Source organism: Camellia sinensis, chromosome 11 (genome assembly GCF_055761805.1).
Source record: "Camellia sinensis isolate YWXY chromosome 11, ASM5576180v1, whole genome shotgun sequence".
NCBI lineage: Eukaryota > Viridiplantae > Streptophyta > Magnoliopsida > Ericales > Theaceae > Camellia > Camellia sinensis.
In genome coordinates this window covers 64,799,770-64,871,858 of record NC_138971.1, presented here as the reverse complement: position 1 = coordinate 64,871,858, position 72,089 = coordinate 64,799,770, and the positions used below count along the sequence as shown (strand labels likewise).

General features: G+C 43.7%; 1 long non-coding RNA gene across 1 annotated transcript; it reads left to right on the top strand.

The window, feature by feature from the left end:
• Nucleotides 1-40,733: 40,733 nt before the first annotated feature.
• On the top strand, nt 40,734-48,333 carry LOC114265650 (uncharacterized). The gene is made up of 3 exons (XR_014345261.1): nt 40,734-40,880; nt 42,225-46,677; nt 48,023-48,333. It is a non-coding gene; the product is annotated as an uncharacterized LOC114265650 (long non-coding RNA).
• The last annotated feature ends 23,756 nt before the right edge of the window (nt 48,334-72,089 follow it).

The following is a 72,089-nucleotide window of genomic DNA, read 5'->3' as shown; positions in this document are numbered from 1 at the left end:
TGTTCCAATTCTTGCAATTTAGTCTATACTTGTGTGTGTGCACATCACATAGTAATGCTAACCTAATAAACCAGAACAAGAGCATATAATGTACATAAGATTCATATCATGATTAATAAAGGCCGATCCTTTGATCGGGTGAGCGGGGGTGCTCAATTCATGACCTTTCCCTCTCGTACCCAAGTTCCCGAGCCGAGACAATCTTGGTGGTGACGAACACATGGCCTTTGGCACGAGTCATGGGTTTCCTAAATTTTCCAAAAAGAAAATATTTAGGTGGCGACTCTATCTGGCAAAACAGTCCATTTTTGACAATTTGATTCAAAATCGGTTTTCCAAAAGATTTTTCGAATTAAGACTCTTTGGTGATTATCTATTTCACATTGCACTTGTGGAATCAGATTCATAACTGCGGGAGTTCGATACAGTAGGGCTTATTCACCTTCCAAAAGGGGGTGCGGAAAAGCCGAGCTATAGTTTCTGGTGACCCTGTTAGGGATTTAGAGAACTTGACTCGAAATTCATGATATGAAATTTTATCTGCACTTATATGTGTCATTGCATTGCATTTGCATTAGTGCGTTTAAGTCATTGTGGTTGCCATCTGTTATTCCTAGACAGTTTGTCGGAGGCTTGCCTGAAAAGTTTGCCAAAAGGATGATCGGTCACGGGCTCTGCCATGTTGGGATCGTGACCATTGGATCTGGACTACTGCTGTGCCATTTGATGCTCCTTTCACTTCTCGGTGTTAGGTGTGAGTGGTATATTAGGTAGTCTTGCCAAGGTACCCTTTTTGACCATTTGGCCTAGTTGTATATCGAAAAGCCATAGAGATTGTTTCAAACTAGGACATGATGCTCACCCGAATACAGGATTGCATGAAACTGCTTTGTTTGAATAGTGAAACCTGGCTCTTGATAAAACTAGGACAGGGTAACCCTACCCCCTCATAGGGGTGTTTTGGCTCTCACTTAACTGGTATGTGCTTTACAGTGAAACTGTACAGGAATGTGCATATCAATTACAAGTGTGGTATCAATATTGGAGGCAGAATTTAGTGTTGAGTGCAGTTCTACAGCTTTGATTACATCTGCGTGTTGTTAACATTTGAGCTGAGGTGCTCTGCGGTGTCTAATTATTGCTTTATTTTTGCTTTATTTCTTTTGCTAGGTAGTATAACACCATAGCTTCGGAAAGTTCGGATATCCCCCAAGTGCTCTAGACCCAAGTCAGAAGGCTTTGCAAAGCTAGAGATCTTGTTAGGGGATGGCCCCTGTTTACTTCACTCCCACCGGTTACTAGACGGAGGAGAGTAAGGTAGAGTTCACCGGTCCAGTTTTTACAGTAGTCACCCTTTACTGCAACTCTATCTAGTCAGGCTCAAGGATAGTCTTCTACATATAGTCCAGTACGAGATCACTCGCCTATTCTGATGGCACAATATCCCCCAATGAGTATGGAGGAATTGATCCACCATCTTCAGCAAACAGTTGAAACCTTGCAGCAAGACGCTGCTCGTTAGGCTGAGGTCACAGCCCGTCAGGCTGAGGTAATAAATAGGTTGTAACAACAACAACCATTGCCGGCAACGACTTCTACATCTCATGTACCTCATAGAGGTATCCCAGCACCCAGAGCCACTACCCATGCTGCTAATGTCCAAAAGAATCAGGGTAATCCGGCATAGCCGATCCCACCACAGGCCTCCAAAGCACCCGTGTATCAAACTGAGGCTCCATTTGAATTTGAGGTTGACCCAACTATGCTTAAGGTCAACAAGCTAGAGAAACTATTCAAGAGAGCATAAGGTGTTAATTCTATTCCCGACATAGAAGATGGGTATACCGACTCTGCGGTGACATTGCCAGATCAGTTCAAAATGTCGTATATCGATAGATTCGACGGCTCTAAAGATCCTATGGTTCATCTGTGGCTGTTTTTAGGCATCTTGCAGCTAATAGGCCTGACCAGATTGCAGAAATTGTCTCTATTCGGCCAAACTATGTCAGGAATAGCAGCCATATGGTACGCAAAGTTGGAGGATTCTGTGAAGTAGAACTGGGAAGAAATGGCTGAGGCCTTTATTGCTCAATACTCATATAACACAAATCAAGGTCACAACTCGTGATCTCGAGGCAACGCGCCAAGAGCCAAAAGAGGGCTTCTCAGAATTTGTGATGAGCTAGAGGGCGAAAGCTTCAATGATGACCACCCGGGCTTCCGAGAAAAACCAGATAAGGATGGTAGTCTGCAACATGCACCGGAAGTTGTTGTAAAAAGTGATCATCCTACCTTTGTTCACATTCGTCGAGCTCCATGAGATGGGGGTTCAGATTGAAGACGCCATGAAACAAGAGCAGATTACTGATGAGAGAGAGCAGGTCAAGAGGCCTTTTGTGCATAGTTCCAATGCTACCACCAGTGGTAGCATAGCTGCGTGACCGTCGGATGTGAGCATTATCACCACCATAACCAAGACTGCCAATCCCTTTGCCAATAGAACTCCATAAACTTCAAACAACCTGCCCAATCCCAGAGGACCTTTACCCAACTCCACATGACTTTATCTCAAGCCATGAAGGTGTTGATTAAAAAAGGGCACCCCAAACCGTTAGAGCCTCGCCCACTACTTGATCCTCTTCCACCAAAACACAACCCAACCAAGTACTGTGTGTTTCACCAGTAGCACGGTCACGATATTGATCAATGCTTCAGACTATGTCATGAGATTCAAGACGTCATTGACAAAAAGGTGATCGCACCACCCCCGGAAGCAAATGTAACTACAAACCCTCTCTTGGCCCACAATCAAGTTCCCCTACCTCAAAATCTAAACCTAATCCATACACTAGCCATCCCTTACAACCACAACGTATATATTACTCCTTCCCACCTACCAAGACCGACGGTGTTCATTCCTAAAAGCACAGACTTGTGCATGATGGACACGTCTGCACTTCAACCTAAGCCTGTGCTGGTGACAGTTGTAGTAGAAGGGAGGTCGACCCTAGAGGAAAGTACGAGTCTGTTGCTGGAGAGCTCTGAGGACTTGCCTAATGGGGTGTACGATCCAAGCTGCTACATTGTGCCGATTGATCAAGTCAAGCCGAAAATGGTGTTGCCAAATGTAGTGGAAGTCAATGTGGTTAGGGAGGATGGCCCGAGCCAAGGGTTGGAAGATCTGACAGAGTTAGAGGAGGATTTAGATAACCTGCAGTTCTTTGACGAACAAGATCAAGGAGATGTACAGATGGACTGGTTCGATTTGAATGGATCAACCGACAACTCTGGGTAGTTGAGTGATAAACCGAACAGGGAGGAAGGAACTGAAACAAAATCGGAGGAAAAAAAAGCAGGAATTGTTGTAGTGATCGGAACGGCCGATGAAAAGGGAAAACTATCAAAGAACACTGGCGTGGAAAATTTAGCTCAAGGACTGAGTGCTGTGAGCACTATGGACATAGAACAGGAAGCTGCACTGAAACAGTTTAACAAGAGATGGTTGAAGACAAATAGAAAGCAGTAGTAGCTCAACACCCTGTGGGGGATACTTGTGAGGTGAAAGTGATTCGAACGGAGCCGGACAACTGTTTGTCGGTTACCAAAGGTGTATGGTGGGACGATGACGATCTACATATGGCCCACACCGATAAAGGTTGGGGTGAGTGCCTTTCGGACAACAATTGGTACGCAGAAGAGATAGCTCACATGACAAGAAGTGGGTGGTATTTCAAGCCACCACACTTAGATCAAGTTGAGGCAACTGGGAAGGATTAAGAGGTTGAGAAACAGAAAGAGAAGCAGCTAGAGGAAGAGGCAGTGTTGAAACAACTGAAGAAAATCCAAGCAGACATCTCAATCTGGGGTCTTCTTATCGCCTCCCAGGTACATCGACAGGTAGTACTATCAGCAATAGACAAAGCCAAGTTGTCCATTGACACTACCCCTGAACAGCTTATAGGATTACTCTTCCCAGGTGGCCAACCCTAACCTTTTCTGATAAAGAACTACCCCCGAAAGGCTCAGCTCAGAACAAACCCCTGTACGTATCTGTTGAGTGTAAGGAAAAATGGGTGCCGATGGCATTGGTCGACAGCGGTTCGACTATCATTGTATGTCCTTCCCACACAACTTATGCCATCGGCCTTAGACCACCAGACTTCGTGCCCACAGCCCACGTAATTCGGGTATATGACAATATGAGCAGGGAGGTTATGGGCACACCACAAATCAGAGTTTAGGTGGGCCCAGCTCAGTAGGATGTTGAGTTCCATGTCCTGAATGTGCCGGCCACCTTCAACTTATTGTTAGGGAGGCGCTAGCTGCATCATGTAAAAGTTGTCTCCTCTACCCTATACTAAATGTTAAAGTACCCTCATAGGAAAGGAGTGGCGATTGTTTTCAGAAATTCATCTATCCATCCCTCGCCAGAGGTAACTACACCAGTGTTGGAGATCACTCATGGTGAAGAGGATGTATTCCTCTCAGGGTTCACTCTAGCTGAGGCCCGGGTAGCGCAGGCCATTCTGGCCGCTGATAAGGGTATGTATGTCACTGCCCAGTCTATTTATTTCATGGACAAGCTGCAGCATGTGCCAGGAATGGGACTTCGAAGAAGTGGCCGGAAAGGCATCACAACATTGGCACATGTGCCGCACAACCTGTATGCCTTTGGTCTGGGCTATGTGCCCACCAAAGAGGACTGGGCCAGGAAAGGAAAAGAAATCATAGGTAGAGCCAGAGCGAAGTAGGTTGGGAAACACTATGAGCTCATTCATAGGCAAATCCGGGGAACGCTGAATGGCCACTTCGTTCGGGAGGAGAAAATTTTCCTTTTTGAGGCTTTCTCGAGCCCTGAATAAATCTACAAAGCAACGTGTTCCTGGGTTGAAAATCTTCTTCGACCTACACTTGCAAGATAGTGATATCGAGAAAAAGGCTGAACCAAGTACTGAAGCTGAACAGAGCATGGAAATTGACTTGGACAACAACGAGCTTAGAGTAAGGGCAGTACTGGCATGTTTCCTTATAGATCATGCGGTTGACTCAAAAAACTTGTGGGATAACCTTACCATCTCTATGATCGGGGACCAACCGGGTATGAACCCGTCCAATAGCGTTTTGGATGCATCAGAGGCACCATCTCTTATCTGGTAGCTGGAGGAGGGCTGCCTGTCTTGTTTTGAGTCAAGTCATTAGCTAGAATCTGATTCCACTAAGTCTGTGGATTTAGAATCAGATTTCGATTCTTCTAAGTTTAAGTTTGCTATTCCTGAGGGTGATAACCTGGAAGCCAAGGTCTTGTCCAGGTCCTCTTTTCTTTTTCTTTTGAGTCGATTGTAACCGAAGAAGATCTAGATCTTATGAATGAGAACGCTGCCGATTCTAAGTATTTCACTGTGTCGCTTGTTTATTACATTGACCAAGATTTTTAGAATTTTAATGAAAACGATAAGGAAGGAATTCATCTAGTTTTGAAAAACTTGATTAATTAAGAAGTGAAGAGGTTTGCTAAACCCCTTGTTGATGAAATCATTGCTATTAATATGGGTACTGAGAAGGATCGACGTCTGGTCCAGATCGAGTCCACGTTGTCTTCGGAGGAGCGCGAGCGCTTAGTTAATTTGTTAAAAGATTTCGAAGATGTTTTCACGTGGTCCTACGAAGACATGCCTGGAATCAATCATGAGATTATACAGCATCGGATCCCTTTTGACCTCGAGGCCCGACCCGCCAAGCAGAAGTTACGGAGAATACGCCCGAATTGGGCTATGAAGACTAAGGAAGAAGTTACCAGATAGATTGAGGCAGGGTTCTTGCTTGTGTTTGAGTATCCAACGTGGTTGGCCAATATTGTTCTAGTCCCAAGGAAGGATGGAAGAATCAAAGTCTGTGTCAACTTCAAGGATCTGAATAAGGCTAGTCCAAAGGATGATTTTCCCCTGCCACATATTGATGAATTGGTAGACTTCACCGTGGGCCATGCATTGCTCTCGTTCGTGGATGGATTTTCTGGATATAACCAGATTCCGATGGCACCAGAGGATAGGGGGAAAACTGCATTTACTACGCCGTGTGGTATCTACTGTTACAGGGTTACGCCATTTGGGCTGAAGAATGTCAGCCCTACCTATCAAAGGGCTGCAACCACCATTCTGCATGACATGATCCATAAAGAGGTCGAGGTATACGTGGACAATATGATTATGAAGTCCAAAGAAAGAGAGGCCACTACATTGCCTTGAAGAAATTCTTTCAACGGATTAGAGAATACAGGTTGAGGTTGAATCCGTAAAAATGTACTTTTGGCAGGACAGTGGGGAAAATGCTGGGCTTTTTTATTACACAGAGGGGCATCGAAGTAGATCCTTCCAAAATCAACGCCATCCTAGAAATGCCCCACCAAGGACTAAAAAGGAGGTTCGAGGTTTTCTGGGTAAAGTGTAGTTCATAAGATGGTTTATTTCAAAATTAACCTTGACTTGTGAACCACTTTTTGTTCTCCTGATGAAAGCATTACAACAAAATAGTCTTTAGAGACGAAAACTAATGACGAAAATAAATTTTGTCATGAAATAAATATCTTTTAATGATGAAAATAATATTTTGTCTCCAAATATACCATTTTTAGAGGCAAATAAAATTTCGTCACCAATCTAAATCATAATAAAAGAAATTAGGTGACGAAATTATTTTTCGTCATTATTTGTATTTTTTTTTGTCACGGAAGATTTTCCCATTAATTTTTTCGGAGGGTACCAAAATTTTGAGACTTTTCGCGACGAAAAAATTGGTCACCAATTATAAAATTATAAATGACGAATATATTTTTGTCACCACTAATTTTTAATATTTTAATATCATTTAGTGACAAAACTATTTTTGTGGCCAATATTTTTATGTTTGGTGAGGAAATAATTTTGTCACCAATAAATGATTTAGTTGCTAAATATTTTAGAGGGAAATAAAAATGTATTGGCGCCTATAGAAGTAGATAGACAGCAATCGGTTCTTCTTCTTCACAGTTCGAGCGATCGATCGATCTTTTCACATTCATCTCTTCAATGGCTTCCATGGATGGTCTAGTTCCGACGATGAGTACCTCTTTACTCCTCTCTCCGACGATGTCTCTTGCCTCATGACTGAAATTCGCTCCGTGGCCAGCGATTTGTGCAAGGATTTCCCGCCCTTTGAAGGTGAATTTCTCAATTTCCCGATCCATTTTCAGTTTCTATTGTCTTTGTTTTTATGATCTACGACACTTTGCAATTCATTTGAAGCAAGATTTACTGAATCTTTGATTGTCATTTTGACTTGTAACGACTACGTGTAGCCCATGTCAGAGTCAAAATCAGTGATCTAGATTGTGACAGAATTACGATTGTGAAATATAGCTAGCTTTTAGATTATGTGGTTTGTGCAATGTCAATATATTTAGGAGCTGAATCATTAGGTTTAGTTGTTTATGTGCAGATTTTCCCCAATCAATTTTCTAGTGCAAACATCCCTAACTTCTTCCTCTAGTTTATTTTTTGTTTTTTTAAAAAAGAAGTAGAAGAGAAAGAAGAAAAAAGGAAGGGAGAATTGGCTTCTCCCTTTAGATGCATATTTACCAGAGAAAAGGAACATAAACTTTTACATATTCCTTGATAGAGTTAGATTTTGTATACAATTGATTTGCTAGAAATACTAGAAAATGTACTATTTATTTTCTCCTTAAGACAGGTATCCTAAACAACATCTGGTTACTTGTCAACAATCAACATTTGGGTGCATTTTTTTTCCCTTTAATATTTTGCTCCTTTTGACTTTGATTTATGGTTTATCGGTCATAAGACTCATAATTGTACTTCCTGGCTAATATATTATGTTTCTATGTCAATTTAATAGAAATTTCTTTTTCAACTAAGATAGTGAAATATGCATGTAAAAGCCCAAGAAACATCACAAACACTGATATATGCACGTGGCTCCCAATTAGAAAACCACTTTGAAATTTGCACTATTCCAACATGTCGGAATGAAACTAAGTAAAAAAATGAACTTTTCTAACGCTTAAGATTGAAAATATGCCATCGGAGGCGAAAATCATGTAACAACCACGAGACGGCCCAAGTAACACCTCAAATACCTCGGGGGGGACCAAAGTAAGTTGTGGAAACTTACGGAACTAGCATGGGACTCCCGGTTTGAAAACTAAGTCGAAAAATGTACTTTTTTACATTTTGGCTTAAAAAATAGGCCATCGGAGGCCAGAATTGCGTAAAAGCCACGAGACGGCCCGGGTGTCACCTCAAACACCACGGGAGGAACCAAAGTAAGTCGTGGATACTCACGGAAGTACCACTATCGGTTCGAAAACTAAGTCCAAAAATGTACTTTTTCACACTTAAGCTTGAAAATAGGCCATCGGAGGCCAAAATCGTGCAACAGCCATGAAATGGCCCGGTGAACACCTCAAACACCTCGAAAGGGACCAAAGTAAGTTGTGAAAACTTACGGTTCTAGTACGAGACTCCTTGTTTGAAAACTAAGTAAAAAAATGCACTTTTTCACACTAAAACTTAAAAATAGGCCATCGGAGGTCAAAATTGTGCAACAGCCACGAGATGGCCTAGGCAACACCTTAAACACCTTGGAAGGAACCAATGTGAGTTGTGGAAACTTTCAGAACTAGCACGGGACTCCCAGTTTGAAAACTTAGTCCAAAAATGCACTTTCTCACACTTAAGCTTGAAAAATATGTCATCGGAGGCCAAAATCGTGTAACAGCCATGAGATGGCCTGGGTAATACCTCAAACACCTCGGGAGGGACCAAAGTAAGTTGTGGAAACTTACGAAACTAGCATGGGACTCTCGGTTCGAAAACTAAGTCCAAAAATGTACTTTTTCACACTTAAGCTTGAAAAATAGGCCATCAGAGGCTAAAATGGTGCAACTGCCACGAGACGGCCCGTGTAACACCTCAAACACCTTGGGAGGGTCCAATGTGAGTTGTGGAAACTTTTGTAACTAGCACGGTACTCCCGGTTCGAAAACTAACTCCAGAGATGCACTTTTTCACACTTAAGCTTGAAAAACAGGTGATCAGAGGCCAAAATCGTGTAACAGCTATGAGACGGCCCGAGTAACACCTCAAACACCTCGGGAGGGACCAAATTAAGTTGTGGAAACTTACGGAACTAGCACGGGACTCCCAGTTGGAAAACTAAGTCCAAAAATGCACTTTTTGACACTTAAACTTGAAAATAGGGCATCAGAGGCGAAAATCGTGCAACAGCCACGAGACAGCCCAGGAAACACCTCAAACACCTCAGGACGGACCAAAGTAAGTTATGGAAACTATCAGAACTAGTACGGGGACTCCCGGTTTGAAAACTAAGTCAAAAAATGCACTTTTTCACACTTAAGCTTGAAAATAGGCCATCGGAGGCCAAAATCGTAGAATAGCCACGAGACGACCCGGGTAACACCTTAAACACCTTGAAAGGGACCAATGTGAGTTGTGGAAACTATCGGAACTAGCACGTCACTCCCGGTTTGAAAACTAAGTCCAGAAATGAACTTTTTCACACTTAAGCTTGAAAAATAGGTCATCAGAGGCCAAAATCGTGTAACAGCCACGAGACAGCCCTAGTAATACCTCAAACACCTCGGGAGGGACCAAAGTAAGTTGTGGAAACTTACGGAACTAGCATGGGACTCTCGGTTCGAAAAGTAAGTCCAAAAATGTACTTTTTCACACTTAAGCTTAAAAAATAGGCCATCGGAGGCCAAAATTGTGTAACAGTCACGAGACGGCCCGAGTAACACATCAAACACCTCGGGAGGGTCCAATGTGAGTTGTGGAACCTTTCCTAACTAGCACGGGACTCCTAGTTCGAAAACGAAGTCCAAAAATGCACTTTTTCACACTTAAGCTTAAAAAATAGGCCATCGGAGGGCAAAATCGTGTAACAGCTGTGAGACGGCCCGGGTAACACCTCAGACAGCTCAAGAGGGACCAAAGTAAGCTTTGGAAACTTACAGAACTAGCGCGGGAGTCCCGGTTCGACAACTAAGTCAAAAATTGTACTTTTTCGCATTGAAGCTTGAAAATAGGCCATCGGAGGCGAAGATCATGCAATAGCCACGAGACGGCCCAGGAAACACCTCAAACACCTCGGGAGGGACCAAAGTAAGTTATGGAAACTATCAGAACTAGTATGGGAACTCCCGGTTTAAAAACTAAGTCCAAAAATGCACTTTTTCACACTTAAGCTTGAAAATAGGCCATCGGAGGCCAAAATCGTAGAACAGCCACGAGACGGCCTGGGTAACACCTTAAACACCTCGAAAGGGACCAATGTGAGTTGTGGAAACTATCAGAACTAGCACGGGGCTCCCAGTTTGGAAACTAAGTCCAAAAATACACTTTTTCACACTTAAACTTGAAAAATAGGCCATCAGAGGTCAAAATCGTGTAACAGCTACGAGACGGTGTGGACTCGACTTTCTTCGCGCGCCCCCCTTTTGTAGAGGGCGCGAATTTGTTGTCCTACAATTCAGACTCCTGTCACGGTTCTACAATGTAAGACTGATAAATCACGAAAGATTCCAAATCTGGCAGTTGGTTTTGGGAAGTCAATTTTGAATCCAAAAGCGCCAAACATGGACTGCTTTGCCAGATTACAGAGTCGCCACCTAAATATTTTATTTTTTTGAAATTTAGGAAACCCTGACTCGTGCCAAAGGCCACGTGTCCGTCATCACCAAAGTTTCCTAGGCTCGGAAACTTGGGTACGAGAGGGGAAGGTCGTGAAATGAGCACCCTTGCCCGCCCGATCAAAGATCAGCCTCTACTAAACATGATATGTTGTTTTATAAACACAGGTGTTCTTGTCCAGTTATTAATCTGACTTTACTTTGTGATGCGCACAGCATACAAGTATAGACTAAATCGCAAGAATTGAAACAAAACAATTCATGTTTGTTTTTGAAAATGGTTTGAAAATGTCACCGTCAAGTGGGCTAAAGCGAGGATTTGCCACCATCAAGTGGGCTTAAAACACACATTTATCGAATTGTTCTAATTCAAGCAACCAGGCCTTCATCCACAAGCATTCATGCAGTTAATCACTTAAGCAAATAGCCTAATGGCAAGCAGGCGATCATGGCAATCACTTACCCACATGTAAGTATGCTAAAGTGTAAACACTTACAGTGTACTCCAAGCCAAAACAGGAAACTGGTTTGAAATCATGCATGATCCTAACTATGCTAAATGCCTAATGCAACAGATGCAAAGAATGGAACTAAATAGGCTCGCCTATCTAAGATGGCATATGAATGCAACACTTGATAACATGCTTTGAAACACGTATTCAAGTAAGTGAATTTGAAATACAATGCAGTTTGAATGATGCGCCGAGCCCGGTGCATGCAAGACAAATGAATGATGCAAACATGAAAGCATAAGGTATGCTAATTGAAAATGTGCCTAATCTAACCATCGAAAGGGGTTAAAAAAAAGGGAGAAAGAAGTGGGGTTGGAAGACATGCACCCACGCACGCACACTTATTACAACATTGTGCCCCCGCGAAGGAGGGTCCGAATGAATAAGCTAAGCTAATCTAAGCTAAGCTAAGCAAACTAATTTAATTAAACTAATTAGACTAATTATTACACAACAAAATAAAGAAATAGCTAAGCTAAGCTAGTTAATTATTACAACCTTTAACTAATTTATGAATTAATTAATTAAATAAATTACAAAACCATGCTAGCTAACAAGTAAAGCATTAAACCATGCTGCTTCAGCTCTGCTTGAAAGATAAACATGCATGCCTCGGTTTCTTACCCCGAAAAGCTCTCCGGTTTGCTCTTGAGAGGCTCTGTTTGCAGGGTGTCTCTAAGAACTCTCTGTTGAACCTTACTAATTCCATGCTGGGGAGTGCACCAGTGGCCTGCCGGCCATGAGAAGCTACTGCCGGCCATCTGTCGGCCAATGAAAAAACAGTGCCGGCCATCTGTGAGGCATTGCCGGCCACTAGTGTGCTGAATCACCATTCTGTAACAGATCTCCAACCAGAGAAAAAGGAGGGTCTCCCAAGAGTATGTGTGTACTGTGCCACTCTTTATCATCTCAAAACATCAAAGGAGAGGTACCATTGGATCCAAAACCACCAATGAAGCATTTACAATGCATGATGGCCAAAGATCTAACTTGTACACATTCAATAAATGCAAGATAAACACAACTCTAGGACCATTACCTTATCATGGATAATCAAGGGCAATGGAGACAAAGGAGATTAGCTCATTTTCATCACTTTAAGTACGAAATGAGCCAATCTACCTTGTGTTCAATATAACGTCCGATTGAACACAATGCAATGCATACATAACATGCTTATCTTTGCATGTTTTACTTGATTCAATTCTTGTTTACACTTTTTACATTACCGAGCCATTCATTAACCAGTTAAGCCCAAGTGATTGTCCTCTAACGGGAGGAAGGTCAATCAAAAGATGACTTAAGACATGAAAGAGACCATGCCTTTGACTAGGAGGAACCCTCAAAAGAGGGTTAAAGCCATTTAAGCATAAGCCTAAATCCCAAGCTTAAACACAACTTTAAGACTAACCATCCCTCAAAACAATAGAAAAATGAAGAAATGAGGGAGGTGGAAGAATTTCAGTGCTGAAATGGCATGAAACACAAGACTCTAACATGCAAACAACTCATGTACAACATGTTAGGAGACTTAAGCATTAAGACTAATGAAGAGCTTTACACTAGAACCATGCAATATCAAACTCAAATGGTTAAACCAGCCCTGGATAGACCTCAAACATGCCAAAATAGTGGCCAAAAAGAGCTGAGATGGTAACAAGAAAAGCAAGAAAATCATGCTCATGTATTGGCTCATAAACAAGGCATAAGGCATAACTCTCAAACACAATGAAAGAGTGATATATAAGAGAGTATGACAGAGAGATATGCTCTGAAATCACATGCTAAATGATGCTATATCATGTAGACATCACAAGCAAAGCTTGCTAAGGGCCTCAAAACACAAGGCTAGTGAAGCTAACTACGCTATGGCTATACAAAGCAAGTCCCAAATGACCAAGACTACTCAAAACAGAGTTTAAGCATGTCAAAGCAAGGCCAAAAACATGCTGGAGTGGAGCCAACACATGCTAAAATAATAAGCTAATTCATTAAGCATGTTAAACTAGTAAGCAAGATTACACTACAAGTGTAAGAAGCAAGCATCAAATGACTCAACCAGCCAAAATCAACGCTATAACATGCCAAAAAAGTCACAAAAACATGCTAAGATCAAGTCAAAAGATGGTAGAAAAATATGCTCAACAATTAGGCCATCTACACATGCAACCAAGATACAAGGAGGGGAGGCCACCCCATCCTATTTTGGACCTCAAAACCAAGTTTCTACCGCTGAAAAACCTCTGAGTTTTAGTGGTAGAAAGGCCAAACAAAGGGTGTTCCCAAAGCTTAGAAAGATGGCTCAAAAGGCTTTCCAAGCCAAAGAGCCAAGGGAGGGAACCACCCCCTAACCACACAAGGCTTAAACCAACATTTTAAGACCTTAAAAATAGAACTTTTTAGAGGCTAAAGCCAGCTTTAAAATATCATACAAAGGTGGCCAAGCAATGAACTAGAACAAAGCTTAAAAGAGGGAAATTCTTACCCTTGAAGCACAACAAGAAAACAGTAAGAAAACAGCCAAACTTCTGAGCCAAAACCACTCCAAGGAGCGCTAACAAGGCCTCCAAGAACCCCAACTTTAAGGTGAATGTGTTTGGCTAAGGGTGCTAGTGCAAATATGAAGAGAAAACGCACTTTCAAGCCAAAAATGCACAGAGAGAGGATGAGAGAGAGAGAGAGAGAGAGAGAGAGAGAGAGAAATCTTGCTCAACTCAAACTTTGTTACCCTTTGCATGCATACGGATGAGCTCTGTATATAGGAGATACACGAAGCCTTCAAAGAAATCCATCCATCCACGTGCATGCAGATGAGCTAATCTATGCAAACAACTGTCAAAATATCTACAAAAATATCTACTAAAACATTGGTGGCCGGCAGTGGCCTCATTGATGGCCGGCAGGGCCTATTGATGGCTGGTAGGCCATCAAGGACAACACTATGCAAAGACCAACACATGTCCCAAATATGAGACATAATGGAAATAGGGTCTGGAAAGATCAAACCTGGAGCATTCCGTTGCAAAAGTTGAGTACTCAACGAGCAATCAAACTTGTTGCTGGATGTACCCTACAAGAACATCAAAGTCTTGAGGACTGTCAAAAATGGGGTGTCTATAGTTGCCCCTCTTTGATAGAACTCAAAAGTCTTGAAATGACGGGAGTGAATGTCAATGCCTAGAGACAACCCGTTTTTGACAAGGCTGAAGACTTAGACAAACAAGCAAGATAACAATATAGATGCGCCCGCAGGCTGGGGCAAAATGCAAATGATATGCATGATGCAAGAGCATAACTTATGATCACGCAAAGAGGGCTGTAATGAAGCATTTATGCGAAATAAATACAACATTTTAAGCAAACCGACAAGTTACAACAGTCCTACATATGAGAAAACAAAAGCAAACACACAAACACGCCACGCACGAGACTCACAAGTCAAGCCACATTTCATATAGAAAGGATGTAAGAAAATTATGCAATCTTCACTGCGCTTCACGTAGGAAAGGCCAAAAATGACTATCGAGAGTACCTGAAGTCTCAAATGAAACACCTCTTAATGTATCACACGCGAGAGGGAAAAGGAAGCACCTCTCAGCATATCACACGTGACAGAGGGAAAGGAAACACCTCTCAACACATCACACGCGAGAGAGGGAAAGGAAGCATCTCTCTACGTATCACACGCGAGTGAGGGAAAGGAAACTCCTCTTAGCGCATCACACGCGAGAAGGGGAAAGGAAACACCTCTCTACGTATCACACGTAAGAGAGGAAAAAGAAACACCTCTCAGCGTATCACACGCAAGAGAGGGAAAGGAAACACCTCTCAGCGTATCACACGCAAGAGAGGAAAGGGAAACACCTCTCTGTGTATCACACATGAGAGAGGGAAATGAAACTCCTCTCAGCATATCACATGCGAGAGAGGGAAAGAAAACACCTATTAGCGTATCACACGCGAGAGAGGGAAAGAAAACACCACTAAATGAACCGTACATACAATATCGTGCATGCAAAGAAAGAAACTCGATAGGTACAATGCATTACAATGCATGTCTCATGCGAGACGAATGATCATAACACAATGTTTGAGGCATGCTCAATGCACAACATGCAAAAAACTAAATAGAAGCATGTTCTACACAAGATGATCAGCAGGGCATATTCAATATAGCATGCATGCCCTACGTAAACATGGCAATGCATACTTAATGCAACAATTCAAAATGCATGCTCTATGCAATGATGAAAGCAATGCACATTCTATGCAACGAAAAAAGCATATTTGGAAAAATCGACTCAAAGACAACTCCCAATTTACCTCTCGGAGAGTTGCAATATGTCAAAAAGGATACACCATGTTTGTGTTGATGAGTGATGACTCTCGCATACTGCAAACGCGATTCTGGGCTTCCGCGGAGGCATTTTGAATCAAACTTTGAGCACAACTTGCATTTCTCAGAATCCAACGACACATATCTGAGCCAAAGGGACATAGAAAGCTGGTGGGACCATGCTGGCCAGCAGGGGAGGCTGTCGGCCCCTTGCCAGCCATCAGTGGCCACTGCCGACCATCAATATAACGCTGTCTGCCATCGATGTGCCACTGCTGACCATCGATGGCAGATTTGGGAAATTTAGCCTTTTCACCCACGGGTCTTTGAGTAGAGGAAAAGACACTTCATTTCCTCACAACCCCTTGCACGAAATACCTCTCCTTTGCTCTCTAGGTACTCCCTCTTTCTAGATCCGCGCATTTTTCGCATTTCCCGACACCCTAAAAATATTTTCTTCGCAAAAACCTGCTTGTTCTCTTCGATTTAAATCGATCAGAATTTGATTTTGACGCTTCCTTCATCATTTCCACCATTCAAGGTTCATTCCCCTCGAGTTTCTTCCAAGGTTATCACACTTTCCCGGGTTTTGGCTTTTTTTTACTTTTTCCTCTCTCCCAGGGTTTGACTTGTTCAAAGTTTCACCATTTCCCGCATTTTCCTCATTTTTGCTCATTTTGCATCTATTTTAGATGGCAGATGATGTCCCACATGACGGGGCCTTCCCCGCACTTCCTTCGGTAAAGTTTGTAGCGGACTTTGAGGCCGAGCCTGAGCCATTACTGCTGAGCACATGCCCTTTTGATCCGGCGAGGTATCACCCCGAGACACACATAGTTCCTGTTGCGGGAGGCATCAAGGCCTTCACTGATTTTGCTGAGGACATGCTAGACAACCTCTTACTGAGAGAGACTACGTCTCACTTGTCGGCCGTTGTCGTGGAGGTACGAACTCTGCTTTTCTGTTGTATTGCCTTTAACTGCTTGCATTTCTTGCACTGTTTTAATCTGACTGCATTTCATGCCTTGATCTGACTGTATCTTATACATCACTACTTCACATTCACTGTACTTTCATTTGTACCTTCAACTGTACTTGATTCGATTGCATCTCATGCATTACTACAGGACGGATACCGCTCCTTCAGGGGCTATGGTACGACGACAACCCGGGACTGGTATGGCGTGCTCCCAGCCAGGGTCCGCGACATCATCGACGAGACCGACTTCGATCTGTTTTGCTCCAACTTGACACAGGTCGTAGTGAGCTGCCCTTTCTTAGGGGCTCTCATGGAGAGGTGGTGGGATACCACTAACTCCTTCTACTTCTCCACCACGGGGGAGATGATGATGACTCCCTACGACTTCGCTCTGATCACTAGCTTAGGCCTGGGAGGTGATCTGATCCCTCTCGATCCTGACATGGGAGAGTGGGAGGCTGCATGGACTGCACTGCTCGAGGTACACCCACCGACACTCTGGACGGGCATGGTCCGATATAGCTGGTTCGAGGGGTAGTATAAGGGGATTGAGCCTGAGACATTCGAGGCAACATAGCAGTATGCGAGGGGCTTCCTTATGTTTCTTTTCGGTACCACCTTATTTTCGAACAAGTGGAATACCATAGGTTTGTATCTACTGAGGGCATTGGTGGTACTCCAGAGAGTTCAGTTCTATGATTGGGGCAGAGCTGGCCTCACCACACTGTATGGATACATGAGCTCGACCTCTCGCATGAGCGGGACCTTGATCGGTGGCTACTGGCAGGCTTGGGATGTACACAGCTTAGTTCTCCCTTTTCACTTTACATTTTCTACTTAATATTTCTTGCTTTACATTCTCTGTATCTGCATGCTTTCTACGTTGCATTCGTACTTTCTGCTCTGCATTTTCTGTGTCTGCTCATAACTGTACTGATCACATTTTCTTTCCAGCTGTGGGTGTACACATACTTGCCAACTCTTGCTCCAGAGCCTATAGAGGAGACCCTAGCGACAGTCTTGTTCTCTTGAGCATACGACGGCCAGCTCCGTCGTAGGACCTGGGAGAACTTCATGTTCTTCCGGCAGGACTTCGACACGGTCACGGTGCACGAGGTAACCTAAAACAAAGCCATCTCGCTTTTCAATCAATCTTGATACATGCACATTTGCCAATTGACAATGACTAATCGTCTGTTCATGCTCTTGTCTTTCAGATCACGTGGCAGCCGTGGGATGCGATACCATCAGGGCTCCGAGCCTAGTACGAGACAACCAGGGCTGTCGCTCGCTATCATATCCTCCTCGAGGGGCCAATCTGCTGGGCTTGGTTCTTGAGCGAGAGCTTCTCACGCCAGACTTTAGGACTGCCTATCCCGTTCGTACCGACGGCACCTCCAATATCGATGAGAGAGACACGCAGACTATCTGTTAAGGAGGTGATCCAGTTTATGGTAAGACTGGAGACAGAGTACTTTTGTGCTGAGGGCGACTACGCGACCTTCATTCTGACTCATCTGATGCCACCTTTGATCGGCGTTCGCGGAGGTGAGGGAGTGAGAGCTCTATCTGCGAGAGAGAGAGGCAGAGGAGCCAGAGCAACTAGGTCTCGTGGGAGGAGAGATTCTGGGGAGAGGCAGAGACAGGGGCTAGAATGGCCAGAGCTGCCTACCTCAGTGACTTATTGGAGACGTTCTGGGGAGACTTGTCAGATGCCCTTTGAGCTTGCACCAACTGGGCATGCACTTGTCGGAGTTCGAGGCCCGACCCTGGTATGCACCAAACTTTACATTTTGCATATTTACTTCATTTCAATTATGCTTTATAGAATACTGATCCCTTCAATGCACTTGGAGGCACCAATAGAGTACACAGGGCAGGCCCTCGAGCTAGTGGCTTCCTTGATAGAGATGGTACAGAAGAGCCTGGATTTGCTCAGCCTCTACAGGATCCCGGTAATTTCTCAATCTGCACTTCATGCCATGAAACTCCCTGCTGACGCATTTGCATTTCCACTGTTCCACACTACACTGAGCTGATTCATTGCACCAAAACACTGCATCGATACACTATTCCCATACATCTGCCCACGACATACATACACTGCAATCAGTTACTGCTCACGGCACATTCATTGTAATCATTCACCGTTCATAGCACATATACTGCAATCAGTTACTGCTCACGGCACATAATCTTTTGCATCTCACATACACCACGACTAATGCATTCTCAAAAATTGCCCTATTCAATTCCTTTCGAGATGCTAGCCCCATCGGGCACCTCAGCAGGAGCAGTAGCAGGACCTTCAGTTCCTTCCCCAGTAGCAGAGAGGAGAGGGAGATAGGCTCAGACACACCGCTGAGGCCGAGCTAGGGGCACCCATAGTGAGAGTGGCCCTTCAGAGCCCATTCTAGGCGATGACGATGACCGGACAAGCGAGGAGGCTGAGGCAACGAGTCCACAGTCTGAGTCATCTGATGGAGAAGGCAATGACGCCGGCTCGGATTCTGCCAGTAGTGAGGCTGGAGAGGCTGAGGAGGGTTCCAGTTCAGGATCTGATCCAACTTCAGATAGTGTTGCCGATGGTGACAGTGCTCCCGAGTCTGCTCGGCCGAGGAAGAGGACGGAGAGGGCCTCTCGAGCTTGAGATAGTTGGCACTTATTTAGATATTTTTTGCTTTTTTTTTTTCCTTTTGCTAGGAGTATTAGCACATTGTACAGTCTTATGTAGTTTTATTTTCTTTAAAAATTGTACTCTTTTGCAAAAAGAAACCATGGTTGGAATGAAAACAACTTTGGTTTAAAAAGTGTTGCATTTTACATTCTAAGCATCAGATAACATCGCAGAGCATGAAAATGAGATTGATCTTTGTTTGAAAATTGCACATTCAAATTGCATTGTTCTTCATCAGGTAGTGAACCAACTAGACAACTGAAAGAACAAAACAACTCGACAAACAACATAAATACAACTCGATAAGCAAATTGCAACAGCTCGATAAACAACAAGCATACAACTTGATAAGCCAAATGCAACAACTCGATAACAACATATATACAACTCAATAAACAAGGCTAGATGGTTACAACTTAAATAGACATGTTCAAGCCTGAAAAAAACCAAAACTAGACCCCGAAAGGTGACGATCATAGAATACAACTGTTGGAAATCACTGAATCTTCACACAGGAGATTAGTGAGCATGAAGCGGAGGTTGCTGGCCATGGGGGATGACCGGCCGGCCATCACTTTCTTCTGTCGGCCATTAATGTGCCTATGCCAGCCATTGATGCACCCCTGCCGGCCATCAATGAGCCACTGCCGGCCATCGATGAGATGAACCTCCGAAACATTGACACCTGTCCTCCACTCCCTTCCTTATCCTCTATGAAGGTTCCAGCTTCATGGTTTCTTCATTTTAGCTCTATTTTTGCCCCAAATGGAACCATTCTTCGCCGAAAAACTCTCCAACTGGATTGCGACTTTAGATGGCTCGGAAAATTTGAATTTCTGGGATTTCGGGCTAAATGCACTATTTCCCGCTGAGTCGTACTCCGCTGTGTTTTCCATTCCTCCATGCTGCAGCTAGATGTTGGAACCCGGTTACACACGTATTTAGCTTTGGCAGACAAGAGTTGTGCCCCAGAATCGAAGAATTTCAAGCTTTGATAGAGTCTCGGCGCGACGAGGGGATCTTGCCCCAGTCTCGTTTTGGCCACATCCAAGCTTTAGGAAGGATGTACGGGCTCACTTCACATGATGCTCGATCCTTTGTTCACAATGGGGAGTTGCACATCCCCAATCTCATTTATCGATTTTCTAATGCCAGTGACTGCGACAATCACTTTTGGCAAAGTTTTCGACAACATGCCCTCTACTTGTGTATGTTGGCCCATTTTCTGCTTGCCTCTGGCTTCGGAGGGTCCAACATTCGTTTGATTGAAGTTGCCTAAGGCTTGAAAAAGGGAAAAAGCTGCATTGGCATGACACTAGCCGAGACTTTGATGGGTTTGGATGCTTTCCACCGTCGGGAGACAACCAAGTTTGCAGGGAGTTCACTACTCTTGCAGGTAATGTTCCCCACCCTTCTCACGTGTGTTTCTCATAGCACTCGGCCCTCAGGCTTTGTTTTTCTCTGAATACCCTTTTCTCTCCACGTACACCTCTCTATTCTTTAATCTCTCTTATTTTTCATCCCTCCCAAGGTATGGCTGATGGATAGGTTAAACGTAGTGGACGCTTGTCCCGCATACTCAGCACGTAGCTATTTCTTCTGTCCACGACTAGTTGACTTCCCGAATGAGGGTTAGTGGTGCCACTGGATGTGTAGTAGGTCTGCTATTGACATTGATTGGTGGTGCCCCTGGTTTAACCTGCCTTAGATGAGCTACAGCATGTCCCGGCAGCCTAGCATTCAGTTGATTGGCTTGACACACTGTGTCTTCTACTTCCCGTTCTGATTTCGGCATCAGTTCGGCCAGGACTAGATTTGCCCAGAAGAGGGGATAGAGTACCCTGCTTCATTTTTGATCTGAGGCTCACAGCTAGCTCGGTATGTCACAGCATGAAGAACAAGAGAACTTCTGGCCCCCTCTCCTACTTTCAGTTGTGCCCTTTCTGGTGAATGCATAGCTTGGCTTGAAGACGAGGTGCAAACCGGGCCTACTTTGGCATCACAAGCTTCCACAATCTCTGGGAGGGGGTACAAGAACACTTGACTATGCCCCGAGTTTATTGCTTTAATCTGTACTTTCAAGTTTTCTTTATGAATGTAATAAAAAGCAACTTCAATTTGTATCAAGAGCCGAAGAACTCTGTATTGAAATCAATGAAATTAAAGGTTGCGGGCACTGAAAGTTTTTCGTTTGGTCCAAAAATGGTCTAAGTTGTAAAAAGATTAATTTGAACAAAATCAACTTTTATTAAAACTTTTCAAAACCATTTTTGATATGGATCACAACTGGACACGCCCGAGATCTACCTTGAGATGTAAAACCTCGGATCCAACAACTAGAAAGTTTCCCCTTGTCTGAATAGCACTGCACTGGAGATCACAACCGAGCTCTTTAATGCAGAAAAGACAAAGATGACCAACATGATCAGATGGACAAAGTTGACTTGGAAGTGTTTACGGCTGGACTTCAGAATGAAGTTGCCTACGTATCCCAAAGATAGGAATCAAGCCTTACATAGTTCGGTTCAGGTTCACTCGTGTATTAACACTCTCCTGTTGCACTCTAACTTTTGCCAAGGCTGCCCTTTCTGGGCTTTCAACCTTGCGAGCTCAGTTTTTCTTATTTCAAATTTTTTGTGCTCTAACTTTTGCCTAGGTCGCTCTTTTGGGTTTCGGCCTAGCGAGCCACTCAGGGATAGTATTTATTCAACTTGTCCATGTTGATTGGCAAAGAGAAATCTAGGCCATCTAGGTCTATAAGAACGACAGCTCCACCCAACCAGATAGACTTGATGATGTAGGGACCAGTCCAATTAGGTCTGAACTTGCCCCTAGGGTCGTGGATGGGAGCTCGGTTGTCATTAAGCACGAAATCCCCTTCTATCAAATTCCTAGACTGAACCTTCTTGTTGAAAGCCCTGGCAATTCTTCGTTGATAACCTTGGACGTGAGTACTTTCAGCCTTCTCTCGTTGAACAACATGAGTTCTTTGAACCTACTTTGCTGCCAATCTGTCTTAACTATCTGGCACTCAGCCATTACCCGCAATGACGGAACCTCAAGTTTGATAGGCAAAACAGCCTCCATCCCATCAACCAATGAATACAGAGCTGCCCCAGTAGAAGTTCAAATTGATATCTGGTAGCCCAAAGAGCAAATGATAGCTTATCTGGCCAGTCCTTGTGGGTTTCTACCATCTTCTACAGAATGTGTTTGATGTTCTTGTTGGCGGCCTCAATAGCTCCGTTGGTTTGCAGCCAATATGTAGATGACTTATGAAAAGCCACGTTGTATTTCTCCAACAAGCCGATCACCTCCTTTTTGAAGTGGTAACCATTATCCGAAATAATCTCATTTGAGACCCTATAGTGACAGATAATATTGTTGCTGATGAACTTAGCTACATGTGGCACCTTCAGAACTGCATAAGAATGGGCCTCATCCCACTTTGTAAAGTAGTCTATTGCCACCAGAATATACTCATGCCCGAGCGACCCCTTCGGAGTAATTCCCCCAATCACATCAATCCCCCAGACTGAAAATGGCCATGGCGAAGTCATGTTGTACAGCTTCGACTATGGAATGTTCATGCGGTTTGCATGGATCTGGCATTTGTGGCATCATCGAACAAAGCCAATACAATGCTCCTCCATGGTTGACCAGTAGTAACCCTATCTGAGAATTTTCTGGGCTAACATCACCCAACTCATATGCGCTCCGTACTCTCCACCATGGATGGCCTCCATTAGGCGCTTAGATTCTTCAGCATCAACACATAGTTTGTGCCCCAAGATCACCCCGTTTGTACAGTTTACCCCTGCAGGCAATGAACTGAGCAGCCATTCTTCGTATTGCCCTCTTGTCTTTGGCATTTGCCCCTAGTGGATAAGCCTCCTTTTCCAAAAAGTTCCAGATATCATAATACCAGGGGTTTTGATCTTATGCTTCATCTATGGCGGTAATCAGCTCGTAGGCTGGCACATACAACTGTTCAATGATGATTGGACGCATTCGGACTTCCAAGGGGATGCCTATCATAGAAGATAGAGTGGATAAAGCGTCTACGAACATGTTAGTCTCTCTGAACAGATAGGTGAAGGTTAACTTCTCAAACCTAGGAATTAGAACGTCCAGGGTTTGGTGATAAATTTTTATCCATTCTTCCTTCACCTTCTAGTCTCCTTTCGCTAGAGACACAACCAGGTTCGAGTCCCCAATGACATCCAACCTTTTGCCCCTAGTTCCAGGGCAGCTTCTAAGCCAGCAATACATGCCTCATACTCTGCTTCATTGTTCGATACTTAAAACCGGAGTCTGAAAATGCACTTTTTCACACTTAAGCATAAAAAATAGGCCATCAGAGGCCAAAATCGTGCAATAGCCATGAGACAGCCCAGGTAACACCTCAAACACCTAGGGAGAGACCAAAGTAAGTTGTGGAAACTTACAGAACTAGCACAGGACTCCTGATTTGAAAACTAAGTCCAAAAATACACTTTTTTACACTTAAGCTTGAAAATAGGCATTCGGGGGCCAAAATCGTGCAACAGCAACGAGACGGCCCGAGAAACATGCCAAACACCTCGGGAGGGGCCAATGTGAGTTGTGGAAACTTATAGAACTAGAACGAGACTCCCGATTTGAAAACAAAGTCCAAAAATGCACTTTTCACACTTAAGCTTGAAAATAGGCCTTCGAGGGCCAAAATCGTGCAACAGCCATGAGACGGCCAGGGAAACACCTCAAACACCTCTGAAGGGACCAATGTGAGTTTTGAAAACTTACGGAATTAGCACGGGACTCCCGGTTGGAAAAGTAAGTCTAAAAATGCATTTTTTCCAACTCTTAAGCTTGAAAATAGGCCATCAGGGGGCCAAAATCGTTAACCAACCCCGAGAAGGCACGGGGAACACCTCAATCACCTCGAAAGCAATCGTTGAAACTTGTGTAAACTTATAGAACTAGCACGGGACTCCCGTTTTGAAAACTAAGTCCAAAAATGAATTTTTCTATCACTGAAGCTTGTAAATAGGCCATCGAGGGCCAAAATCGTGTAACAGGCACGGGAACGGCTGGGGAACACCTCAAACACCACAGGAGGGACCAATGTAAGTTGTGGAAACTTAGGGAACTAGCACCGGACTCTTGATTTGAAAACTAAGTCGAAAAATGCATGTTAAATTGTATATTTAATTGATAAGATAATAATTCTCTAACTTGCATTCTTTTTTCTTTTTCTTTTTTTTCTATTTCATTTTTTTGTAGATTGGAGATTTGATTTGGACATGCTTGGTAATTTGGAGAGCAGAAGCTATCTCATTTTGTGTTTTTGTTCATATTACCTTACATGTATTTTTGTTGCGTTGTAAATTTTATATTTTTGTTGGCATTACAGGACATGTTTGGTAATCCGTACTTAATATTTTATTTTTGTTGATATTAGTAGACATGTCTTTTGTGGTGTGGGGGCTGAATATTGGGAGTTGTAGAGATTCCGGAGAGTCGGACATTGAAGAATCGAGATTCGAAACATTCGGCCCTTGCCACGGAAACTTGGACCCAACCTTAGTCGGCTAGAAAGTCGATTAAGCAAGGGGCCGAGTGAAGACCGGTTTATTACAAAATATGCCGAATAGGAGGTTGGATTCGGAACTAATCCCAAGGACCAAAGAAGAAAAGATATAAATAGAAGAGACATCAGCCAGAAAGAGGTATGTGATAATTGTGGTGTTTAACTTAGAATACAAGTAATCTAGAACGAGAGACTGACTTGTCCGTCGGAGTGCTAATTCCAGCACCCCCGACCGGAGTGTTTACTTCCTTTCAGGTGCCTATCGGTGGATCACAAGCGTCCCCTAGGATCAGAAGAGTATTTCCAAAAACCACTTCCCCACAACTGGCGCCGTCTGTGGGAATACTCAAGCATATCCATGGCGGACGTGACGAAGGACCCTCCAATAGTCACTGATGAAAACACGTAGGTAGACATTTTCACTCCAACAAACACGCATGGACCGAAGCTTATCCCAGCAAGACGCATTTTGAACTTTGCCTCACCTTCGACTCCAGAACATGAGGCAATGCAAGCGATCATGGAGCAGGCAAAGCAAAATGAGCAGAGGTTGGAAAACTTGATCAATGTGAACGAGCGCCTCCGTCAGGATTTGGCTTTGGAGGTAGCAAAATTCAAACAAGCTGTGCCCCAAAATCCTGGGCGACCTCTGAAAGCAGGTGATCGACGACCTCGAGCCCGACTTCAAGACACCGATAGTAGCTGTGACTTTTTATCCCCGGACCCCAAGAAGAATGGACGATCTGAAGTTTCCAGTTCCTCCGAAGAAAGTCCGTATATAAAGTGGGCCCTCTCGTTCAACACCCAGCCATCAGAAGCGATGGCACCTCCCGACACGACAAGAAGGGATAGACGGTGTGAATATCGCGAAGATCACGATTGTGACAGTAGCTATGTCATGAAAGACCTTCAGGAGTTGGCCCAAACGTGCGCAACCAGACCAATTGTACTTCGGTAGGAATCACCTCCGCTTGCAGTCATCCATATGATATACAGCCTGCCGATGCCCTCAGCCAAACACACCCTACATCCCAGAAGCAACTCATGCCGGCGAAACAGCCGCATGAAGCTCCGAGTATCACCTTCGACGATTCTAATCTTATCGGCATAACAGTCCCCGACATTGATCCACTGGTCATTGAACTACGTGTCAACCGATTTACTATTGAGCGCGTTCTCATAGACCAGGGAAGTACTTCTAAAGTTATGTATTACAAGACCTTCATCAAACTTGGCTTGAACGAATCAGACTTGACTTCGGCTCCTAATCCATTATTCGACTTCAACGCAAATCCAGAATATCCGTTGGGAAAAATCATACGACCCGTCCGAGCAGGCTCCGGAACAGTGAATGTGGAATTCTTGGTCGTCAGGCTGCCTTCGCCGTACAATCTCATCATGGGGGCGAAGTTGGTCTCATACTATGCGGGCTGTCCCAAGCACCTATCATCAGCTTCTATGCTTCCCGACAGAATACGGCATCAAGCAGATCCGTGGTTCCCAACAATCGGCACAAGCATGCTATCTCCTCTTCAGAAAGACGCCAAAGGATTTGCAAGTTAATTCCATCGAGGTGTCGGATCGTGAAAGCCTCGACGATGTCGGATGGCTCCCGAATGAGAAAGCCACGGAAGACTTAGACCGAATTGAGATTGCCAGCAATCCAGAGAGATTCTTCATGGTTGGCGCCTCCCTGAATCAAGCCGACAGACAGCAGCCAGCATCCTTCCTCCTTGCTAATCTTGATGTATTTGCATGGACTCCATATGAAATGCCGGGCGTCGACCCAACTGTTTCCGAGCATCGTTTGAATGTTGACCCTAAGTGCAAGCCGATTGTTCAGAAAAGCCGGCAATCTGCCGCAGAGCACACTACCGCCGTGATTGAAAAGGTTGGCCAGCTGCTTGATGCAGGGGCAATCAGGGAAGTTACCTACCCCACATGGCTCTCTAATACTGTAGTTGTGAAGAAGAAGAATGGTACATGGCGAGTCTGCATTGATTTCATGGACCAAAACAAAGCCTGTCCCAAAGACTGTTTTCTTCTCCCAAGGATAGACCAACTGGTAGATACTACAGCACGCCATCAGCGCATGAGTTTCCTCGATGCTTATTGAGGCTACCATCAAATTGCCATGTATCCAGAGGACCAGGAGAAAACTGCATTCCTCACCCCAAGAGGAACCTACTGCTATAAGGTTATGCCTTTTGGGCTGAAGAACGCCGGGGCAACCTACCAGAGACTAGTCACCACCATGTTCAAAAAACAACTTGGTCACACAATGGAAGTGTACATTGACGATATAGTGGTCAAGTCAAAGGTAAAGCAGAATCATATAGCCGATCTTGAAGAAACATTCGGCATCCTACGCAAATATGGAATGAAGTTGAACGCTTCCAAATGTGCCTTTGGAATCGGCTCTGGCAAATTCTTGGGATATATTGTCAATCACCGAGGAATCGAAGCTAATCCAAGGCAAATCACAGCAATCCTGGGGCTCAGCTCCCCCCGATCAGTAAAAGAGGTGCAAAAGTTAATGGGGATGGCCGCCGCGCTCAATAGGTTCGTTAGCCGCTCCACAGATCGCTGCCGACAATTCTTTCATACACTACGGTAGGGCAAGGCTTTTGAATGGTCCTCCGAATGCGAAGCCGCTTTCAACGGCCGTAAGACTTACCTCCGCTCAATACCACTCTTGGCAACACCCTCTCTTGGTGACCCACTCATTATGTATCTGGCATTTTCCGACCGGGCCGTCAGCGCCATGCTGATAAAGGAAGAGCTGGGAGAGCAACGGCCGGTGTATTATGTGAGCAAGGCAATGGTTGATGCCGAAACACGCTACCTTCCGCTGGAAAAGCTCATCCTAGCCCTAGTCATGGCGGCGAGGAAACTGATGCATTACTTCCAGGGTCATAGCATTGGGGTGCTAATAGACTATCCCCTCCGGTCTGTACTACGCAGTGCAGAAGCTTCTGGACATGTTTCAAAGTTGGCTCTGGAACTTGGTCAATACGACATTCAATTTCTACCCAGAACCTCAATGAAAGGGCAGGTGCTTGCCGACTTTGTCGTCGAATTCACTGGTGTCCTGACCGACTTCAAGCTTGATGAAATTTGACCGAAGCCGAATTAGAGGATTTAGGTTGGGGATATTTGGCAGTTGTATTGCGATGGATCGTCCAATCAGCGTTGCAGTGGAGCTGGAGTTGTCATCATGTCTCCTAACGGTGCAATAATTGAGCAGGCTGTCAAGCTTGGCTTCGAAGCATCAAATAACGAAGCCGAGTACGAAGCCCTCCAAGCTGGTTTACGGAACGCCCACGTTCTTGGCGCTCGGCGTTTGCTGGTGTTTTGTGATTCAAAATTGGTGATCAACCAGCTAAAGGGGAGTACGCGGCAAGGAACGATCGCATGGCGGCCTACGTGAAAACGGCCAATTTCTTGTTGGCAAAATTCGACCATCATGAGTTGAACCAGATGACACGTGATCAGAATACCCATGCAGACGCCTTGGCTTGCCTAGCCTCCACCATCAATTCAGAGATTAAACGGACTATCGAAGTAGGTTTCATCCCGGAGCCGAGCATTGGCCCTTCGGAGGAAGTCCAGATTAACATTATAGAATCTACCCCAAGTTGGATGGATCCTATTACTGCTTTCCTGTCTTCAGACCAACTCCCAGAGGAGAACAAAGAAGCAAACAAGTTGCGAAACAAAGCCATGAGATACTACTTAGATCCGCAAGGAGGGCTCTATAACAAATCCCTCTTTGGTCCATGTTTGGAATGCGTACACCCAAACAAAGTCGAGGAGCTTCTGACTGAGATACGTGAGGGCAGTTGTGGTGCCCATTCTGGCGGGCGTTCTTTGGCCCATCGAGCTATAACGCAGGGGTATTATTGGCCGACAATGAGAGCGGACGCCAAGTGTTATGCAAAAAAGTGTGAACAGTGCCAGAAGTTCTCCCCTCTAACCCATTTGCCTGCAGAAGAGCTGAACTCTATTACCAGTCCCCAGCCGTTCGCCCAGTTGTGGCTCGATATCGTAGGACCATTGCAGAGGGCCCCAGGGAATAAGCGATACTTGATCGTCGCAACAGATTACTTCACAAAATGGGTCAAAACGGAGGCATTAACACACATTCGAAACGTTGATGTTAAACGCTTTGTGTGGAGGAACATCATAACACGATTCGGCATTCCAAGAGCCCTTATTTCGAACAACGGCACTCAATTTGATTGTGGTGTTTACCGAGAACTGTGCGACAAATATGGCATCCGGCCGTATTTTTCTACGTCGGCTTATCCCCAAAGCAATGGTCAGGCCGAAGCTTCGAACAAATTCATCTTGGACGGCATCAAGAAAAGGCTAGAGAAAGCTAAAGGAAAATGGGTCGAAGAATTGCCAAGTGTATTGTGGGCTTATTGAACAACGCCGAGGAGATCAACTGGAGAAACTCCGTTTGCCTTATGCTTTGGCAACCAGGCGATCTTACCCCTGGAGATCGGCCTCCCGACCCTCAAGTCACAAGTTTTTGATACAGGCCGAAACGACATGATGCTGGCTTTGGATTTGATTCTAATCGAGGAATGAAGAGACCACGCCCTTGCGTCCATGGCACGGTACCAACAACAGTTGGCGAAATCACACAATCAACGAGTTCAGCTGCGCCGCTACACACTAGGAGAATTGGTCCCGAAGAAGGTGCTTCCAGCCGACAGGAAGCCAGCTGATGGAAAACTTGGTCCAAACTGGGACGGCCCCTATCAAATAGATTCCATCGCAGGAACAGGGGCATATCGGCTGAAAGATATGACAGGAAGGAGACTTCCAAGGCCTTGGAACTCGACCCACTTGCGAAAGTTTTATCATTAAACCCGACCTGTAGGGAATGATTTTAGTGTTAAACAATTCGCCATGTACAAATTCCACTTTTGTAATACGAGGATACTAGTCGAAAATTGTTCTAAAAGTGTTCCGAAAAAACCTCCGGATTCGGAGTGCCCTTCGTGGATATCACGATTGGCCACTCAAAGTCTCCGGATTCGGAGCCCCTTCGGCACATGATGCCGCTGGGCCAAAAAAGCCTCCGGATTCGGAACGCCCTTCGTGGATATCATGATCGGCCAATCAAAGTCTCCGGATTCGGAGCCCATTCGGCGCATGACGCTGTTTCGCCGAAAAAGCCTCCAGATTCAGAGCACCCTTCGTGGATATCGAGATCAGCCAATCAAAGTCTCTAGATTTGGATCCCCTTCGATGCATGACGCCGTTGGGCCGAAAAAGTCTCCAAATTCAGAGCGCCATTCGTGCATATCACGATCGGCAAATCAAAGTCTCCGGATTCCGAGCCCCTTTGGCGTATGACACCGTTGGGCTGAAAAAGTCTCCAGATTCGGAGCGCCCTTCGTGGATATCACGATCGACCAATCAAAGTCTCCGGATTTGGAGCCCCTTCGGCGCATGACGGCGTCCAAGCCTAAGCCTAGAGCCAAATAAATACCTAAAGAAAATGCCGAATTCGGAGTCTTATCAACACCATTTTTGGGCAATGTAACGAGCATACTGAATAAATATTTAGTGACATGCTCCACTAGGACGAGCCGGCGAAAACCGTTTATTCAAACAATCTCTGTCCAATAAAGCACAAAGCATGCAAGCATAGATATGCCAAAGAATTACATAGTTACGCAATTTGATAGGTAATTATAAGGCAATTGGAATATTAACAACATAGCATTTTATTCATCTGACAAGTAATTACATAATTTTCGACGCAATCCATGCCTGAACATTACAACGAATATTTTTATGCGGCCTCTCCCTCATCGTCGCTCTTTTCAACCCCAAAAGCAAAAAAGGGTAAATGATTGCCTCAGTACAGCGGCAATGCTGAATCGATACCCTTTGCTTGAAGAGCCTCTACAGCTTGAAGTGCCGCGATCCAACCGTGCTTAAATCCCCGATTCTCGCATCGGCAGATCTCCTCTGCAAGCTTCTCCTTCATTTTGTCGATCCCAACCTTCCGGCCCGTATGAAAGCCTTGCCTATAACCTTTGGATCTCGCATTTTCTACGACAAACATGCTAGCCGTGTCTCGATCGGCAATGGCATGACTCAATAGCCGCTGGGCCACCCTTTCATCCACGATTGGATTAGATCGACCCGCCACATGCAGCTCGGCGGCTTTAGCCATCCTAAGCTCTTTAAGTTCGCGCTCGGTTTTTTCGCCCGAACCTCCGAATTGCGGACCCTTTCGTCCATCTTCTCTATCTCCCGCCGCGCAGCGCACAGGCGCATGCTAACTTTGTAAGCAGTGTACTGCCGCTTCACCGCCCTGTGGATTCCCTCTCGGATGACGTCGAAATCTTGCCGGCAAACCATCGACTGCTGCACCTCCAGTGGAAAAATCGGTCGAGTAAATTCGACCGCCACCACTGGGTCCCTGGTAATGGAGTTCGCCTCCGTCATCGGTCTGTTCCCCATGAAAACTGTGAAACTCAACGGTCGTGATCGCGGAGAGCTTCCTCGTTGTTGTTTCTCCTTTCGCGGTGATCTGCTTCGATGACTTGGAGGCTGTGTTTTTCCCGTTCTTTGGACGCCCCACTTCCCGCACGGGTGGCTTCTCCGCCGCGATTCATCGCAGTATCAAGCTCAGCCAAAGTTCGAGCTTCGCCTTAGCTGTTGAAGAAAACTCTATTTGCCATTCGCGATAAGTTGCCTTGAAAACACAGTAAGCGAAGTTACTGGCACAAATGGCCACCCCCCATTTATTTCTAATACTTGCATCGCCCCCGAGGCAATTTCATTAACGCTACTCTCCAAACAACATGGCAGATTTATTAATCTAGCCGGTCGCATACCCTGGCCTCAAGCCGATCGATATGTGCCGCAGCCAGTTCATTCACCAATTTTTGGCTTTTAAAACGGCCTAAATATCTAAACAACAATTTTTGATCAATGCCTTTGAAGTTCATGCACTGGCTGGGGCAAGGGCATATTTATTAATCTATCCGGCCGCGTACCCTGGCCTCAAGCCGATCGATATGTGTTGCAGCCAGTTCATTCACCAATTTTTGGCTTTTAAAACGGCCTAACTATCTAAACGGAAATTTTTGATCAATGCCTTTGAAGTTCATGCACTGGCTGGGGCAAGGGCAAATTTATTAATCTAGCCAGCCGCGTACCCTGGCCTCAAGCCAATTGATATGTGCCGCAGCCAGTTCATTCACCAATTTTTGGCTTTTAAAATGGCCTAACTATCTAAACGGCAATTTTTGATCAATTCCTTTGAAGTTCTTGCACTGGCTAGGCAAGGGCAGATTTGTTAATCTAGCCGGCCGTCTACCCTGGCCTCATGCCGATCGACATGTGCCGCAGCTAGTTCATTCACCAGATTTTGGCTTTTAAAGCGTCCTAATCATTTAGCCGGCAATTATACAACATTTGACCGAAAGCAATTCCATTCATCAGTAACAGCGAGGTGCAAAATGAATTTTCATTAAGTAAATTGGGCACAAATTGTTATCATTTTACATATGAAAATTACTAAGCAAAAATCTATAAAAAAAATACACGCAAATCCTAAAACAAAAAACAAGCGCCTTTGAAATCAGCCATCGGAATCAAACTCCAGCGGCTCAACATCCACTTGCTCAAATGGAATTGGCACAGCCAAAGACACATTAGCGGCAGCAAGGGCTTTGAGCCCGCCGTGTTGAAAGCCCTGATTCTCAAACCTGGGGACTTCGTCTACATATTCATCATAAGCAGTTTTTTTCCCGGCATCAAATGCGTCGGAAGCCTTCTGGTCAGCTGCTTCCTTCGCCGCCTTCATCTCTTCCAACTTAGCCTTCAATTTAGAATTCACCTCCTGGGCCAATTTAAGCACGGCGTCGCTCGCATTCGCCCTCTCCTCGGCGACCGATCTCAAATCTTCAGCATTACGGGCTCTCTCCAACTCGGCTTCGGCACGAGCCCCCTCGATCTGCACCCTACTCCTTTAGCCCTCAACCTCTGCTTGTAAACAGCCAATCTGCTCCACGGCATCATGATAGTGACGGCCCATGTCGGCTATACTTCCGACGGTCTGCAAAATAGGAAGTTAAAACCAAAATAATGTGTAAGGAGAAAAGACAGAGTTAAGACATGTACCAAAAGAGCCGATTGCATGGCCAATGCGATTGCAACCAGATTTAACTCTGCCCGAAAAGTTGCCCTATCAGTAGACAGTGAAACGGACGCTAACAAACTAAGTGCAACCGCTGGATCTTTGATTACCGAAGCATCGGAGAAGATTGGCGTATTTTTCATCTTCGGCTGAATAACAAAAGGTACAATCACATCCGATTCCTCCAAATGAGGGCGTTTGTCGGCACAATCTTCTTCTGAGCTGGCTTCGACATCGGCAGGCCGTTTCTCCACCTTTTGCTCAGCTTTTACATTGGCCTGCACCAAGGGTTCCATTTCGGTGCATCCTCCTTTTGCCATCACTTCCTCAATAACGGACAGGGAGGACTGAGATTCGGCAGCCCGAATCTCCTCTGCCCTTCGCCGCACAACTAACCTTTCCGCGTTCGCTTTCTTGGCAAGCTTAGTGAGGCTCAGCGTAGCCATATCTTCTGGGTACGCGCCGGGAAGATCCTCCAGACCCTGAAACATATCGTCAAGTGGACGGTCCTCTCGACCCGAGGTGGACAGATTATCAACCGAGTTGAGGCCGGCTTCCTTAAATGCTAATTTCAAAGCCTCGTCAACCTCTATCTCGGATTCGTCTGATTCGGCGAGCTTAGCTGCTTTTCATCGCTCTGAATCTGATTCCTCGCAACCGACTTGCCTCAAATTTTTGAAGTCAGTCAAGTTACGGGCGACAATAAACTCCTCACCGATCGGAATTCGGATATTTTTTGCCGCTGAAAAGGTCGTATAAGTCGGCTCGTAGCGGAGGCAAACGTGGGCCGCCCTTCCCTGCTTCTGTAGACTCCGTCGGCCGAAGTACTTGAGCGTAGTCTTGATTTTTGAAAGGACGACGTCGTCACTTGAGGTCAAGATTTTCTTCAAATCGTTCCCTGCAAAAGCAAAACCAAAACCATAAGGTCCCAAAAATGAAGCTTTATAAATTTAACAAATGAATAAAAGATGATACTCGGCCACCTGGTTCCCCCCTCCGTCTAGGAATATGATCAAGGCGATCCTTGCCTTCGCCAAATTCCCAGTTTCCTTGGACGACTACCATAACATCATCGACTCGCTTCCTAGAGCTGGAAAGCATAGTCACTAGTTGATGGTCTGTGTCTTTGGCTCTAAGGAAATAACGCCCGTGCCGACCAGAAGACTTGGCCAAGGCATAGCAATGCCGAATAGCGGGATGCCAAGGTTAAGCCCAAGGCGATGGTTTAGTGCAACAATCCACATCACAATCCTAAAGAAATTGGCGTTGGGCTGCGAAGGGATTAACTCCCAACGGCAAAGCATGACCCTAAGGAGTGGGTGAACGGGGAAACGAACCCCGCCCTCTGCGATTGAAAGAAGAGGGAAGGCGATTGTGGTTTCATCAACCCTCTCCATATCAAGGGTGCCGTCTGCCACAAAAGATAGACGGACGTCATCAGGGATGGAAAAATGGCATCGAAAGCCAGAAATTCGATCCAGTGAGAGGAGATCTTTTAAATGTTTCGCTATTCTTCCTAGCCAATAGGATTGTGCTATGCCAAAAAACAAAGCAAGGAAAGAAATTCAAAGCAGAGAAGGAGAGAACTTACAAGTGGCGAAGGAGGTAGAGAAGAGTAGGAGGTCGCAGAGGTAGTTCGGGAGGCAATCCAGCGACGGGCATCTAAAAGCATGTATCTATTTGAAAAGACGTTGAAATTTTAAATTACAATAAATGAGAGTGTACGAAGAGGCGGGAAGTTGAAATGATAATCGAGAAGCGTGTGGACAGACATTCGCGTTGGAATACGGTCAGCCGCCGAATTTCGGCTCTGACTCTTCGAGTTTAAAGCCAAACACTCCAGCCAACTGCCGTTAGTGTAGTGCTTGGGGGGCAATTGTGGGGGCTGAATATTGGGAGTCGTAGAGATTCCGGAGAGTCAAACATTGAAGAATCGAGATTCGAAACATTCGGCCCTTGCCATGAAAACTCGGACCCAACCTTATTCGGCTAGAAAGTTGATTAAGCAAGGGGCCGAGTGAAGATCGATTTATTACAAAATATGCCGAATAGGAGGTTGGATTTGGAACTAATCCCGAGGACCAAAGAAGAAAAGATATAAATAGAAGAGATATCAGCCAGAAAGAGGTATGTGATAATTGTGGTGTTTAACTTAGAATACAAGTAATCAAGAATGAGAGACTGACTTGTCCGTTGGAGTGCTAATTCCTGCACCCCCGATCAGATTGTTAACTTGCTTTCAGGTGTCTATCGGTGGATCACGAGCGTCCCCTAGGATCAGAATAGTATTTCCAAAAATCACTTCCCCACATGTGGATATTAGGAGACGTGTTTGGTAATCCGCATGCGGTTGATATTATATTTTTGTGGATATTAGTAGACATATTTTTTGTGGATAATAGGAGACATGTTTATAATCCGCATGTAGTTCATATTGTATTTTTTTGGATAGTGCTGAAATTCGATTGTGATGTTTATGAAAATGAATAGATTTTTGTATTGATTTGTAATAGATATTTTATTGAACAGGTTATTGAATAGGCCATCGGACAGGTTATTGCACAGGTTATTGAAATGTGCAGGGAATTTTTATTGAAAAGAAAAAATTTAATTTGAAAATAGTACCCCCGTTTAAAATTTTTTAATTTTTATTAGCGACGAAATGAAAAATGTCGCTATTAGTTTTCAAAAAGCATGAAGAATAATTTTGTCTGTAATGATATAGTACCAAAAAGATATTTTCGTCACATCTGTTGAATATTTCATCGCTAAATTGAAATATTTGGTGACAAAATGTTTTGTCATTGAAGAATTTTCTTTTCTGCTCATTTTAGTGACAAATTTTTTTGTCACCTCAATCCATGTCATTGGTGAGGAAAACTTTTGTTACTAAAATCTATTTGGTGACGAAATATTTCGTCGCCAAAAATAATTAAAATAAAATATTATTTAGTTTTGGTGACGAAATTGATGTTTTAGAGGACGAAAAATGCAACATTTAGAGATGAAACATTTTCTCGCGAAAAATGAAAAATAGGCGATGAAACTATTTTTCGTCACTAGGTACTTTCAGCGACAACGTATAGGTGACAAATGTGGTGACAAATTTTTTTCATCGCAGATCACTTTAGTGACGAAAATTTGATGTTTGGAGACAAAATCAGTTTGTCACCAGAGACCTTTTTTGTTGTAGTGAAGGAAAGAAATTTCGATGGGTAGATCGATGTCAATTTTCCTTTGAGCAGATTAAGTAATACCTTCAAAATCCACCTGTGTTGTCGCTGCCAGAGTTGGGGAAGCCTTTAATTCTGTATCTGTCAGTGACAGACACGACTATGGGTTACACGCTTGCTCAGAAATCTGAGGATAGAGTGGAGAAAGCTATCTACTACTTGAGCAAGAAAATGCTAGATTATGAGACCCGCTATACCCCGTTAGAGAAAGTTTGCCTGGCCTTGGTTTGGGCTACCAGGAAGTTGAGGCACCACTTATTAGCTCACTTTTTAATACTGGTTTCGAGATTAGACCTATAGCCCGTTGGTTGCTTCTCTTCTCCGAATTTGATCTCCAGTAGGTCACCCGTAAGTCGGTCAAGGGGAGAGCTATAGCGGAGTTCCTGGCGGATCACCTAGTATAAGGAGATGTGGCGGTGGAATACCTATTTCCAGATGAAGCCATTCTACAAGTTGAGGAGGAGACTTGGAAAATATACTTTGACGGAGTAGCCAATCAGTACGGCTATGTGATAGATGTGTTGCTGATAGCACCCGACGACTCCCATATACCTTTAGCCTTCAAACTCTGATTCAAGGTATCCAACAACGAAGCAAAATATGAAGCGTGTATCGCTGGTTTATAAGTAGGCCTGGAACTAAGGGGAAACAGGTTGGATGTTATCGGGGACTCAAACTTAGTTGTTTCCCAAGTAAATGGAGAATGGAAGGTCAAAGAAGAAAGTATGAAGGTTTATCACCGGAGTCTGGATGTTTTGATTCCTAGGTTTGAAAAGCTGACTTTCACGCATCTACTAAGAGAGAACAATAGGTTTGCTGAAGGTTTAGCAAGTCTATCATCCATGGTAGACTTCCGACTTGGAGTCCGGATGAGTCTGATTATTATTGAGTAGAAATACATGCCTGCTTATGAAACTATCGGCTCAATAGATAAAGCGCAGGACAAAAACCCTTCGTACTACGATGTTTCGAACTTCTTCGAAAATGAGATTTATCCACCAAGAGAAAATGCTAAGGACAAAAGGGGAATACGACGAATAGCTGTCCAATTTATCATCTGCAGAGGTAAACTATACAAAAGGGATCATTTGGGAATGCACAAGTTGCGTGTCAAAGAAGAGGATTCAAAGCACCTGGTGGAGGCCATCCATGGAGGAGAATGCGGAGCACACATAAACGAAGTGATGTTAGCCTGGAAGATTCTCAGGCAAGGTTACTACTAGTCCATCATGGAGGAGGGTTATATTGGTTTTGTTCGACGATGACACAAACGCCAAATTCATGTTAATTGCATGAATATCCCATCGTTAAAACTGTACAACATGACCTTGCCGTGGCCTTTCTCGGGCTAGGGAATCGACGTCATTGGCACAGTCACACCAAAAGGGTCGAATGGGCATGAATACATTTTGGTGGCAATTGATTACTTTACAAAGTGGATGGAAGCTCAGTTCTATGCAGTGTTAAAAGCATTACTTGTGGCTAAGTTCATGAGAAACAATATCATTTGTCGGTATGGAGTCCCAAACGAGATCATATCAGATAATGGCTTCCACTTAAAGAAGGAGGTGATAGACTTGTTAGAGAAATACAATGTGGCTTTTCATAAGTCATCTACATATCGACCGCAAACCAATGGAGCTGTTGAAGCCGCCAATAAGAACATTAAGAACATCTTGCAAAAGATGGTTGAGACCTACAGGGACTGGCCAGATAAATTGCTATTCGCACTCTGGGGCTATAGAACTTCAATCCAGATGTTTACAAGGGCAACTCCTTATTCTCTCGTCTACGGGGATGGAAGCTATTTTGCCAATTGAATTAGAAGTCCCGTCGCTGCGAGTTATGGCTGAGTGTCAGATAATAGAGGCGGATTGGTAACAAAGCAGATTTGCAAAGTTAATGTTGTTTGACGAGAGAAGGCTGAAAGCATTGTATCATGTTCAGGGCTACCAGCGTAGGATTGTTAGGGAATTTAATAAGAAAGTTCAGTCCCTGAATCTCAAGGAGGGAGATATGGTGCTGAAAGAAAACCGAGCTCCCATTCATGACCCTAGGGGCAAGTTTAGACCCAATTGGACTGGTCCTTACATTATCAAAACTATCTGGTCTGGTGGAGCTTTTATTCTCATAGACTTAGATGGCCTCGAATATTCACAACCGATCAACACGGACAAGTTGAAGAAATACTCTCCCTGAGAGGCTCACTAGCCCAAAAACCCAGAAAGGCGACCTAGGCAAAAGTTAGAGCATGAAAAATTAGAAATAAAGAAAAACTAAGCTCGCAAGGTTGATAACCCTAAAGGGGCGACTTTGGAAAAAGTTAGAACACAAAAGGAGAGAGTTAATATTCGAGTGAACCTGAACCGAACTACGTAAGGCCTGATTCCTATCTTCGGGATACGTACACAACTTCATCCTGAAGTTTGACTATAATCATCTCCAACTCAACTGTCATGTCTATATGTTTGATTAGGTCATCTTTGTCTGTCCTTTACCTAAGAGTTCAGTTGTGATCTTCACTCTGAGAGAAGAGCTGGTTACAATGCAGAGCAGTGGTGTGTAATCAGGGGGCAGTTATGATCTTTGGATTTGGGGTTATACATCTTAAACATTGATTCTGTGCGTGTCAAGTGGTAATCCTTTCCGAAAATGGTTTTGGAAAGTGTTAATAAAAGTTTATATTTGTTCAAAATTTACCTTTTACAACTTTGACCATTTTGGACCGAAAGGAAACCCTTTTAGGGCTCACAATTTTAATTTCATTGATTTCAACATAAAGTTCTCCAACTTTTTGACACAAATCAAAGTTGCTTTTGTTACATCGAAAAACTTGAAAAGAAAGGTCAAAACAATAAACTAGGGGCATAGGTGAGTCAGGTGCTCCTGCGTCCTCTACTCGTGCTTGTGGAAGCTTCTAAAGCCTAAGTGGGCCCGGTTTGTGCCTTATCCTTGAGCCAAGCCAAGCATTCGCCTAGAAGGGCATGATTGAAACAAGAGGAAGGGGCCAAAAGCTCTCTCATCCTCCAAGTAGTGAGGTACCTAGTCAAGTGTGAACCACGGATGGGGAATGAAACCGGGTACTCTACCTCCTTCTCTAGACAGGTCTAATCATGCTTGAACTGACGTCTGACCCGAAAAGGGAAGTAGAACACATAGTGTAATAACCCGACCCTCATATTTGTTTCTAGTATATTTTCGATCTGTTATTCTGTGCATTTACTTGCTTTCTGTGAAAAGTGATTTATATCTGTGGCATTTTGATTAGTGTATTTGGAACCTCCCTATTTTATTTTGGGCTATTGATTGTGGTGGTAATATGATGGTAAAGTAAGATTGGATCAAAAACTTTAATTTGAATAATTCGTTTACGACCAACCGTCACTCTTTTGCCCTTTTCTTGTTCCACACTTGGAATTTGGATGTGAGGTTAGAACCATTGGAAAGCTTATTTTCGGGGCTTCAATTTGGGCACAAGAATGACCTAAAACGGAGTCCGGATGAGAGAGTTACGCCTGTTTGAAGTTTTCATATCTGTGCTGGAAGCAGAACCGCACGTGCGGCGATGTGCGGGGCAGCAGCTCAAAAACGTGATTTTTGAGTCAATTCTTAGATTTTCTTTTCCTCTCTTCTTCTTCCCTCTTCCATGTCCGAAACCCTAGCTCCCAAAACCTTGATTTCCTCCACTTTTCTCAACAAATTAACCATGGATCTTGCATCAAGGATGGAGAATAAGAGGAGATCACCACTTCCTACCGAATGGAATTCCGAAATTTTTGAGGTATGTTGGGGTTCTATTATGGGGTTTAGAGTATGGTTTATGGGTTATGGACCTAGGGTGCCTAATAAATGAGAAGATTTGGAATAAAAAGTAATGGGTTAAGAAGATTTAAAATTGTATTTGAAATTTGTAGATTTCTTAGAAACCCTAGGTTGGTTTTTGATGATAATCCATGATTTGGCCCAAATTGATAGTTGAATCATGAAAGTGGTAGGTTGAATTAGATGTGTTCAAGTTTAATTGGAATTTGGTTATGTTTGAAAATTATGTTTAAATTTTGCGATTGAACTTTGTTAAATGCATTGTAAATTATGTTTGGGGAAAAAGATTTATTGATAATGTGGATGATATAAATTCGATTATGGAATGTTGAAATGGAATTTAATAATTCCTTTTGAGATATGTTGAATTGTGATGATTATGTGGGATGGTATTAACTATGTTGATATTAATTTTTGTGACCTAAAATGTGAAGTTTTCAAGAATGGGTTTAATCCCAAATCATTTTACTAAATATTTGTGGGCTTGCTTAGTTATTAAACCAAGAGAATGATTTAATAGGATTTCTTATGGGGATGGGGAAATGTTTGGTTTTTGGTGAAAACACTAGAAATTTAAGGAGTTTTGGAGAACATGAAAATGTTCATAAAAATCCTTTCTTTCTTTAAGTAGAAGATGAATGGGTGTAAATTCCATAATGTATTTTGTAAGACTAGTAATCTTATATATATATATATATATATTGAGTTGGAGAAGTAGGTTTGAAACTTCATGCTGCAAAATATTGTTTGCTCTGTTTTACGTGCTTAACCCTCTAGTATTTCTGGAATTTGTGTTTGATGCCCTTAATGTATAAGTTGTTTACATGTGTAGGGCATAACCTGAGAAGGACAAGCACTCCGTTATAGCACTGTGAGTAGTAGTATCAATATCTGCTTTACATATGGCTAATGATTTTCATTAGCATTTCGTTTACGCAACCATGTTAATGTTTCAAGTATGCAACTATGTTAATGTTTCAAGTATGTATGTTAATGTTCAAGGATGTTCCAAGTATGTAAAGAAAGAAATGGAAAAGATAAAATACCTTCATTCTATAAGACTCTGGGCCTACGGCCATTCAATATAAGTTGTTATGATATGAAACAAAGTGCTACACGGAACTAAGTGCTACGACGTGAGCCACCTCTAGAATCCGTGTGAGACACCTCTTGAGTTCATACAAGAATTTACAAGGGCATTCTTAATGCCAATTTACAAGGGCTTAACGCCAATTTACAAGGGCATTCTTAATGCCAATTTGCAAGGGCTTTATGCCAATGTTTAAGAGCTTTAAGCTACCTTTCAAGGGCTTCATGTCACCTTCCAAGGGCTTTATGCCAATGTTTAAGGGCTTTATGCCACCTTTCAAGGGCTTTATGCCACCTTCCAAGGGCTTTATGCCAATGTTTAAGGGCTTATGCCACACCATTCAAGGGCTTTAAGCCAACCATTATGTTCAAGCTGATATGTTTCAAGAAAGGGCCTATAAAGTGAAACAGACTCAGACAAATCATGTGGACTTTGCATTGTATGCTTAAGTATATGTTTTAAAGTTTGGTAAGCATACATTTTAAAGATCGATAAGTATATATTTTCAAGTTTGGTAAGCATATGTTTAAAGATTGATAGGTATATGTTCTGAAGCTTAGTAAGTATGTGTTTTGAAGCTTAGTAAGTATGTGTTTTGAAGCTTAGTAAGTATATGTTTTGAAGCTTGGTAAGTATCTAAGGCCTTGCGCCACTATGTTAATGGGCTTCGTGTCACCATGATTAAGGGTTTGTGCCACATTATACAAGGATATTAATCCAAACCATTATATTCAAGCCAATATGTTTCATGATAAGATCTAAGTCTATAATGTAAGAACAGATTCAGACTCGCATTGTGAATGCTGCATTAGTATACGAAAGTACATGTTTGAAGCTTTGAATACCAGGTTGGAACTTTACTTGGCATTGTAGAATTTCAGAAATTGCATGGTCCGCTCGAGCGGAGACCCATTTTCAGGAACATTTGAAAAGTTGCATTTAGTTCGTATGTCTATCCTCACTTATTTCCAAAGCATATTAGACACAATTTATGGTTCAATAAATATTGAGATGTTACGAATCCATGTGTATTTCTATTATACAATGTTTCAAGTTAAGCAGTATTTTATTTATGTATTACTATTCACTGAGCTTGGCTCACCCTCTGTATGTCTGTTCCTGTAGGTAACCAACCAGGACGTTCGTCCCCTTTTGTCAACCTTTACGAGTCCAGGCATTAAGCGAGATCATTCGGTTTTGTGAAGCTTTGTTAAGACATTGTCTTGTTTTTTTTTTTTTGATTACTCATTTAAGGTTAAATGTACATGACTTCAATGTTTTTGCATATGCCCAATCTTAGGGCTGGGGCTGTATATGTATATCTATATGACTGATGCTCACAGTATAATTTTGGCCTGTGACTGGTTATTATAATGTATATGATGCATGTGATCCTGGCATATTAGAGGTAGCTCAATGGAGTTTGTTATTATGTTAAATTTTAGTGCTTCCGCCAAGGCCCCATATATTACGTATAGCAGGTTAAGTGTCCGTTTCTGTATGGGTCATGCCCGAACTTTTAGGGGCGAGTTTGGGGCGTGACAGGTGGTATCAGAGCACGAGTTGCTATCTCACACACGGACAATTGAGCTTTAGGATGTCTAGAAAAGACTTAGGCATCATGCATGACATCCTTAGTGCATATGAAAGAAATTGAGAGCAACGATAATGGTATATGTAATGACGCTAACCGCAATGGTTATTCTTCATGTCTGTTATACATTTCTTGTATATATTGTGATTGATTGCTCTGCAGAACAAGGTAAGACCTGCAGATGGGATTAAATCAAGCAAGTTGCGCAGCGGAAGCGTGGTGAGGATTCGAGCTAGTTGGTAAGACAATGTATATGCAAATGATTAGAGGAAATGTGGTTATCATGGGAATAATGATAATATGAATGGGCTTTTAGCATCTGCTTAAGTGACTTGATTAAATTCTAAGTACCGAATATTCCTAAGATCAAAGGAAATGTTGTATGCATGATATTCTTAGTTATGTTTTTCTTGCCATAACCATGTCGAGATTCGTGATTTTAAGAATTTATTGTGTTTGAATATTTTCATAAGATGTGTTTTGTGTAAGGATTGAAATTGTGTTAAGTACGACCGATTCTAAGAAAAAGTCAGGCATGTAGTGACCCCCTAAAGTTGTGAAAAGGATCAAATAATTGTGACTTTGCTTCTTGCTAATGATTTAAATAAATAAGTTATATTGACGAGTTAGTTAAGGATCTTGAAAGAGTATGTAAGTAATATGATTTCGTGAATTAAGGAAGGAGTAGTGTTTGTGTGTAACTGGAATTTGATTATGGGAATCTGTAACCATAATTCTGTCTGTACTCTGCCCTCTGTAATTTGTAATCTGAAACCTGAAATCTGAAATTGTAATCTGTTTTGTTTACGTTACATCTGTAATCTGTAATCGAGATTTCTTATAAGAAATGGCCGAAGAACATGAAGAGCCCCACTTATCTTATAGGTTTGCGTGTATAACACTTATAAAGGGGTAGTTAAGGACTACCGTGAAACCAAATTAAATGAGTGGGATCTGATAATTTACTGCAAGAACGAAAACCCTACCTATGGGTATTAATGATTGAGAAATCATCTCTGTAATATATTTATGTGAAGATATGTAAAGGTTAGATATTGCAATTTGATCCTTTATTGCCTATTGGAAGACCATAATGTAAATTATTCTGTATGACACTGGGCATTTCGACAGAAACAAATAGTTATGGGGGGGATAATCCATAATGATGAAGGGCCAGCGATACGTACGGGGCATCCACTTCCTCTTGCATGTTATACAAATTTGTACAATACGCACTACATGATTAAAGCACTTTACCGTTATACTGTTGAATTTCTAGATATTATGGAACCCTAATGGATGTGATTATGGTATATTTACTGGAATTATGACCCTATAAATGGACTTAACCAGACTTACGTATGTGGGATATTGGAATGATTAAAGGAGAGGCCAACTTAGGAAGAATGTTTCTAAGAGAAGACGTTACGCCTTAAAGTTATGACTGATTAACTGACCGTGATTTTGAATTTGATTCTGGTTTTATTTTCGGATGGCTCCCTACGCTTGAAAAGATAGTTACCTTATATGTTTTTATTGCTCATATCCAAACTTAGGATATTCTGATTAAGTGTCTCTCATGGCGTACTTACAGGAAATTGTACAAATGTATGATGCTAAGTTATGATATTATTGTAACTGTTGGATTTGGACTATGGTTCTCCTTGCGTTACAGTATTTCTTTCCATTATTCTGACTTTGCCCAAATTCGTATGTGTGGTTTTGAGTCCATATAACATTATGAATTTGATATGTTCACGGAAATAGAGAATACTAAGAACAAATGTGAAGCTAGTGACTATATGCTTACGCAACGTATTATGCCTGTTGGAATGATGCATACCTTGTTAAATGGACTGAACCTTGTGGATGGCTTTGGTATTTAATTTCATGATGCATTATATGATATGAATCTAATTACATAATTGATTTTTGTGACGATGATAGACAGTTTGGGTTACCAGCTTATCCCTAAGTGACTTATAATATGGGACTTATCAAGTAATGGGATTTGCATATGAACATAGCAAAGAACATATGACGATTGAAATTAATGCATACTGTGGAATGTATGAATTCTGTGTCTAGGAAAACGAAATCTACTATACTTCTGTATTTAAGAATTGTATGTTCTGTATTTGGGCATTAACACTGTGGAACTTATTGATGGGGAAATATTGAAATGATAGACCCTACCTACTGAGGATTTTCTATCTTACATATTCTACAATGGACTCGTGTAATCTTATCTTCCTTGTCGCAATAAGTGTGGGATTACCCTGTGAATTGTTCGAACCAAAGTATGTAAATATTTATGAAAGAATTGAACAATAATGTGAGACTGAGATTTCTACTTTATCATATGGCAAAACAAGTTTGGAGGACCAAACTTATTTAAGGGGGGGAGAATGTAATAACCCGACCCTCATATTTGTTTCTAGTATATTTTCGATCTGTTATTCTGTGCATTTACTTGCTTTCTGTGAAAAGTGATTTATATCTGTGGCATTTTGATTAGTGTATTTGGAACCTCCCTATTTTATTTTGGGCTATTGATTGTGGTGGTAATATGATGGTAAAGTAAGATTGGATCAAAAACTTTAATTTGAATAATTCGTTTACGACCAACCGTCACTCTTTTGCCCTTTTCTTGTTCCACACTTGGAATTTGGATGTGAGGTTAGAACCATTGGAAAGCTTATTTTCGGGGATTCAATTTGGGCACAAGAATGACCTAAAACGGAGTCCGGATGAGAGAGTTACGCCTGTTTGAAGTTTTCATATCTGTGCTGGAAGCAGAACCGCATGTGCGGGAAATGAGGCGCACGTGCGGCGATGTGTGGGGCAGCAGCTCAAAAACGTGATTTTTGAGTCATTTCTTAGATTTTCTTTTCCTCTATTCTTCTTCCCTCTTCCATGTCCGAAACCCTAGCTCCCAAAACCTTGATTTCCTCCACTTTTCTCAACAAATTAACCATGGATCTTGCATCAAGGATGGAGAATAAGAGGAGATCACCACCTCCTACCGAATGGAATTCCGAAATTTTTGAGGTATGTTGGGGTTCTATTATGGGGTTTAGAGTATGGTTTATGGGTTATGGACCTAGGGTGCCTAATAAATGAGAAGATTTGGAATAAAAAGTAATGGGTTAAGAAGATTTAAAATTGTATTTGAAATTTGTAGATTTCTTAGAAACCCTAGGTTGGTTTTTGATGATAATCCATGATTTGGCCCAAATTGATAGTTGAATCATGAAAGTGGTAGGTTGAATTAGATGTGTTCAAGTTTAATTGTAATTTGGTTATGTTTGAAAATTATGTTTAAATTTTGCGATTGAACTTTGTTAAACGCATTGTAAATTATGTTTTAATAAAAGGGAAATTGGGGAAAAAGATTTATTGATAATGTGGATGATATAAATTCGATTATGGAATGTTGAAATGGAATTTTAAGAATTCCTTTTGAGATATGTTGAATTGTGATGATTATGTGGGATGGTATTAACTATGTTGATATTAATTTTTGTGACCTAAAATGTGAAGTTTTCAAGAATGGGTTTAATCCCAAATCATTTTACTAAATATTTGTGGGCTTGCTTAGTTATTAAACCAAGAGAATGATTTAATAGGATTTCTTATGGGGATGGGGAAATGTTTGGTTTTTGGTGAAAACCTTAGAAATTTAAGGAGTTTTGGAGAACATGAAAATGTTCATAAAAATCCTTTCTTTCTTTGAGTAGAAGATGAATGGGTGTAAATTCCATAATGTATTTTGTAAGACTAGTAATCTTTTATATATATATATATATATATATTGAGTTGGAGAAGTAGGTTTGAAACTTCATGCTGCAAAATATTGTTTGCTCTGTTTTACGTGCTTAACCCTCTAGTATTTCTGCAATTTGTGTTTGATGCCCTTAATGTATAAGTTGTTTACATGTGTAGGGCATAACCTGAGAAGGACAAGCACTCCGTTATAGCACTGTGAGTAGTAGTATCAATATCTGCTTTACATATGGCTAATGGTTTTCATTAGCATTTCGTTTACGCAACCATGTTAATGTTTCAAGTATGCAACTATGTTAATGTTTCAAGTATGTATGTTAATGTTCAAGGATGTTCCAAGTATGTAAAGAAAGAAATGGAAAAGATAAAATACCTTCATTCTATAAGACTCTGGGCCTACGGCCATTCAATATAAGTTGTTATGATATGAAACAAAGTGCTACACGGAACTAAGTGCCACGACGTGAGCCACCTCTAGAATCCGTGTGAGACACCTCTTGAGTTCATACAAGAATTTACAAGGGCATTCTTAATGCCAATTTACAAGGGCTTAACGCCAATTTACAAGGGCATTCTTAATGCCAATTTGCAAGGGCTTTATGCCAATGTTTAAGAGCTTTAAGCTACCTTTCAAGGGCTTCATGCCACCTTCCAAGGGCTTTATGCCAATGTTTAACGGCTTTATGCCACCTTTCAAGGGCTTTATGCCACCTTCCAAGGGCTTTATGCCAATGTTTAAGGGCTTATGCCACACCATTCAAGGGCTTTAAGCCAACCGTTATGTTCAAGCTGATATGTTTCAAGAAAGGGCCTATAAAGTGAAACAGACTCAGACAAATCATGTGGACTTTGCATTGTATGCTTAAATATATGTTTTAAAGTTTGGTAAGCATACGTTTTAAAGATCGATAAGTATATGTTTTAAAGTTTGGTAAGCATATGTTTAAAGATTGATAGGTATATGTTCTGAAGCTTAGTAAGTATGTGTTTTGAAGCTTAGTAAGTATGTGTTTTGAAGCTTAGTAAGTATATGTTTTGAAGCTTGGTAAGTATCTAAGGGCCTTGCGCCACTATGTTAATGGGCTTCGTGTCACCATGATTAAGGGTTTGTGCCACATTATACAAGGATATTAATCCAAACCATTATATTCAAGCCAATATGTTTCATGATAAGATCTAAGTCTATAATGTAAGAACAAACTCTGGCTCGCATTGTGAATGCTGCATTAGTATACGAAAGTACATGTTTGAAGCTTTGAATACCAGGTTGGAACTTTACTTGGCATTGTAGAATTTCAGAAATTGCATGGTCCGCTCGAGCGGAGACCCATTTTCAGGAACATTTGAAAAGTTGCATTTAGTTCGTATGTCTATCCTCACTTATTTCCAAAGCATATTAGACACAATTTATGGTTCAATAAATATTGAGATGTTACGAATCCATGTGTATTTCTATTATACAATGTTTCAAGTTAAGCAGCATTTTATTTATGTATTACTATTCACTGAGCTTGGCTCACCCTCTGTATGTCTATTCCTGTAGGTAACCAACCAGGACGTTCGTCCCCTTTTGTCAACCTTTACGAGTCCAGGCATTAAGCGAGATCATTCAGTTTTGTGAAGCTTTGTTAAGACATTGTCTTGTTTTTTTTTTGATTACTCATTTAAGGTTAAATGTACATGACTTCAATGTTTTTGCATATGCCCAATCTTAGGGCTGGGGCTGTATATGTATATCTATATGACTGATGCTCACAGTATAATTTTGGCCTGTGAATGGTTATTATAATGTATATGATGCATGTGATCCTGGCATATTAGAGGTAGCTCAATGGAGTTTGTTATTATGTTAAATTTTAGTGCTTCCGCCAAGGCCCCATATATTACGTATAGCAGGTTAAGTGTCCGTTTCTGTATGGGTCATGCCCGAACTTTTAGGGGCGAGTTTGGGGCGTGACACATAGTGTGTGAGGCCAATCAACTGAATGCTAGGTTGCCGAGCCATGCTATAACTCATCTCTATCAGATTAAGCCAGGGGCAACGCCAAGCTACGTCAGCAGTAGACCTGTTGGACAGCTAGTTGCATGACCATTCCTCATTTGGGAAATCCACTAGTCGGTGGTGAAAGAAACAGGCTCGAGCTGAGTACCCAGGGGAAGAATCCACTACCTTCAGCTTATCCATAAGCCACACTTGGGAATGGATGAAAGAAAAAAGAGATTAAAGACTAAAGAGATGTATGTTGAGAAAAAAGTGAGAAAAGGGCTTTGAGAGAACAATAGAGCCTGAGTGCCGAATGGTGTTAGAAACACATATCAGAAAGGGTGGGAAACAATATCTGAAGAAGTAGTGGACTCCTCGCGAATCTAGTAGTCTCTTTCCGATGAAAGGCGTCTAAGCCCATCAAATTCTCGGCCAGTGCCAAACCAATGCAACTCTTGCCTTCTTTCAAACCCTGTGCCACTTTGATTAATCTAATGTTGGACCCGCCAAAGCTAGGGCAAGAAGGAAATGAGCAAGCATATACAAGCAGAGGGCATGTTGTCGAAAACCTCGCCAGAGAAGGTCGCCTCTGTCAGCAACATCAGAAAAATGATGAATCAAGCTGGAAATGTCTAGCTCTCCGTTATGGGCCAAGGATCGAGCTTCGCGCAGAGTGAGCCCACACATCCGCCCTAAAGCTTGGGCGTGGCCAAAACGGGGTAAAGGCATGATTTCCTCATCGCACCGGGATTCCATTAAAGCCTTAAATTCTTCAATTGTCGGGCATATTTCCTGTCCCCCGAAGTGAAAGACATGTGTAATTGGGTCCTAACATCGAGCCGTGGCATGAAGGAACAAAAAATAAAGTGCAGAACGGCTCAACAGAAAAAGTGCATTTATGTCGAAACCCCAGAAATTTACCTTTTCCGTGTTGTCTAAAGTTGCTATCCAATTCAAGAGCTTTTAAAAATAAAAAAAAATAAAAAAATGGCTCCATTTGTGGAAGAACTTGCAGCTGAAATGAAGTTCTAGAGAAGAATTCATGAAGCTGAACCTTTTGTAGAAGATAAGGCTGTGAGTGGAAGCCAGCTGTCAACAATCTGGCGATTTTCGCATTTGTGGCCAGCAGTTGGCCGGCATACCACAGTGGTGGCCAGCATGCTACTTTTTGTGGTGGGTAGGCCACTCACTATGGCAGGCAAGCTCTATCTCTGATTGGCAGCCTTCTTTTCAGGCCTGTCATCCACCTTTGTGCTGAACATTGCTGGAAGCTTGGGTTTTGCTTTGATCTTTGTGTGTTTTAAAGTTTTGTTTTGAGTGTTTTTCGTTTTAGCAAGTTTGTTTATTTGTATTAAGTTATTTTTGCTTCTTTCATCAAGTTGTATTTTGTATTTTGTATTCTGATTTTTGGTCAGCTCATTACCGGCTTAAAACCATTGTTTCAATCCAGCGTGTTCTTGGCCAATTCAATTCCATGTCCATTTCATGCAAATATGGTGCTCATGATGAAAAAATGGCAACACTTTTCATAAAAATTGTGAGGTTTTATTCGAATCATGCTTTTTTACAAAAGAGGAGTACAATTTTCAAAGAAAAATAAACCTATCTGAAGCTATATATGTGCTACTACTACCAAACAAAATGACACTATGCAAAAGTAAAAAAAAAATCAGCGCTGGTTGTCTTAGGCCCAAGAGGCCCTCTTCGTCCTCTTCTTCGGAGGGGAGGACTCGGGGGCACTATCTGCATCAACGCCGTTGTTTGAATCAGCGCCGATGTCTGAATCAGTCTATGAGTCATCACCAGAGCTGGCATTGTCTCTGTTCTCTATCCCAGACCCCTCCTTGGCAACATGTAGCACGCGCCCGCGAGGGGCCCTCGCTACAGTTCGGACTCGATTTATGTCACGGTTCTTAATCTGAACCAAATAGTCCCAAATCTGGCAAATCATTTCGAGAAACAAATTTTTGAAAAGAAGTGCCAAACATGGACTGCTTTGCCAGATACAGAGTCGCCACCTAAATATTTTATTTTGGGGAATTTAGGAAACCCTGACTCGGTGCCAAAGGCCACGTGTCCGTCATCACCAAAGTTGCCTTGGCTCGGGAATTTGGGTACGATTGGGGAAGGTCAGCTATGAGCACCCCCTCTCGCCCGATCTGAAGATCGGCCTCTACTAACCATGATATCCGTTTTTGAAAACGTTATGTGTTCTTATTCCGGTTATTAGCCTAGAATTACTATGTTATGCGCACGGCAAACAAGTATAGCCTAGATTGCCTAATTTGGGAATAAGCATGGCATATCCGATTTGTTTTGGAAAAATGTTTTGAAATTTGCTACTCGCAAGTAGGCTAAAACACGGATTTCAATGAGCCATTCCAACTCAAACAATCCAACCTTCACCCATAGGCATTCAAGCAGTTATATCACATAAGCAGCTAGCCTCATGGTAATCATGCTATCATGGCAACACTCACACGCATGCGGTATGCTAAAGCATAAAAGCTCACCTAGTACTCCAAGCTAAAACAAAAACCAGTTAGTAATCACGTGCATGATCCTAGTTCATGTTTTTGAAATGGCTAACGCAACACATGCAAAGATGCAATCCAAACAGGCTCGGCTATCCTAAACATGGCATGTGAAATGCTGCAAATAACATGTACTCAATTTGGGATTGAAAATACGATGCAGTTAGTATGATGCGCCGAGCCCGGTGCATGCGAAACAGATAAATGAATGCAAACATGCTGTCATGCTGTTATGCTAATTTAAATATGCCCTAGTCTACCATCATAAGCAGGTAAATAAAAGGGAAGAAAGACGTGGGATTGGAAGACATGCACACACGCACCCACACTTATTACACAATTGCCTCACTCGGAGGGTCCAAATAAATATTACAGTCCGAATAAATAATACTAGATTAATTATTACAGAATTTCTAATCTAATTAACAAATTAAATGCAGAGAGAAGATGGCCGCAGCCCCCGCCTCGGGATGCGTGAATGATGCATGCTCGATCCATCTTGCCCGGAAACCCATAGCCATAGCACTACTGCCTCTTGCTTCTCTGAAAACTGACAAAGTCCCAAGGGATCTTCAATGAGCACTGCATAACACTGCCGGCTAAGTGAAATGACCACCGGCCATGGTAAAATGCCGTCGACTTCTGATAAAATTATCGGCTATTCGCTAATGGCCGGTCGGCACTAAATGTTGCCGGTCGGCAAAAACTTCCTACAGAAAAAAGTTTTGACAGCAGTAGAGGACAGGTAGTGCATGGCATAAAATTTCAAGCTCATGTAAGCATGGTCATGTTCCCTGTCATGTATTGAACTCAGGGGAGCATGGTCCTTGATCCTTGGGCCATCAATTGCGCATGATAGCCTAAGGGACCAAACTTGCCATTCAATGTAAAATGCATGCAACACAAAGATGAGGACCAAGACCCTATCATGTCAAAGTCAAGGGCCTCGGTGACCGAGGGTTGAGATATGTTTCATCACTTGTAGTATGAACACCTCTCACCGTCACACTAGGTTTGACACCCCAAACCAAGCAATGCAATGCATGTTATGCAAACATGGCTCAAAAATGCAACAAGAAGCTAAGATGCAAAACATGTCAAATGTGATGCAATGCAAACTATCATGCAAACAACATGGTAATGCCACTAGCATGCAACACTACAAGCAATACTACAATGCACACTAGATAGGCAAGTATGTAAAGAGGTGGGCGTGCAACAATGCACAAACCATAAGGATACCACAACATGCAATGTCATGAGCATACTACAAGATGCAAATATATGATCCATGGACTTACACTAAGATGGAGGACCCTCAGCCACACCCCAAAACAGTGGCCAAAAGTGATGGAATGATGGGCAAATACTCATGCAAACTTGCATACCAAAGAGCATAAGGCTAAGGCATAAAAGAAGCCTTCTACCACAACTATCATAACCACATATGGTATAAATGAAACAACCAAAAAAAAAAAAAGAAGAGTTTTAATGCATTAAAACACGCCCCAAAACCCTCATGAATGGCAACCCAAGTGACTTAAACATACAAGCATGCACAATGCCCATTTCAAGGCACAAAACTACAACACCTCGAGGCATAAAAGGATGATAAATGCTGTCATACAAGCATGATATAGGGACTGAAATAGCATGAGAAGTGATTCCAAATCATTTAAACAACCTAACCAAAGCATGCTAATGACTCATTTGCTCAAGGCCAAAATTCTAGAATGCAAAGGAGCTATGTAAAACACGACAAACATGACAAAAACAGTGGCCAACAGACCTAAAGCATGACAAATCATGACCAAAAGCTTCAATATGCTAAGCCAAATCATGAAGATATACTAGGCTAAACACATGGCACGTTTCTAGGCAAGATAAGGAATTACAAAGCAAGTATGAGATGCATGCTAAGGGCTACAAATCCGACCAAAGACAGAGGTATAATATGACTAATAGGCACCCAAAAACCTCTGAGATGGGACCAAACACAACCAAGCATGTATGTTGCCCTTTTAAGCCAAAACAAAAGTAAAAGAAGGACAAAGGGGAGAGGGGTGTCCCTCCCCTACACAAGAGTTCAAAATCACTCCCTCACCACTAAAAATCCACTGGATTTCAGTGGTGAGAAGACCAACACAACAAAGTAAACAAAGCTTAAAGAAAAGGGGACCAAAATAGGCCAAAAGAGGCCTAAGGGGAAGAGTTCGACCCCCAATGCCAAAACGCCCTTAATGAAAGATGTTAAGCATGAAAATACAAGACTTTTTCATGTAGTGCAAGATTGGGGAAACTAAAGCAAATGTCTCACCCTTGAAGAAACCTTGAAGAAGAGATGATCCAACCACTCTCTACTGATCAAAATCAGTCCAAAACCTCAACAAACAACCCTCAATGCCTCTCAATCTCGGAGTAAGGTGTAATGGTGTGTGTATTAGTGCAAAAGTAAGGTCAAAATGCACTTTTAGGCTTCCAAACACACCCTAAGGATGAGAGAGAGGGAGATATAGAGAGAGAGGATGATATATCAGATATATAGATATAGAAGCTCTGGTTTTTGATTCAAAAGCTCCAACCCCCAACAAAGGGAGAGGATGAGTGCTTATATAGGCAATGGCCAATGTTCTAGGCTTCTCCAAGAAGCTAGATGAAAGGGGCAAAGGGGTGAAAAGGGTTCTTGACTTCTTGGAGAAGCTAATACAGCTGGCCAAGCTTCCCCAAGAAGCTTGGGCAAAGGGTTCAAGCTTCTAGAAGGAAAGGGGGGATCAAAGGTTCGCACCAGCCAAAAACTGCATGGGGAGGAGTGATGGTGCATTCCAGCTGGCACAGCTGGCATGCACCATGCCTTAAGGGTGCAACGGAGTCACACCGGCCAGCAAAAGAGGTCGCTGGCAAAATAAAGTGCCAGCCGGACAAATATAGTGCCGACCGGCTATTGATTTTAAGAAACCATGGCCGGTGGCACCCATAAACAGCCGGTGATGCCAGGGGAAGGCCGGTAGAATGTGGGGATGGCCAACAAGCCATTCCCCGCCCTTCAAGGCAAAAACACAAGTGTTTGGTGCCAAAACCAAACACGGAACAGTCGAGTCGAGAGATCCTGAGGTAAGACTTTCGAGAACACAAGACGAAACACAAAGAAAGAGGATCACCGAGTATTCCAATGGTGACGTCCAAGTCTTGAGAACGGTCAAAAATGGGGTGTCTACAGTTGCCCCTCTTTGACAGAACTCGAAAGTCATAACAATGACGGGAGTGAATGTCAAAGCCCAGAGACGACCCATTTTTGACAAGGCCGAAGACTCAGACAAACATGCAAGACAAACAAGATATGTGCCCGAAGGCAGGGGCAAAATGCAAGACAATGCACAGAGCCAAACATAACTTATGATCATGCAAAGAAAGCTGTAATGAAGCAAACATGCGACGATTTTAAGCTAGCATACACCAAACTACACTATAATGCAGAAAGGATGTAAGAGAATTATGCAATTCTCGATACGTCTCACTCGGAGTATACAATACCTGTCCGGTTCGTCGGGTTGTACCGGCCTTAAATGAACCGTACATACAATATCGTGCCTGCAAAGAAAACAAACTTAACAGGTACGATGTTATTAACAACACGCATATTAAAGTACTTGAAAATGCGTGACAATGCAAAGCAAGTGGGAAGCATAACAATGCTGTGAAGGCACAGATATGTAAGTGGAGCATGCGGTCTACGTAGGCAACGAAATTGATCACAAGCATGCGGTCTACGCAAGTAATGAAATTGGTTACAAAATACGCGGTCTACGCAAGTAAAACATGCGGTCTACGCAGGTAATGAATTTGAACATAAGAATGCGGTCCACGCAAGCGAAACATGCAGTCTACGCAAGTAATGGAATGGATTACAAACATGTGGTCTACGCAAGTAACGAAATTGACTATAAACATGCGGTCTACACAAGCAAAACATGCGGTCTAAGCATGTAATGGAATTGATTATAAACATGCGGTCTACGCAAGTAATGAAATTTATTATAAACATGCGGTTTACGCAAGCAAAACATGCGGTCTACGCAAGCAAAACATGCGGTCTACGCAAGTAATGGAATCGATTACAAACATGTGGCCTACGCAAGTAATGAAATTGACTATAAACATGCGGTCTACGCAAGCAAAACATGCGGTCTACGCAAGCAAAACATACGGTCTACGCAAGGAAAACATGCGGTCTACGCAAGGAAAACATGCGGTCTACGCAAGCAAAACATGCGGTCTACGCAAGTAATGAAATTGATTACAAGCATGCGGTCTACGCAAGGAAAACATGCGGTCTACACAAGCAAGACATGCGGTCGACGCAAGTAATGAAATTGATTACAAACATGCGGTCTACGCAAGTAGTGTGATTAATTATAAACATGCGGTCTACGCAAGTAATGAAATTGATTACAAACATGCGGTCTACGCAAGTAGTGTGTATGAGAAGAGTTGAATGTACACATGTAAGTAGAACATGTTATTCACGATGCTGGAATGTAAAGTACTGGAACACGGCATAATTGAAACGATTTGTGGAAATCCTCAAGACATGAAAAGGATACGGGAAGGGACGTTCGTCGTACGTATCGAGCATCGCTCGCAGAAGTTGTGGCCTGAGGTCAACTCGAAGGTCCACATTTCAAAAGTGTGCTTTCCCGCATTGTCTCAAGTGATGAAGGTGCCAAACCATGTTGTTGACCCGAACAAAGGCGCGGAAGGTGCGTTGACCGCAATGGGAGTTTTGCTGGTATCAATTCCGACACTTTGCTACCCTGCCATTCTATGTTTTACTTTCCTTTTTACTGGTAGTTTAAGCACATTGCACTGCCTCGGGCAGGTTTTATTCTTTCTCGAAATCACATATTTTGTAAAACACGTGATGGAAATGAAACGACCATTTTGTTCAAAAGATGTTGCAATTGTAAACTTTCTACGCATCACATCGCAAGGTATCACACCACAATGTGAACGAAATTGAACTTATTTTGAATATTGAGTACTTGCATCATAATAATCAGGTAGTGAACCGACTTACAACTCGATAAGCAAAACAAAGGCATGATATAACCAATCAAGTGTGAGTACAACTCGATAAACAAATCAAAGACTTAAAAGGAGTGAAATACAACTCGATAAGCAAATGTACAATAACTTGATAAGCAGACAGGTGTGACTCCGCAAGAATCGATCACCGGGGGGAGATTGGAAGTGGTGGAGTTCCCTAATCCCTAGCATAACAACTCAGGGAACAAGGAGGAAGACCATCGGCTACGGGTAGAGGCCATCGGCCATAAGAAATGGCCATCGGCCAGGAATTTGTTCGGTCGGCAAAAAGTGATGGCCGGTCGGCACAATATTTGGCCGGTCGTCCATGAATGAAGGAATCACCAGAATGTTGACACCTGTCCTCCACCCAACCTTATCTCCTAAAAATAGACCTCAGCTTCGTAGTTTTTCTCAATTCCACACTGATTTGCTCTAATGGAAGAGTTTCTTGCTCAAAATCTTACAGCTTGGATTGCTAGCTTGGATGGCTCGGAAAAGTTGAACTTCCGGGGTTTCGGCATAAATGCACTATTCACTCTGGGTTGTACCCCATTGCACCTTCCGTTTCTCCATGCCGCGGCAAGGTTTTGGAATCTGGTGACGCATGTCTTTAGCTTCACTGGGCAAGAGATATGTCCTACCTTTGAAGATTTCCGAGCCTTAATGGAGTCCGAGCGCGACGAGGAGCTCCTACCCCAACTTAATTTTGGTCATGCCCAATCCTTAGGGTGAATGTGTGGACTCAGTATGCGTGATGCTCGGTCTCTAATTTGTGACGGGATGCTGGATATTTCGAGTTTGATCGATTGTTTTTCTGATGCCGGTGATCGCAACAACCATCATTGGCAAGGCTTCCAGCGACACGCCCTCTGTTTGTGCATGCTATCTCATTTTTTATTTGTCTCAGGCTCCGAAGGGTCTAGTGTCCGGCTGACCGAGGTTGCCCAAGGCTTGAAGGAGGGCAAGAGCTGTATTGCCATGACTCTGGCTGAGACGTTGATGGGCTTGGACGCCTTTTATCGTCATGAGACGACCAGACTAGCAGGGAGTCCACTACTACTACAGGTAATGTTTCCCACCCAATCTCACATATGTATCGCTCACATCACTCGGTCCCCAAGCTCGGTTTTTCTCACGAAAACCCTATTTTCACTTTTCTCTCATCGTACATCTCTCTATTCTTTATTCTCTCATTTTTCATCCCTTCCCAGGTATGGTTGATGGACAAATTACAGGTTGTGGACTCTTGCCCAACATATTCAGCTCGCGGCTACTTCTTCCGGCACCGCCTAGTCAATGCCCTTGATAAGGGATGGTGGTTCGCTTGGATGAGCCGCTTGTCCGCAGACCGCATTGCCTGGCGGTGCCCTTGGCTCAGCCTTCCGGCAATGAGTTACAACATGTCCCGGCAGACTGGGATTCAATTGATTGGTCTCACTCACTGTGTATTCTACTTCCCATTCCGGATTCGATGCCAATTTGGCCATGATCAGACCTTCCCGCCAGAGGGGATAGAGTATCCTGCTGCATTCCCAGCCCAAGGCGCACAGCTTGCTCGGCAGGCCACCGCGTGGAGGACAAGAGAACTGCTGGCCCCCGCTCCCACTTTCAATTGCACTTTATCTGATGAGTGCTTGGATTGGCTCAATGAGGAGGCACAGGTCGGGGCCAGCTTGGTATCAGAGGCTTCGACCAGCTCTGGGAGGGGGCGCAGGAGCACCTGACTTGACTATGCCCCCGATTTATTGCTTTATTAGTACTTTCAAGTTTTCTTTATGAATGTAATAAAAAGCAACTTCGATTGTATGCAAGAGCAGGAGAACTCTGTTTTGAAATCAATGAAATTGAAGGTTGTGGTACTGAAAATTTTCCGCTTTGGTCCAAAAATGGTCTTAGCTGTAAAAAGATTAATTTGAACAAAGCCAACTTTTATTAAAACTTTTCAAAACCATTTTCGATATGGATCAGAACTGGACACGCCTGAAATTTGTCACTGAGATGCACAACCCCGAATTCTAGCAACTGGAAAGTTGTCCCTAGCCTAAATAGTACCGCGGCACTGCGCAGCAACAGAAAGTTGCCCCTAGTCTGAAAAGCACTGCACCGGAGATCATATCCGAACTCTTGGATGCTGAATAGAGAAAGATGGCTCAAGAGGATTAAATGGACAAAGTTGATCGGGGAAAAAGGTTATGGCTGAACTTCAGGATGAAGCTGCTTACGTATCCCAAAGATGGGAATCAAGCCTTACGTACTTCGGCTTAGGTTCACTCCGGTATTTTCCCTCTCCTTTTATGCTCTAACTTTTGCCAAGGCCGCCCTTTGCGGGTTTTCAACCTTGCGAGCTTAGTTTTTCTATTTTCTAATTTTCTGTGCTCTAACTTTTGCCTAGGTCGCCCTTTCGGGTTTTCGGCCTAGCAAGCCTCTCAAGGGTAATATTTCTTCAACTTGTCCATGTTGATCAGTTGGGAGAATTCCAGGCCATCTAGGTCCATCAGAACCACAGCTCCACCTGACCAGATAGCTTTGATGATGTAGGGACCAGTCCAGTTTGGTCTGAACTTGCCCCTAGGGTCGTGGATGGGAGCTCGGTTGTCTTTGAGCACCAAATCTCCTTCCTTTAGATTCCTGGACTTAACTTTCTTGTTGAAAGCCAGGGCAATTCTGCGCTGATAACCTTGAACATGGTACAGTGCTATCAGTCTTCTCTCATCAAAGAGCATGAGTTCCTCAAACCTGCTTTGCTGCCAATCTGCTTCGGCTATTTGACACTCAGCCAATACTCGCAATGACGGAACCTCAACCTCGATAGGTAGAACGGCCTCCATCCCATAAACCAATGAATACGGAGTCGCTCCGGTAGAAGTTCTAATTGAAGTCCTGTAGCCCCACAGAGCAAATGGCAGCTTATCTGGCCAATCCCGGTAGGTTTCCACCATCTTCTGCAGTATATGCTTGATGTTCTTGTTGGCGGCCTCAACTGCTCCGTTGGTTTGCGGCCGGTATGTGGACGACTTATGAAAAGCCACGTTATATTTCTCCAACAAGTCAATCACTTCCTTCTTGAAGTGGGAACCGTTATCTGAAATGACCTCGTTTGGGACTCCATAACGACAGATGATGCTGTTTCTCATGAACTTTGCGACGTGCGACGCCTTCAACACCGCGTATGATTGGGCCTCGACCCACTTTGTGAAATAATCTATCGCGACCAAGATAAACTCATGCCCATTCGACCCTTTTGGAGTAACAGCCCCGATCACATCAATTCCCCAAACTGAAAATGGCCATGGTGAAGTCATGTTGTACAGCTTCGACGACGGAATATTCATGCGATTTGCATGGATCTGACATTTGTGGCATCGCCGAACAAAGCTGATACAATCCTCTTCCATGGTGGACCAGTAGTAACCCTGTCGGAGGATCTTCCGTGCTAGCATTACTCCGCTCATGTGTGCACCGCACTCTCCTCCATGGATGGCCTCCATCAGGCGCTTCGATTCTTCGGCTTCGACACACAGCTTGTGCATTCCCAGATGACCTCTCTTATACAGCTTACCCCCACAGATGATGAACTGAATGGCCATTCTTCTGATTGCCCTTTTATCCTTGGCATTTGCCCCTGGTGGATACGCCTCCTTCTCCAAGAAGTTCCAAATGTCATAATACCAGGGGTTGTCGTCCTGAGCCTCATCTATGGCGGAAATTGACTCATATGCTGGCGTAAACTTCTGGTCAATAATGACTGGACGCATCCGGACTTCGGACGGGATGTCTATCATGGAAGATAGAGTTGCTAGTGAATCTGCGAATCTGTTGTTCTCTCTTACTAGGTGGGTGAAATTTAGCTTCTCAAACCGAGCAATTAACAAATCCAAGGTCTGGTGGTACGTTATCATCTTTTCCTCTTTGACTTTCCGGTCTCCTTTTGCTTGAGGCACAACAAGGTTCGAGTCCCCAATGACGTCCAACCGTCTTGCCCCTAGTTCTAGGGCTGCTTCTAAGACGGCAATACATGCCTCATATTCTGCTTTATTGTTCGAGACTTTGAATCGGAGCTTGAATGCTAAAGGGATACGGGAATCGTCAGGCGCTATCAGCAACACTCCTATCCCATACCCGTACTGGTTTGACGCTCCGTCAAAGTACATCGTCCAAGTTTCATCTTCGATGTGCAGAATGGCTTCATCTGGGAATAGGTACTCAACCGCTTCATCCCCTTCAACCGGGTGGTTGGCAAGGAACTCCGCTACCGCTCTTTCTTTTACTGACTTGCGTGTCACATACTTCAGATCAAATTCAGAAAGCAACAACAGTCAACGAGCTAGCCTACCCGTAAGTGCCGGTTTCTCGAAAAGATATTTGATGGGATCCAAGCGTGAAACCAACATTACATAGTAAGCTAACAGGTAGTGCCGCAGCTTCCTGGTAGCCCATACCAAGACCCAACAAGCCTTCTCCAGCGGAGTGTAGCGGGTCTCATAATCCAACATCTTCTTGCTCAGATAGTAGATGGCCCTTTTCTACTTTGTCCTCTGACTCTTGTGCGAGCATGCAGCCCATGGTAGTCTCAGTTACTGAAAGGTACAATATTAACGATTTCCTCGGCTCTGGTGGTGACAACACGGGCGGGTTTTGTAAATATTCTTTGATCTGTTCAAAAGCTGCTTGACATCGGCCGTCCCATTGGAATTTCTTTCCTTTCTTCAGGAGACCAAAAAGTGGTTCACAAGTCAAGGTTAGTTTTGAGATAAACTGTCTTATGAATTGCACTTTACCTAGAAAGCCTCGCGCCTCCTTTTCAGTCATTGGTGGTGGAATTTCTAAGATGGCCTTGATTTTGGAAGGGTCGACTTCGATGCCCCTTTGTGTAATCAGAAACCCTAGCATTTTTCCCATTGTAACACCGAATGTACACTTCTGAGGATTCAACCGCAGCCAAAACTCTCTGATCCTTTGAAAGAACTTTTGTAAGGCGGTGTAGTGGCCCTCTCTTTCTTTGGACTTGACAATCATGTCGTCCACGTACACCTCAACCTCTTTATGGATCATATCATGCAATATTGTGGTCGCTGCTCGTTGATAAGTAGCTCCAGCATTCTTCAACCCAAATGGCATCACTCTGTAGCAATATGTACCCCACGGGGTAGTGAATGCAGTCTTCTCCCGGTCTTCGGGTGCCATTACTATCTGATTATAGCCTGAGAAGCCATCCATAAACGAAAGCAAAGCATGCCCTGCCGTGAAATTTACCAACTCGTCGATGTGTGGCAAGGGAAAGTCGTCCTTCGAACTGGCCCTGTTCAAATCCCTGAAATCCACGCATACTCGGATCTTGCCATCTTTCTTCGGCACTGGAACAATGTTGGCCAACCAAGTCGGGTATTCGGATACCAGCAGGAAGCCTGCATCGATTTGCTTGGTGACCTCTTCCTTGATCTTAATGGCCTAATCAGGGCGGATCCTTCTAAGTTTCTGTTTGACAGGTCGGGCCTTGGGATCAAGAGGGATCCGGTGCTGTACAATCTCAGGATCGATTCCAGGCATGTCTTCGTAGGACCACGTGAAAATATCTTTGAAATCTTTTAATAAAGCGACTAAGCGCTCGCGTTCCTCTGAAGACAACGTGGACCCGATCTGGACCAGCCGCGGGTCCTTCTCAGTACCAACGTTCACAGTAGTGATTTTATCCATTAAGGGTTTAACAAATCTTTCCTGCTCTTGATCAATTAATCGTTGCAAAACCGGAGGAATTTCTTCCTCGTCGTTTTCATCAAAATTTTGAAAATCCTGATTTAAGCAATAAATCAAAGGCACAGAAAAATACTCAGAAACCACATCCACATCATTCTCATTAAATACTTCCAAGCCGTCTGATTCTTCTGTTACAACAGACTCAAAAGAGAAAGAAAATGACGACCTAGACAGGACTGTGGCATCCGGGTTATCACCCCCAGGAATACCGGACTCAGACTCAGTCGAGCTGGAACCTGATTCCGACTCACAAGACTCGGTGGAATCAGATTCCGGCTCACTACCTGACCCGGTGCTGCTGGACAAAAATCCCTCTTCATATTGCCAAATGAGAGAGGGTGCGATGGATGCATCCAAAATAGTTGATGGTAGGCCTGCAGCCGTTTCATTCCCGATCATGCATACCGAGAAGTTATCTCCCAAGCACTTCTGTTCGATCGGAGGATCTGAAAGTAGACATGCCAGCGCTACCCCCATTTCATTTTCAGCGTCCTCAGACTGCGCTTCCTTACTCTGCTCAACCTCAGCTGATAGATCTGTCCGCCCTTTGGCAACATCATCCTCAGGTAGCTGCAGGTCAAAGAAAATCTCAAACCCCGGTACGCGCTTCCTCTCCGCATTCAGCCACGGCTCTGGGAAGCCACAGAACGGAAAGTCCTCCCCCTCCCGGACGAAGCATCCGCTTAGGGTACCCTGAATGGGCCTATGCATCAACTCAAAAGGCATCCCAGCCTGCTTTGCTCTGGCTCTTCCAGCCATTTCCTCTCCCTTCCTTATCCAGTCTTCTTTGGTGGGTAGATAACCCAAGACGAAGGTGTGTGGGTTAGGTGGCACTTCGGCCAATGCTGCGACGCCCTTCCGGCCGCTCTTTCCCAATCCCATCCCAGGGATATGTTGAAGCTTGTTCATGAGGTATACCGCTTGGGCACTAACATATACCCCCTCGTTAGCAGCCATGATGTCCTGTACAACCCGAGCCTCAGCAAGGGTGAAACCTGACATAAACACGTCCTCCATGCCGTGCTCAATTTCCAAAACTGGCGTAGATACTTCCGGCGGTGGATGGATCGATGAATTCCCAAAAACAATGGCTACTCCCTTTCCATAGGGGTATTTCACCATTTGATGCAAGGTAGAAGAGACTACCTTGACTTGATGCAGCCACGGCCGCCCTAAAAGCAGGTTGAAAGTTGCAGGAACCTCCAAGACATGGAAATCTATCTCATGCTGTCCCGGCCCAACCTTTGTTTGAATCTTAGCTGTTCCCATTACTTCCCGGCTTGTCTTGTCATACGCCCGAATCACCTGGGCTGTTGGCACAAAGTCCGCGATTTTCAAACCGATCGCATAGGCTGTCCTTGCCGGGCAGACGTTGATGGCGGACCCTGTGTCAACAAGGACCACCGGTATACATTTATTCCTACACTCCACAGAGATGTAGAGTGGGTTGTTATGGTTTGCCCCCTCGGGTGGTAATTCCTTGTCGGAAAATGTCAGCATCGGGGTAGCTCCTCCCAGAAAAACCATTCCGACCAACTGCTCCGGCGTAGTCTCTATCGAGAGTTTGGCCTTGTCCATGGCTGAAAGGACGGCCTGTCTATGTACTCGAGAAGCCATAAGAAGACCCAGATGGAGATGTCTGCTTGTATCTTTTTCAATTGTCTCAATACGGCCTCATCCTCGAGTTGCTTTTCTTTTTGCTTCTCTGCCTCCCTATCTTTTCCAGACGCCTCTGGTTGACCTAGGTGCGGAGGCTTGAAATACCGTCCACTCCTAGTCATGTGATCGACTTCGCCGATATACCAGGTATCATCTGGTTGGTTACTCCCCCAATCTTCGTCTGTGTGGGCAAGACATAGATCATCGTCTTCCCACCACATTCCATCTGCAGCCGACAGGCACCCGTCCGGTTCTGGCATGACTGTTCTCATACTCGCAATACCTTCTATCCTTATGCTCGCAGCATTCTCCATTTCTGCGCTCACAGCAGTCTCAGTCCCCACATGGGCCTTTGCCTTCCTGATTCTCTCGGAATCTTCGAATCTTCCCTGTTCCGACTGTGTCAATGCAGCCGACTGTTCAATAATCCTCGTACTAGAAATGCTCCAATCTTGAGCGAAATTCTTGACACCGGCGCTCTCCGGCGATGCACTCTGCTCTTCAACCCTTCCGGCTGTCACTGATATTCTTACCCCTGCCAGGCCTTGTTGTGGCTGAGACTCTTCTACCACATCTGGTTGATCGTCTAACCATCCCGTAGCCTCTGTTGATTCCTCATAATCGAACCAGTTGACGGCTGAGTCTCCTGGATCTTGGTTACTGTAGAACCGGAGCTTGGCGAGGTCTTCTTCCACAGCCGTTAAATCATCCGTTCCTTGTCCCAGACTGTCCCCTTGGATCACACACAACTCCCCCTCTGTTGGTAGTTCCATATCTGGCCTGTCCTGGCCTATTGACAAAATGTAGTCACCTGGATTATAAGCATTCCCAACACCACTCCCAGATTCCGTAGATTCTGGCTCAACAACCCCCTTCTCCTTTGGAATCTTCTCTCTCCTGTTCTCGATAGTCACCACCGCTGGCTTAGGTTGGGTTATGGAGATGTCCATCATGCACAAAGTGGTGCAATCGGGAAGGAACACTTCTGGCTTAGGCAGGTGGGAAGGAGTGATATAGATGCTAGGATCGTAAGGCATGACCCCAGTTTGGATGAAGTTGACTCTTTTGGGCGGTGGAGCTTAGTTATGTGTGGGGAGAGGGTTCGTGGTAACGTTGGGTTTCTCAGGAGGCAAAATCACCCCGTTATCAATGAGATCTTGAATCTCATGACGTAATCGGAAGCACAGATCGGTGTCATGACCGTGCTGTTGGTGAAATGCACAATATTTGGCTGGGTTGTGGGCAGCAGGGAGTCTTTCTGGTAAGGGCCGCGGCTCTAGGGGCTTCAGATGCCCTTTTCTGATTAAAACCCCCAAAGCTTTGGACAGGGGCATATAAAGCGGAGCGAAGGTTCTAGTGTTTTTGGGTGGGTATTTGGCTGTTTGTGGATTGCTTCCGGACGCACCGGAGAATGGTGCGGCCGCCATAGTTCTTGGGGGAGGGTTGGTGGTGACCATACTCACTTCGGGGGTCCTGGTAGTTGTAGCGCCACTCGGGCCTACATTGGTGTTACGATTGAAAGTTTTGCGGGGTTGCTCCCGGTCATTATCAATCAAGCCTTGCTTTAAGGCATCCTCAATCTGTACCCCCATTTCATGTAGATCAGGAAAGGTAGGGAAGGGGAGTACAATCATCGTTTGCATCAACTTCGGCTGAAGATTGCGCACAATCATCCGAATCTGGTCTTTGTCTGTGGGCCTTAAGGTCATCATCGAAGCCTTAGCCCGCCATCTGGTCACAAATTCTGAGAAGCTCTCTTTGGGTTCTTGCCTCGTTGTCTCGAGGTCCCGGGTCGTAATCTCGATTTGTGTATTGTATGAGTACTGCAAGATGAAGGCCTCAGCCATTTCGTCCCAGCTTCTCTCGATGTCATCCTCCGATTTGGCATACCATATGGCCGCTACAACCGACAGGGTCTGGCCAAATAGAGATAGCTTCTGCAGTCTAGTGAGGCCCATTGGCCTTAGGATATCTGAAAACAACCTCAGGTGCACCATGGGGTCGCCGGACCCATCAAATCGATCAATGTGCGGCATCTTGAATTTGTCGGGCAGCGTCACAGCTGTGTCGGTGTATCCATCTTCGATGTCAGGGATGGTCTTGACTCCCTGGGATTTCTTAAACATTTTTTCCAGCTTGCTTAATTTTAAGGCTGTGGGGTCCACTTCGAACTCAAAAGGAGAGTCTGGTATATTGACAAGCGTGGGCGCCTTGGATAGTTGTGGTGGAATCGGGGGCGGAGCTGGCCCCGCTGGAAGGTCTGTATTCTCTTGGACATTCCGGACATTCGGTGTTTCTTCGGGTATCGGAACCCTTAGTGGGGAAGGGATTTGTTGTGAAGCAGATGCTCCGGTTTGCTGCTGTAACCTCACGATTAACTCTGCTTGTTCATTCATAACCGTGGCCTGCTGTTTGGCGAACTCTGCCTGTCGGACAGCATCCTGCTGCATCACTTTCATGCTCTCTTGGAGTTGGCGCACCATCTCCTCTAAACTAGCCATACTATCCAGTTCTGACTGAATTATCTGTATATGTTCCCTCTCTGTGGGTGAAACAGAACCCTGATCCCTACTGTACACAGGTGGGGTAGATAAAGCCCTCTGTACTGACTGTTGAACTGAGGCCCTCTGCCTAGCTGTCCTCCGTCTAGTAACCGGTGGTAGAGAGTGGTACACTGGTTGTCCGTCTACCAGATCCTCAGATCGATGGAGCCGACGACCTCTAATCCAGAGTGCTTGGGGAATATCTACCGGGTTGGAAGCAATGGTGCTAAACTACCTAGCAAAAAGAAAAATGAAGCAATAAATAACCCGACAATTGGACAGCATAACGGCGTAAAATAAACACATACAACACGCAGTTGGGTATTCATAATACACAGTTGGTAAGCCGAACACCCTGTTCCTCGATACTGGTCATTGTTCTCAAATCACCGTTCCCAAAACTGAACTTGATATCCGCAGATAACCGATTTCTCAACAACACTGATACTGGTGCCCTCGGGCCTGATACTCAAACTTGCAAACTGATATGTACGTTCCTGTAGAGATACACTCTAAAAGCACATAGCAACCAAAGAGAGCCAAAATACCCCTATGGAGGGGTAGGGTTTCCCTGTCCTATTTTGTCAGGAGCTAGGGTTCCACTATGCACGCAGCAGTTTCAAACAACCTATAATCGGGTAAGCAACCTGTCCTAACTTGGAATGGTCACTATGGATCCGAATATGCACTAGGTCGAATGGTCGAAAAAGGGTGCCCCGGTAAAAACCGGGGTTTGTGTTCTCATACTGTCAGAGCCCATAACCGGTCAGCCTTATGGTCATGCCTTGACAAGACAAGCCTCCGGCAAACCGTTCAAGAATGGCAGATGGCAAACACGGTGTCCTAGGCGCACCAATGCACATGCAATGTAAAGAGACACATAAATGAAATCAAAATAGGATATCACGAGTTCGAGTCAAGCTCTCTAAATCCCCAGTGGAGTCGCCAGAAACTGTAGCACGCGCCCGCGAGGGGCCCTTGCTACAGTTCGGACTCGATTTGTGTCACGGTTCTTAATCTGAACCAAAGAGTCCCAAATCTGGAAAATCGTTTTGAGAAACAAATTTTTGAAAAGAAGTGCCAAACATGGACTGCTTTGCCAGGTACAGAGTCGCCACCTAAATATTTTATTTTGGGGAATTTAGGAAACCCTGACTCGGTGCCAAAGGCCACGTGTCCGTCATCACCAAAGTTGCCTCGGCTCGGGAACTTGGGTATGATTGGGGAAGGTCAGCTATGAGCACCCCCTCTCGCCCGATCTGAAGATCGGCCTCTACTAACCATGATATCCGTTTTTGAAAACGTTATGTGTTCTTATTCCGGTTATTAGCCTAGAATTACTATGTTATGCGCACGGCAAACAAGTATAGACTAGACTACCTAATTTGGGAATAAGCATTGCATATCCGATTTGTTTTGGAAAAATGTTTTGGAATTTGCTACTCGCAAGTAGCCTAAAACACGGATTTCAATGAGCTATTCCAACTCAGACAATCCAACCTTCACCCACAGGCATTCAAGCAGTTATATCACATAAGCAGCTAGCCTCATGGTAATCATGCTATCATGGCAACACTCACACGCATGCGGTATGCTAAAGCATAAAAGCTCACCTAGTACTCCAAGCTAAAACAGAAACCAGTTAGTAATCACGTGCATGATCCTAGTTCATGTTTTTGAAATGGCTAATGCAACACATGCAAAGATGCAATCCAAACAGGCTCGGCTATCCTAAACATGGCATGTGAAATGCTGCAAATAACATGTACTCAATTTGGGATTGAAAATACGATGCAGTTAGTGTGATGCGCCGAGCCCGATGCATGCGAAACAGATAAATGAATGCAAACATGTTGTCATGCTGTTATGCTAATTTAAATATGCCCTAGTCTACCATCATAAGCAGGTAAATAAAAGGGAAGAAAGACGTGGGACTGGAAGACATGCACACACGCACCCACACTTATTACACAATTGCCCTCACTCGGAGGATCCAAATAAATATTACAGTCCGAATAAATAATACTAAATTAATTATTACAGAATTTCTAATCTATTTAACAAATTAAATGCAGAGAGAAGATGGCCGCAGCCCCCGCCTCGGGATGCATGAATGATGCATGCTCGATCCATCTTGCCCGGAAACCCATAGCCATAGCACTACTGCCTCTTGCTTCTCTGAAAACTGACAAAGTCCCAGGGGATCTTCAATGAGCACTGCATAACACCGCCGGCTAAGTGAAATGACCACCGGCCATGGTAAAATGCCGTCGGCTTCTGATAAAATTATCGACCATTCGCTAATGGCCGGTCGGCACTAAATGTTGCTGGTCGGCAAAAACATCCTACAGAAAACAGTTTTGACAGCAGCAGAGGACAGGTAGTGCATGGCATAGAATTTCAAGCACATGTAAGCATGGTCATGTTCCCTATCATGTATTGAACTCAGGGGAGCATGGTCCTTGATCCTTGGGCCATCAATTGCACATGATAGCCTAAGGGACCAAACTTGCCGTTCAATGTAAAATGCATGCAACACAAAGATGAGGACCAAGACCCTATCATGTCAAAGTCAAGGGCCTCGGTGACCGAGGGTTGAGATATGTTTCATCACTTGTAGTATGAACACCTCTCACCCTCACACTAGGTTTGACACCCCAAACCAAGCAATGCAATGCATGTTGTGCAAATATGGCTCAAAAATGCAACAAGAAGCTAAGATGCAAAACATGTCAAATGTGATGCAATGCAAACTATCATGCAAACAACATGGTAATGCCACTAGCATGCAACACTACAAGCAATACTACAATGCACACTAGATAGGCAAGTATGTAAAGAGGTGGGCGTGCAACAATGCACAAACCATAAGGATACCACAACATGCAATGTCATGAGCATACTACAAGATGCAAATATATGATCCATGGACTTACACTAAGATGGAGGATCCTCAGCCACACCCCAAAACAGTGGCCAAAAGTGATGGAATGATGGGCAAATACTCATGCAAACTTGCATACCAAAGAGCATAAGGCTAAGGCATAAAAGAAGCCTTCTACCACAACTATCATCACCGCATATGGTATAAATGAAACAACCAAAAAAAAAAAAACAGAGTTTTAATGCATTAAAACACGCCCCAAAACCCTCATGAATGGCAACCCAAGTGACTTAAACATACAAGCATGCACAATGCCCATTTCAAGGCACAAAACTACAACACCTCGAGGCATAAAAGGATGATAAATGCTGTCATACAAGCATGATATAGGGACTGAAATAGCATGAGAAGTGATTCCAAATCATTTAAACAACCTAACCAAAGCATGCTAATGACTCATTTGCTCAAGGCCAAAATTCTAGAATGCAAAGGAGCTATGTAAAACACGACAAACATGACAAAAACAGTGGCCAACAGACCTAAAGCATGACAAATCATGACCAAAAGCTTCAATAAGCTAAGCCAAATCATGAAGATATACTAGGCTAAACACATGGCACGTTTCTAGGCGAGATAAGGAATTACAAAGCAAGTACGAGATGCATGCTAAGGGCTACAAATCCAACCAAAGACAGAGGTATAACATGACTAATAGGCACCCAAAAACCTCTGAGATGGGACCAAAAACAACCAAGCATGCATGCTGCCCTTTTAAGCCAAAACAAAGGTAAAAGAAGGACAAAGGGGAGAGGGGTGTCCCTCCCCTACACAAGACTTCAAAATCACTCCTTCACCACTAAAAATCCACTGGATTTCAGTGGTGAGAAGACCAACACAACAAAGTAAACAAAGCTTAAAGAAAAAGGGACCAAAATAGGCCAAAAGAGGCCTAAGGGGAAGAGTTCGACCCCCAATGCCAAAACGCCCTTAATGAAAGATGTTAAGCACGAAAATACAAGACTTTTTCATGTTATACACAAAGCCTAAATCAGCATACAAGACAGGTAGAAAACTAGTGCAAGATTGGGGAAACTAAAGCAAATGTCTCACCCTTGAAGAAACCTTGAAGAACAGATGATCCAGCCACTCTCTACTGATCAAAATTAGTCCAAAACCTCAACAAACAACCCTCAATGCCTCTCAATCTCGGAGTAAGGTGTAATGGTGTGTGTGTTATTGCAAAAGTAAGGTCAAAATGCACTTTTAGGCTTCCAAAAACACCCTAAGGATGAGAGAGAGGGAGATACAGAGAGAGAGGATGATATATCAGATATATAGATATAGAAGCTCTGGTTTTTGATTCAAAAGCTCCAACCCCCAATAAAGGGAGAGGATGAGTGCTTATATAGGCAAAGGCCAAGGTTCTAGGCTTCTCCAAGAAGCTAGATGAAAGGGACAAAGGGGTGAAAAGGGTTCTTGACTTCTTGGAGAAGCTAATACAGTTGGCCAAGCTTCCCCAAGAAGCTTGGCCAAAGGGTTCAAGCTTCTAGAAGGAAAGGGGGGTTCAAAGGTTCACACCAGCAAAAAACTGCACGGGGAGGAGTGATGGTGCATTCCAGCTGGCACAGCTGGCATGCACCATGCCTCATGGGTGCAAAGGAGTCACACCGGCCAGCAAAAGAGGTCGCCGGCAAAATAAAGTGCCGGCCGGACAAATATAGTGCCGACCGGCTATTGATTTTAAGAAACCATGGCCGATGGCATCCATAAACAGCCGGTGATGCCAGGGGAAGACCGATGAAATGTGGGGATGGCCAACAAGCCATTCCCCGCCCTTCAAGGCAGAAACACAAGTGTTTGGTGCCAAAACCAAACACGGAACAGTCGAGTCGAGAGATCCTGAGGCAAGGCGCGTAGCCAAGACTTTCGGGAGCTCAAGACGAAACACAAACAAAGAGGATCACCGAGTATTCCAATGGTGACATCCAAGTCTTGAGGACGGTCAAAAATGGGGTGTCTACACAACACCTCTACTCTCGGAACCCGAGCCAGTATTATCGTCTCTGCTCTCGGATAACTCACAATGTCGACTCGCCGCCTCCTTAGAGTCACTAGTCACTGCATCATCATTACTCAAGATGGGCTCTAGAGGACTGCTCCGGCCTTGGGTACCCCTATCTTTGCCTCTCCTCCTTGCTACTGGAGAAGGTACTACCGGCGCTATCGCTGCTGCTACCGCCAGAGCCTTCGATATAGATGGGATCTGAAAAGACAGTTGTCAATGTATCAGTTACAGTGTGTGTATCAGATGCAAGCATAGTGTGCAAAATGAGCATATATAGAAATCAGATACAGTATGAGTAGAGTGTGCCAATGTAGTATATCAGTGCAGTTTAGGAAAGACTACAGTTGAACTGCCAGTGTATCAATGGAAAGTTGATAGCCTGAAATGCAAACTAAAGGAAATTACTTGGGTACCATGAAGACCAAGCGGTGTCTCCCTCCTCTACACCATGCCCACCAAGGAAGTTATCAGCTCGAGACAACTCCCCGTGTACTCTATGGATGCCTGCAAGTGCATTCGATGATCAATGTTTGGGATAAACATATCTGAAATAAAATGTGGGATGTAAATTGTAAAAAATGGTCCATACCTGAAAGCAACCCCGTACTCTGACAAGCTCGTGTCCAGCCTCTGCTGGCTCAATCAAGATATAGTAGCAACCCCAGTATGCTGCCAGCATGTGAGTGCGGTGGTAAGCTCTGGCTAATGAATGCTCTGCTCCGTAGGAGGAGCCCCTCTAGCATGGGCTTTAGTCGCCCTAGTCGCCTCTTTGGCCGTAGGAGCCCTCGCCCCCTTGCCTCCGTGAGCGCTTGTCAGAGATGGCATGACGTGGATCTGAATAATGGTCGCATAGTCACCCTTAACCCTGAAGAAATCAGCATCCAAGCCCACCATGAACTGAGTGATAGCATCAACGGATAGACTGTTTACTGACCTCATGGACTCTGGAGGTGGCATCGGAACAACTGGATTCGATAAGCCCACGGTCTAGCAGACGAACGACTTGCCCAAGAACAAGGCTCGACAGACTCGGCCCTCCAGCAGGATCCGAAAGCGTGATGTGGGCCATGCTTCCACGTACTAGTCCCGTACCCCAGCCGGC